This window comes from Microtus pennsylvanicus, chromosome 8 (assembly GCF_037038515.1).
Source record: "Microtus pennsylvanicus isolate mMicPen1 chromosome 8, mMicPen1.hap1, whole genome shotgun sequence".
Classification (NCBI taxonomy): domain Eukaryota; kingdom Metazoa; phylum Chordata; class Mammalia; order Rodentia; family Cricetidae; genus Microtus; species Microtus pennsylvanicus.
This window is the reverse complement of record NC_134586.1, coordinates 28797406-28869494: the sequence shown is the minus strand read 5'-3', so window position 1 is coordinate 28869494 and position 72089 is coordinate 28797406. Positions and strand designations below refer to the sequence as shown.

Sequence of the window (72089 nt, the reverse complement as noted above, 5' to 3'; positions counted from 1 at the left end):
TACATGATTTTTCTAATTTTGTTCCCTCAGATTCAACCAAGGACTAATTCTCTAGAAGGAATGTAGTTAAAGATACAAATAGATAAAGAACATGAAATTGAGGAGAGACAGTGCAGGGTGGATATGATCAAAATACATTGTATACATACAGAAAATTATCAAAACATAAATATTATATCAGGTTCCCTAGCCACTTTTCCTGGGAAAATGACTTCTTCCCCTTCCCCACTCTTCTGCCAACAAGCAACCATGTGCAAAAAGAACAAGCCTAGGTCTAGACCTGAACCACATCACCTAGTAAGTCTGTTCTTCCCTTTGCCATCTGTGCAGACTAGTTAGCTCTATGTCTGCTTGACACAAGTCATTTGGGAAGAGGGAGCGTCAATCGAGAAAATGCCCATAAGCCAGTATTACATTTTTTGAATTGATAATCGATATGGGAGGGTCCAGCTCACTGTGGGCAGTGCCACCCCTGGGCTGGTGGTCCTGGGTGCTATAAGAAAGAATGCTGAGCAAGCCATGGGGAGCAAGTCACCAGGTAATACTCCTCTTCCGTCTCTTCATCAGTTCCTACTTCCACGTTCCTGCCTTGAGCTCTCGCCCTGACTGTCTGGATATGATGAACTGTGAACTTGAAGAAATAAACCCTTCCTCCCAAGCTGTTTTTGATCACATGTTTTACCCCAGCAATAGAAATCCTAGTTAAGACACCACTACAACACTCTCCTGTCATTACTTGCAAATACAAAGGCCAGTTCTAGAGCAACATCCACACACCCTCTTTGTTACTGAGACACCTCTGCTGAGTAAGTCACTTCCTTCATCTCCCACCCGCCTGCATTCATTCCCCCTTCATAAATAAAAGCAAAACAACAACAAAAACCAGTTACCATATCCACACCCACAAGCCTAGCTCCAGATCCATTGAACCTGCTTTCTTCAAGAGCCATCCTTGACTGGTGAGACACTCCTTTCCTCTCCAATCTTTCCATCTGCCATTGCCATCGCTGCACCCACCAGCCTAGCCCTAGACCACAGGGAGCCATCTTTATGTGGTCTAACACACAGCTCATGCACTAGTTTTGTGTGACCTGACTCAGGCCATACATCTGCACTGGCCCAACCCAGGGAAGACCAGATTTTCACTTTCAGACATACAACCAAACAAAGAAGTCCACATGCCCAGGTCAAATCCCCACAGCCAGCAAAAATAACATGAATGGCCATGACAGCATATTTCCCATCAAACCCAGTAGTCTTACTGAAGTGTTCTCTATTGAGAACTACCTACGTGAACCCCAGGACACAATTTAAAAGCACAAGCATAAACTTTATCAAAAAAGTCAAGAAATTTAAAGGCATCATCAAATACATCATCAAATACATTCATTCCCTACGAGGGGAATGAGAAACACCCGAGTGATGTCCAAGAAAATACAAATACATGGATGAATAAAATGATGAAGATAATTCACAATCTGAAAGCCGAATTCAATAAAGAGAAACACTGAAGTGAACACATGTTGAAATGAAGATGGAATTAAAAAACCTCAATATCCTGATTAGAAAACTGCAGGGAAAGTCTGGCGAGTGAATGAATCAAGCAGAAGGCAGAATATCAGGACTCCAAGGTAAAGAAGAGACTCCGGATGAAAGAAGCAAAGAAAATAAAATAATATTGAAGCACAGGAAAGGAACATTCAGGAAATGTGGGACACTATCAAAAGACCAATCTTTTAATTATAGGCAAAAGTGAGGCAGAAGAATCCCAGGTCTTCAACAAGACCACAGAAGCAAACTTCCCCCAAATTAAGGAAGGACACACCCATATAGACATCGGAAGCACAAGGAACACCATACAAAGCCAGAAAAGAAACACCCCACAGCATATCATAGCAAAGACACTAAAGATACAGAACAAATAAAAAATCTTGGAAGCTGCCAGGGAAAAAACACAAGTCACATATAAAGGAAAGCCCTTCAGAAAACCCCTGTTTTCTGAAGTCCCAGGAAGGACTTCTCAGAGATGACCTCTCATTTCTGGAGCATGCACTCTAAGCTCTAAAGCCACGGCTACCAACCAAGGTCATGTACTTGGCAAATTATCTGCTGTAGGTAAGAAAGAAACGAATTTTCCATGATCCATACCTTAAAAAATTAATTTCTAACAACAAAAAAATGCTCGACAGAATACTGGAAGCAAGACTCCAAATGAAGAGAAGAACAAACACAGCCAAGAGACTTAGGAAGGAAACAAAGCTAAAATTAATGAAATACAAAGTACAACGAAGAACACAAATTAGCAGGAAAAAAAAGCAACAAACTGACTTCAATACACACACACACACACATACACACACATCTTTTAAATAATAACTCTATTCAATTTCCTGAACTCTTTAACCAAAAGACACAGGTTAGCTGAATGGATTAAGAAACAAAACCCAGGGGGCTGGAGAGATGGCTCAGCGGTTAAAAGCATTGCCTGCTCTTCCAGAGGTCCTGAGTTCAATTCCCAGCAACCACATGGTGGCTCACAACCATCTGTAATGAGATCTGGTGCCCTCTTCTGGCCTTCAAGCATACACACAGAAAGAATATTGCATACATAATAAATAAATAAATAAATAAATATTTAATAAGAAAAAAAAAAGAAACAAAACCCAGGGGTCTAAACAGTTGGTTCAGCAGTGAAGAGCACTGGCTACTCCTTTAGAGGACCCAGGTTCAAGTTTCGGCACCCACATGACAGCTCACAGCTGTCTCTACCTCTAGTGCAGGGGATCTGACACCCTCACCCAGACATACATGAGGCAAAACATTAAGACACATAAAATAAAAAGTTAAAAACAAAACAAAACAAAACAAAATCCATTTATCAATCATCTTAGGAAACTCAGCTTTAACGACACCACCTTGAAGTGAAAGGTGGTTCTAAGAAAAAGAGATCAAGAAGTAGGCAGGCATGGCCATCCTAGTACCTGACAAAATATCTGACAAACTAAAACTAATCAGAATAGACAAAGAAGAACACTTCATTCTAATCAAGGAATCAATTAATCAGGAAAATTCCCATGCATCAAACTCTGCTGCGCCCAATGTGGCTCAGCAGCCACAGGAACAAGCACTGACTGGACTTCCAGAGAACCTGGGTTCGATTCCCAACACCCATACTGTGCCTCCTAAGGGTTCCCTGGGATCTGATGTTTGCTCACCTTCACAGGCACCAGGCCCACACAGAGACACATTGGCAGACAAAATATCCATAACACACAATTTTTTAAGTCTTAAATAAAAAAAGAAAACAAACTAATGACACAGATTAACACAAACCCAATTACTGTAGGTGATTTCAATACCCCACTTTCTCTAATAGATAAAAAATAACAGAGAAACCTCAGAATCAAACAGCTCTAACAGATATCGACAGACTGTTCCACCCAAATGCCAAACATATTTTACTCAGCAGCACATGGAAGCTTTTCTAAAACAGGCCACATACTTGATCACAAAACAAACCTTAACAAATACAACTCCATGTATTCTACCCAATATTACACAATAAAAGTTGATAGCAAAAAAATCCTCCAGAAAATGCATAAACTCTAAATGCATGGAGATTAAACATCTCATTACTGAGCAATGGATAGGTCAAAAAAGAAACAAAGATATTCATGGAACTAAACGACTATGAAAACAACACAACAAAACCTCTGGAGCACATAAAAAGCAGTTCTAGGAGAGAAGTTTAGAACCTTGAGCATCCATAAGGTCAGAAAATGGTTTGCAACTCAAGAAAAAAACAAACCAAACCCAAACCCAGCAGATGACAGGCAAGAAATAATAAAAATCAAAGCAGCAATTAACGAAATGGGAACAAAGAAAACAACACAAAGAATCAATGACTCTAAGGCTGGTTCACCAAGAAAAGCAAGGACAACAGAGTCTTGAACCAACTAACCAAAGGAAAGAAAAAGGAGACCCAAACTAATGAAATTAGAGATAAGCATCGAAACATGACAACAGATAACAAACAAGTTCAGAATATTTTAAGGGAACACTTTAAAAATCTGTACTCTGTTTAAGTTTGAAACTTGAAAGAAATGGATAAAGGATGAAAGTTAAAACAAGAGGAGGGGGGAAACCCCAAAAGGCAGCAATGCTTTCACACCAGTAGCGGAACATTTCCTTTCCTGTTCACAACACAAGGACGGAGTCAACTAAATTCAGAACCTGCTCCTGCTTGTGTGACAGAAACACGGATGTGGGGAAACAGTCAGTTAGAGAACAAGAAGCCAGGGCCAGATGTGCAACACTGACTCAGCCTTACCTCCTCTAAATCCCAGTCGTGAGGCGCCTCCACAAGGAACCGAGAGCAGTCCAGAGAGTCAGCCTTGTGCTTACACCCTCGGTCCGGCTGGCTGACACGGAACAGCCCTCCAAGCTCCTCTACGGTGTCTCCATCGTCGTCTTCATTATCCTCTGTCACTAAAGAGATCACCATAAAGGAAAGGTGAAAATAAAAACTTCAATCCTAGGACTCATTGCCCTGAACTAGTTAATATCTTAGAATTCAAGGAACTATAGTCCCTGCTCATTACAGACATGTTGTGTCCTGGCCCACTCACCCACAAAAAGTCAAAAGGCCAAAGAACTTCCCCTTAAAGTGTCTGGAAGACTTATCCTCTTGCAAAGCAGCAGCAAGAAAACTGGGGAGTGAAATACTGGAGGTTGGGGAAGGGAAGACATTTAAAAGAAGACATCTTACAGATCTTTTATGCAGAGCTCCCTTAGAACTTACTGTCACTAAATGTCTGCAGACAAAATCTACATGAAAATCAGTTCAGATCCCTCTCCAATTTTCTTATCACAGGATCAACTTATTTCTGTACTTTTTCCCAAAGAGAACTGATAAACAAGTTTAATAAACTATAAAAATTAGTGAATACAAGCAAAGAAAATACAGAGTTCTCATTCTTACGGGGGGGGGGGGGGAGGGGGTGAGGGGGTGTTTCAGCTTTCATAGGCAGAAATATGTTCCTAACATTAAATTTAACAAAATAAATCCCACGAAGGACTTTATAAGATGAGATAATGGACAATATTCTCATTAAAACTTTCATGCCAATTGAACAGCATAAGACCAATTTACGGTCCTTGTGACATGATTATAAACATCTGCCAAAGCCAGCAAAAGGCTCGGTAGGGGAGGATGCTCGGCATGCAAGTCTGGTGACCTGAGCTAGATCCTGGAAACCCATAAAAGGGTAGAAAGAGAGAACCAACTCCATACATTGTCCTCTAACCTTCACTCATATCCTTGGCACCGGTACTCTCCCATACCATAAATGTGCACAAACACACACACACACACACACACACACACCGGTACTCTCCCATACCATAAATGTGTGCACGCGCGCACACACACACACACACACACACACACACACACACCGGTACTCTCCCATACCATAAATGTGCACAAACACACACACACACACACACACACACACCGGTACTCTCCCATACCATAAATGTGTGCACGCGCGCACACACACACACACACACACACACACACACACACCGGTACTCTCCCATACCATAAATGTGCACAAACACACACACACACACCAGTACTCTCCCATACCATAAATGTGTGCACGCGCACACACACACACAATTTAAAATCTGTTTTTAAAATGGCTGGTAAATATATAATAGCCAGAAATAACAGATGTCAAAAGTATAATCCCAATCTTTGTATCAATGACCTCATTTCCTTTTCAGAAAATAATCGAAGACTTAAAACATTATGAGCTCTGGGCAGAGTTCTTACCTGTCCCATAAACCAGCTTTCGAAGATTTGGAGCTGCTTGTTGCTGCCTCAGAAAGGCCTCTGCTGCCTTCCTGGAAAGGTCTTCCTTCCACTTGAGGGCACCTGAAAGACCAACACCCAGTTATACCTGCTTACTGACCAGGGGTCACTCATTCATGACATATTCAGGTGGTTAACAACCCAAAGAGCAGACTGAAAATGTAAGCATCCTACAGGTAACAATGGTAAGGATGCGGGCGCTCTGTGGAGCATTTACCTGACGTTTCTACAGAGCTGCTGTTCTCTTCCTTGTGATCCTCTTCCTCTCCGAGTAAGTTTTCAATGTCACTGGCCTCATCAACCAGGCTCTCTGACTCGAGTTTCTGCCCCCTGTCCCCATGACGGCTTGCAGGCTTTCCCCCGACAATGCCTCTGCATCCTGAGTCTTCCTCCTCTGAACTCAGCTCGGAGGCTTCAGAGTCGTCTTCAGATGGACAAGCCTCTTCGGCTGTACAGTGGCCAGAGTCAGAAGTGGTGAGGGCTGCTTTTGTCACTAGGGAAGGCTTCTCTCCATCCAGACGGTGCCTCCACTGATGAGATGCTGACAGTCTTGCCCCACTGTTTCCTCCAACAGATTTGGAATCCCCATCGTCTCTCTCTCCTGCAGAAGAGTCTTCATCTTCACTGCTTTCGTCCGCTTCCTCTGCTGCCTCCTCTTCCCCAGAGCTCCTCTCGAGATCGTCATCGCTATCAGCAAACGCTGGCAAGTCCGCATCGCTGTCTTCTTCCTGCTCCTCGAGTTTTGGCCTTTTGCTTCCCCTAGCAGACATGTATTTACAGTTGGTGGTTTCAGCCCCGTCCTCTTCCCCTTCGTCGTCGTCGCTAGAGCCATTTTCCATTCGGTCACCTTCACACATTTCTTCATCATCCTCACTCTCTTCATCTCCAGACTCATCTTCCGTGTCCTCAAAAATGGCTTTCCGACGTACGCGACCAGTCTTTACGTCCAGTTGCTTTTCCTCTTTTGGCATCCACAGCCTGTATTTCAAATAAATAAAAGCTAATTCAAACTGTACAACAGTTAGTTATTCTAGAAATGTCAACCGACTGTGGAGAGGAATGAGAGGCTGAGGCAGGAGGGTTCAAGGTTCTAGTCTGCCTGAGCTATCATAGTAAGGTAAGACTACGTGGGCAACTTAGTAACTCAGTGAAACCCTGTCCCCAAAGAGATGTTTAGAGAAAAATGGACTGGGGAAGAGTTTGTTGGTAGAGCTCTGACCCAGACTGTGCGGGAGCCTGTGTGCACTCCTACATTACTGAAGGAACAGCACCGTCACTGTCCCAAAATGGTGACAAACCACTAACAAGAAAACTTACCTAGCTGCCTAAGGGCACGCTTGCAAAGCACTAACAGAACAAACAGAACCACGCCTATTTCAGGAAGACTATTTGAAAGGGAAATGAGTATTTAGTACATCTTCAAAAACTGACTCCAGGTCCAAAGGACAGTGCAAGCCTGGGTCACCCTGTTGTATCAGAGAGTACTATGCCTATGCTCACAGTTAATGGGGATAAGCCTAGAAGACACGGGAAACTCAACACTGAGGGTCACATCTGGGACCATGCAAGCATCAGAGGAAAATGGCAGTAATGGGATGGGAACAAAGTCCAGAGTCAGCAGTGATACAGAAAGCATCAGGAAGGGGAAGCGCTTGGTTAAAGAATGCCTACTGGCCAGAGTTCTGAACACAGCTCTGGGCACTGAGTTTGTAGAGCATGATGACACAGGCTGAGGAGACGCCTCAGGAGTTCAGAGCATTCACTGATCTCAGAGAAGACGTGGGTTCCATTAATTGGTACAGTATTATTGACATGGTAAAGTTATGAGATAAAATTAAAATTAAACAAAGCTATTCAATGTGCTACATTTAAAACTGTGACACCATCAATTATAAAAGACTACAGTATACCATAAGACAGTTCCTAAGTCAGAAACACAAATAACAAAACAATGACGATATAAAGAAAATGCTTAAATTATAAAGGTATTAATTAAGTGTATGTATGTGTGTGCCTACAGCGTTTATGTGTACCATGAGCACGTAGGTGGCCAAGCCAGTTAGAGGAGGTCAGAGGCATTTGCGAGGCAACAGATGTGGATGCTGGGCACTAAACCCAAGTCCTCTGCAGAAGCAGGATATGATGTTAATCACTGAGCAATCTCTCAAGCCCTGGGAATAATGACTGTTAAATTAACTCTTTAATTTTCAAGTTACCATGCTAAGCAATAATGCACAGTATAATAAATAATACTATACATAGTCTACCATTTTCAGAATGATTATAAGCCATGAGTAGAACAAAAATCAATGTTCAGCAAGCACCCACTAAGTACAATGGCACATAAGCTCCCAATCCAGGCTGAAAAATGAGCCACGTTAGTGGCTATCTACCATGGTGACAACAGTGTATGAAAGCCCTGCAGAGAGAAGGCATATGCCTTCAAATGGGGCCTAAATAAGCAGCTACACAGTGCTCGGGAATTTGTCACTAAAAGATAGCCAAGTGGGCTCCTAGAAAAATAAATGCAATCAATAGTAAAGTCTGTGTAATATTTGAGTAATATTCTGAATATTTCTGTTGAAAACAAGTCTTATATTTTACATGAGAAAATATGTAATGCTACATAAATGAAAAACTAACAAGAAGCAAAACCAAAGTAAACCAAAAAACCTGGGGTCAAATTCCATCAAAATAAAGACTGATGGTGGAATGGTAATGTAATTTCTACTTTAACTTTTTAAAATTAAAAATTAGGAAAGATCTAATAACATGGTTCATTGGATAAAGAAAGGCACTTGCTGCCAAGCCTGACTTTCTGAGTTTGATTCCTGGCACCGACACAGTAAACAGAGATGCACACACAAATGTTTAAAAAAAAAATTAAACAGAAAACTTAGAAAAATGGTAGACTTACCCTTCATTATCTATATCTTCTGACCCCAGAGGTTTGGAATCAGAAAAAAGTGTCACTCTGCTTGAAGCCATCTTGGCATCGATACTGGCATGGGTGGAGATGAGACTCTGGACCAGTTCATGCGTAGGGCCTGCTTCCTCCTGCCACAGCCAGGGAAAAGGTGCAAGTGAGGAAAGCACAGCACTCTGGAAACATGCTGGTTTCATCATTCCTCAAAATTACCCTAAACTTGGGCTAGAGACAGCTCTGCAGTCCCGACAGCATACTGCTCATGCAAAAGACCTGAGAGTTCAGTTCCCAGCACAGCACACACACCAGGAGGCCCACAGCTGCCTGTAACGCCAGCACCAATACTCTGTGGCCACCTGAACACACGCATGCATGTATGTACACAGACACACAGACACACAAATAATAAATACAATGGTATATTATTTGTGTTTTAACAAATAAAGCTTGCCTGAGGATCAGAGGGCAAAGCAGCCATATTAGTCAGCCATACAGACCTTTAATGCCAGGACACGAGAAACAGAGGCAGAGAGAGCTCTGTGAGTTCCCTCTGGGGTACACAAGAATGAATCTGTCTAAGAAAAATAAAGCTCACACAAAAGTGATCCCAGCACTTCGGATCCCACGCCTTTAATTCCAGTACTAGGGAGAAGACAGGAGTGATATGGCTAGGCAGAGAAATGAATATAAAGGGGAAACAGGAACTCAGTGGAATGTGGAGTCTGAGGTTGGTGGAGAGTACTGCTGGACCGCCCCTTGTTTGTCTGAGCCTTGGTAGAGTTAAGGTCTCTCTAGTTGTTGGCTGCTTTGATTTTTGATCTTCAGGTTGAATCCTAATACCTATCTCTGGGTTTTATTATTTGTGCTACAAATAAATCTTTTTAAAAATTCTTATAGTTCTAAAAACCTTTCTGTCTCAAGAAAGAGAAGAAAATTCTTGCAACAAAGCTTAGACTTGACCCCCAACACTGCAAACTCTCAGTTCATGCAGTCCATCAGTCCGGGAACCACGGCCCTAGCTAGGAAGGCTCCAGGTCTCAGCACTACAGACAAGAACTAACAAAAACCTCAAGTCCGCATGACTCCCAAGGCTCAGGGAAGACCTTGGAATACGGGGACAGGAATAGTGCTGTGTAACACTCCTCTGCACACAGCATGGCCACAGCAGCTGTGCTGAACTGCACAAGGCAGAACTACCAAAGTTCGCACTTGGGCTAGGGAGGGGCTCATGAGGCACCATCCCTCCCTGAGGAGCAACTGACTGTTAATGGCTGCTGAATGGGGAATCTTTGCTATTGCTGTTTAACATGTAGTGTGCAAGGGTGTTTTGTCTGCACACTCTCATCTGTGCATGCCTTTATGACTGCAGCGGTCAGAAGAGGGCAATACTTTCCCTGGAACTGGATTAAGCCAGTTGTAGGCCACCATGCAGGTGCTGCAAAGGTCCCAGGTCCTCTGGAAGAGCAGATAGTGCTCCTAACTTCTGTAGTCCACAACCAGTAAATAACTCCAAACCTATTCTCATGTAAACACCCTGATTAATTTCAGTGGGTCACTATAAAAAAATGACACGCTGAGAAGAGCTTCAGCAGGAAAGGAGAGGGACAAGGGAGGAAGCAAGTGTGAGAACTGCCACAGTCCATCACACACACGTGCCGAAACTAGTGTGAGAATTGCCATGGTCCATCACACACACACACACACACGGACACGGACACGGACACACGCACACACACACTGGGACTGTCAGAGGACATACTGAAAAGATATCTAGCAGGAGTGTGAGGGTGACAATGACCAAAACATCATATACACATATATAAAACTGTCAAAGAAATTTTTCAAAAGAACAAAAGTACCTCAAATGTCTTACACTCACACACATACCCAGCTCTAACCAAGGGAAGAGAAAGTTCAACAGGAAAAAGAGGGAGGACAAACAGCACAGTATGTTTAATAAAACCTCAAGAAATATATATTTTATATTTACATAAAATTATATATAACACACACACACAGAGTAAGAGGCACTTAGACTGACAATGTTCTTCACAAGAACCGTAGACTAACAAAAACCCCAGTACTCAGCATGAAAAACAAAAAACCTCCATGTGAGTTGCTGGTCAGGGGAGTCCAAGTGACTCTCAAAACAATCCAGGCTATCGTTGCCCTTGGTTGCCTCTCAGAGGTTGAAGGTAAGTTCCTATTGCTGAAGACAATGCAGACTCAGGACACAGAACCTAGAGGACTGAAGCTGGATCCAACCTAAAAGCTCCTTCCTGAGGTCCAACCATCACAGTACCAGAAAATATTAAGCAAGCCACGAAGGAAGGGAAACAATGAATAGTCCTACCCGGCTGTGATGCCTACGAACCACACAATGACAATCTGTCCCTAAGGATGTAATACTGGCACTCATATCTGGATGATAATGGCCTGCTCAACAGCAAGGAAACCATGCTTAGTATTGGAAAGCTAACGAACTAGGGGCTAGTGAAGTCATGGATCTTAGAGGACTTACTATCTCTTTTAACCCAGCACAATTCCCAACTACATTCTAAATGTATTCATATAGCCACAGATAAGAAGGAGCTTCTCTTTACAGCAAATGAGACCATTATAGGAACCACACTGGTCATGATGCAGAGATCAACAGATGGCGGGAGCCCAGTCTCAATGGCTGCATCTACAACCCAACACCTGACCTAAGGTTCAGAGAACATCAGAGAGGGGACAGAAAGACTGTAAGAGGCGGAGAAACAGAGTTCTATGGTTAAGATTATGTTTCCTAGAAAGGGCGAGGGAGCTACACCCGCTACCTCAACTGTGTGGCTGCCTAAACAAGACCTGAGCAATGACATCACTGATAATCATGCTAATGTGATGGGGAACGTCACAAGATCCTACCCATAGATCACTAGAACTGCTGAAGGAGAGAGAATCAGTCTTCCCCAGGGACAAGTTCCTGATTAATTATCCAACACAAAGTGATCATCTCTGGTTAAATACACACAAACACCATCAAATGGACTCAGTCATAGCTATATATTTATATTTACACACATGAATATACTTATAAGTAACAATAATTATCAAAGAAAAATAGGCCATCAACTTGAGGGGTGGGTCATAGAAGAGACTGGAGAAAACGGAAGGGAAATGTGACTTAATTAATCTTGATTTTAGAAGTTGTAAATTAGAAAAAATAAAAATACCACCAATTACACACGTCCACACGTCAGCCAGGGCTGAGTCGCTGAGTCTCTCTCTCTCTCTCTCTCACACACACGAAAGAAAGAAAGAAAGAAAGAAAGAAAGAAAGAAAGAAAGAAAGAAAGAGAAAGAAAAACCAAAATAAGAGTATTCTAGACCTAGAAAACACTATAGTTTTCTAGAACGAAAAAGAACATGGCAGTTGTGGTAACCACGGGAACTTTAAATCTGAAGAGTATGAAAGTATTTTTTATTTTCTGTTTGTTACAATGAAAAACATCTTTTATAATCAATTCTTTTTATCATAGCTTAGATTAAAAGAAAAAAGGTTTAATAACTAGAAGATGAACACAGTATTTGACAAAAATTTGTAAACAATAATTCAGAAGAGGCTCCTTCTTACCATTGCCTGAAAGCCATGGCTCCCACCGAGGTCGACATAGACAGCATCCTTGTCATACAGCACACCCCCAACTCCAGAGAGCGGCGCATAGACCAGCTTCTCCTTCTCATTCAAACAGCGCTTCTTTTGCTGTTCCGGAAGAGCACAGGGGTCTGGGAGAAAACTGACATCGCTGACGGCAAAATCTCCTACGCCTGGAAGACAGAACCCAGGAAGCCAAGCACTCACAAACAATTGTCAACTGCTGGCATCTGAAGGCTTGTACTGCACATGGAAACGCACCATAGGCAGCAGCCCCTGCTAACCAGCAATATCTGCATCCACTCAACACTCTGGAGATGATTCACAACAGGGTTATTTCTAAAACCTCCAGATCATGTTTCTGCCTTGTTTGATAATTTTTCAATGTTCCAGAGGAACGAAACCATCCCAAAAGTTCAACAAATACAAAAGAGAATACCTGGCATGTGAATCTGGCTATTATTTTTCAGGTAGGCTCCTCGTAAATAACCATAAAGAGACACCTTTCGGTCACACTTGATGTTTGTGCGGATGTCCTCAGGGTTTGTCAAATCTTCCATCCTAGAATAAAACACAATCTCATGACAGGAAGGAGCGTAAGAACTTCTACTTCTCGCCACATGCTGACCACTGTGTTCATGGGCCGGGAGTACAGCTCAATGGTTCAATGCTGCCCAGTACATGAGGCTTGGAACTCAGTGTCAAGCACCACAAGAAAAAGACTTGCTCCTTAAGCACATCATTTAGAAGACTACAAATACAGAAACAAGGAAGAATTGGTTCACTGTGTTCCAGAGGACAAGGAGTAAAACCATGACTGCCTCCAACTGGCTCATATGATAACATACTCCACAAGTCACTTGAAGGGAAATGAGACCCTTATTGGGACAGGGAAGAGCACAGAACATGTATAGAGTAACCCTTTATGTAAGAACTAAGGTTACCCTGCTGGCTGAGGTTTTCTGGTTTATCTTGGATTCCTCTAAGGAAGGGTATTATAGTCGGGTGGTGGTGGCCATGCCTTTAATCCCAGCACTTGGGAGGCAGGGCAGGCAGATCTTTGTGAGTTCAAGGATAGCTAGGACTGTTACTACACAGAGAAACTTGGTTTTGAAGAACCAAAAAAAATAAAAAAAATAAAAACGGGGTGTATTATAGACCGAGAAAACAAAACAGCACATGGACATCATCACTGATGCCTCAAAATTTCTCCATTCTTCAGTTATTCAATTTGTTTGGTTTTGTTGATGTTATTTTTGTTGTTTTTGTCTTTTTGAGACAGGGTCTCTCTGTGTGTATCTCTGGTTGTCCTGAACTCGCTCTGCAGACCAAACTGGCCTCAAACTCAGAATTCAAGAGATCCACTTGCCTCTGCCTCCTGGGATTAAAGGCATGTGCCACCACCGCCTGGTTTGTTTAGGAAGGAAGGAAAGAAGGAAGGAAGGAAGGAAGGAAGGAAGGAAGGAAGGAAGGAAGGAAGGAAGGAAGGAAGGAAGGAAGAGCAAGTCAGGCAGTGGTGGCACAGGCCTTTAGTCCCAGCACTCCAAGACAGATCTAAGTAGATCTCTGAGTTCATGGCCAGCCTGGTCTACAGAGCAAATTCCCAGAACAGCCAGCTCTAAAGAGAGAAACCCTGTCTCAAAAAACAAACAAACAAAAAAGACAAGAAGAAAAAGAAAAAAATACTGGGAATCAGACAGAGGTTTTGTGCAAGTCCTCTATGCACTGAGCTCTCTCCCCTGCCCTTAGCTATAATTGTTCACCCTAGAAAGCACAGCATCTCCAGTGACTGCATATGACAGGCTCTATCACTGATCTCTCTCAAACCTTAAAGAAGCTAAAAAGAAATACATCACCAGGAGGAAAAGAAACTCATAGTTTACCTGTCTGCCAGGATGTACGGATGAGATGTTTGCCATGTGAGAGGCCTAAACTTCATAACTGTAATAAATCGGCCCAGGTTGTGAATTTCTTGGTTCTGATACTCTCCATGTACCATTCCAGAAAGGTAGAACAGCTTGGCACCCTAAACATCAAAAAGAAAAAAAAAATGTAAAATGAATGCCAATTAAACACCTGGTTGCTTTTGTCGGGACTTGTCATGTGAGGGTCTCACCAAAGCAAACTTCTCTCAGTTAAACACCAGCACCTGGGAAGAAGGCACTGAAGTTCCTGGGCAGAGAAAGGACTCTGTAAACAATGAGCCACAGCAGGTACGAGAAGGAGAACAGCAGCCCTGGACGAGCAGAAACGTCTGAAGAACTGCATCAAGCCATGACCAGTAGAATGTCCATCGTCTCATGCATGTGTACAGAAGCAAGTGAGATAGACCAAGAGACCCAGAGAAAGACCACGTGGAGGAAACAGGCCAAGGACTAGATATACATGCATCCAGGAAAACCCCGGGGATTTAAGGAAGAGCTCTTCATTCTGGCTACTTTAAAGGATTACAGGTGACATGACTCAACATCTCTTCTTCCTACCGGGTAGACTTCTGTCCAGAACCTATGCTTTAACCGCTTCTTTGTCTTCTTGAGTTGCTTGTTATGCTTGAAGGAGTCTAGATGGGTGAGAACTCCCATAATTTTAGGGAAGCCATGTACTTGACAGATGTTTAGAAACTCAAATGTCTCCATTTCAAACCCAAAGCTGGCGTCTATAAGCATTAGCACCTAAAAACAGAACACAATTTCTCACACAAGTCATGAAAATACTCCACCCAGACCAAGAGTCAGCAAGTTATGGCCCATGTGTCAAATCAAGCCACACACTTGGTTGTTTAAATAGTCAACAAAATGCCACAAAAGGTATCTCCGTTATAATGTTCTCAAACTACAAAATATTAGTATTTCAGTCATTTTAAAAACATAAGGCTTAGCAAGCTTATACTAAGTTGTATTAAGGGTAACACTTTATTAATAAATCCAAAATTAAAAATACCTATCTTTAATATCAATATAGTTTGGTGGGACTAGAGAAAGAGATGGTTCAACAGTCAGAGCACTTGTTCTTGCAGAGGCCCCAGGTTCAATTCCCACCACTCTCACAACCATCTATAACTTAAGTTCCAAAGGACCAGATACCCTGTTCTGACCTCCACAGGCACCAGGCATGTACACAGTACACAGACTCACATGCAATCAAACCCCTTATATACATATAATAATAAATAAATGAATCTTAAAAAAAAATTTGATCAGGACTGATAACATATTTTTGGAGTCTTTCTGGTCTAAAGGACAAAAATCTGTAGCTCTTTGACATCTAGTTAAATTAAATACACACACACATAAGTCACAAAATTCAGTGTATCTGTTATCCTGTCATGCTGAGACAGCAAAAAAAGAGAAAAGAAAAAATAAAAAAATGCCCACCACCACTTTCCATTAGCTACGACAAAGAAGACCTGCCAGGCAAGTTATGTTCACCACTCAAATGACCATTATGGTGGTAATCAACTGCTTTTTGACTGAATTTGAGGCCTATTCCACAGAACTCATGCCTAGCATTGTAAACCTGGTCAAGAGCCAGTGGCTGGGGAGGTCATAGGCTCTAAAGGAGTCTACTACTGGTGTTTTCTAAAAGGACAGTGTCCGACTGTCTTCTCAATGGTTATGTTTAGCCAGTTACAGTGATGCACACCTTTAATCTGGAAGACAGAGACAGGCAGATTTCTGAGTCTGAGGCTAGACTGGTTTACACAATGAGTTCTAGGCCAGCACACAGGGCTCATAATGAGATCCTGTATCAGAAATCAAAAACAATACAAATCAGATTAGTTGAACTCGAGACCTTTTCCGGGGATTCTTTTTGCAATGGGTGGCAGTTAACATAGATTCACTGCTGGTCAAAGTGCTAAGAATAATGACTGTAGAGTGCCTGGCCCTAAACAGGACACTGGTATCACTGTATTCCCCTCAGCACGGCTCACAATACTGCAAAGGGCAGGATGAAAAGAAGGCAACAGTCAGACGATGGGGAAGAATGCACTCAAGAACTCACTGTCTGGGATTACCTGGACTCCTGCATGGAGTTCCACCCCTCTCAGACTACATGCAGCAATGGATATTGGGAGGGCAGCGGTGATGAACTGCTGCCGTTCCAATAAATAACCAAAGTCACACAAGCAGTCATAATTAAACACAGTGGGTCAAATAAATCACTAACTAAATGAATATAAAGACATCAGCCAAGGGCTGGAGAGATGGCTCAGTGGTTGAGAGCATTGCCTGCTCTTCCAGAGGTCCTGAGTTCAATTCCCAGCAACCACATGTGGCTCACAACCATCTGTAATGAGCTCTGGTGCCCTCTTCTGGCCTGCAGACATACACACAAACAGACTATTGTATCCATAATGAATAAATAAATATTTAAAAAAAAAAAAAAAAGACATCAGCCAAGCATGGCAGAGCACACCTTTAATCCCAGCACTCTAGAGGCAGAGGCAGGGGGATCTCTGAGTTTATACAGAGAAATCTTGACTCAAAAAAAAAAAAAAGGCAATAGAGAGAGGGAGAAAGGGCTCATTCCAAGACAAATTACTTAGCTGATGGAAGCCTCAATTTCATCATATGTAAAGTACACATAATACCTGAATGAGCACAGATGGTTATGTGAGCTAAATTTACAGAAAGCTATTAGTACAGTGCCTAGGGAGAGTTCCAGAAAAGGCAGTCGTTGTGAGAGCAAGTGTGTCTGTGTGTATGCATTAATATAATCTTGCCATGTGTGTCTCTGTGTATTCATATATTAATCTTGTCCATTATTTTTTCAAACCTATGGTTTTACAATGCATTACACAGATTTCATCTTTATGACAGTAACAATATCATAATTTCAATCACTCTGCTCATCTTTCCTTAACAATCACAAGTATTTCCCTGCAAATGAGACAGACAACCCATCTCACTGCCACACTCTCCATCAGGATCCCAGGCCACCTGACCAACTTACCAGATCTGCCACTTTGGCTAGATCAATCATTACATTGATGTCACACCCACATTCAATAATGGTAAGTCTGCGCTTTTTACCTGTAAGTACAAAGAAAATTTTACTTTTTAAAAATCTTGAAAATGCGCTGTCATTAGCTCTATAATGACCATGCTTTTAATGAACCCAGTAAAACACCATACACCTCTATAGGAACGTGACAGTTCATTTTTATGGCCAAAAATATCAAACTAGTACCAATTCCATCCTGTTTTGCTTGTGTTGATCTCTCTTCACTTCTAAAAATATACAACTGCACCCAGATTTTAAAAAAAGGTACAATCCTAGATGGGGTTTATAACTACCATGATCCTGCTGAACCACAGGCCACTCTCTTATCTCCATCAAATTTTTCTATGCTCTCAATATGGCTAAAAATACCATCAAACTGGCATGAACATGGGGAAGCAAAAGAAAACAAGAGAATATGCTGACTATGAAGCAAATGCTTAGTCTCAGAGATGAGAGACTTAAAGAAAAGGATAGATTAAAGCCTAAAAAGAAAGAGAAGAAAGATCCCAGTGCGCTGAAGGAAAGAGACGTCCCCCAACATCTCTCCTGCTTATTCTTCCAGTATAATACACAGCTGGGTCCACTGCACCACATCCTTGTTGATACCAACTTCATCAACTTTTCCATCAAAGCCAAACTCGACTTAGTACAGTCCATGATGGACTGTCTGTACGCCAAGTGTATCCCTTGTATAACTGATTGTGTGATGGCTGAAATTGAGAAAACGGGCCAGAAGTACCGAGTGGCACTGAGAATCGCCAAGGATCCACGATTTGACTGACTTCCATGCACACACAAAGGAACCTATGCTGATGACTGCTTGGTACACAGAGTCACTCAGCACAAGTGTTACACTGTGGCTACAGTTGATCAGGACGTCAAGTGAAGAATCCAGAAATCCCTGGAGTTCCTATCATGTATATTTCTAACCATAGATACAACACTGAACAGATGCCAGACGATTGTGGAGCTCCTTGGTTCCAATTCTTACTTGACCAAGTTTACCTGCCTTTCTTTACCAGTTTTCTCTGTTGTCAGTTAAACACACTTTTTGTTGTGTTTTTTTAATCAAAAAAAAAAATACCATCAAACCTAACACAACAGGGTGTTCAGAGGATAGTCATATGTTCCTGTACTACTACTATGAATAGAAATATCCCCAAGCTTAATAAACCAAAATGTTTGTGGAACTTTCCCAGTTAAAATGCAATGATTAAGGATATTCTCTTCCAGAGCTAAAGAAATGCTCTATTCTACCACTACTGCCACAAAAGCACTTTGGGAACTGACTTCATTCTCCTTCACTTAAGCACACAAATCCTAATCCCAGTACTCGCATTAGGCATCTCTGTGAGTTCAAGGTCAGCATGGTCTACCTAGCAAGTTCCAAGGGAGCCAGAGCTACACACAGAGACTCTGCTTCAAAAACAGAAACAAACAAAAAGCACAAATTCTCCTAAGAGTAGCTCTGAGAAGAAAAGCAAATGTGTATGGTAGATGGGAGCTAACTTATTGTGAAATGAATGTGCTCACAACGACGGGACCAGTCTAAGCACACTTGGCAAAGTCAACCAGTCAGACTAAGGTGGAACACATCAACATTGTCATGTCTAAGAAGTTACAGGCAAATATGTGGTAATATGACGTAATAGCATTGGTATATACTTTCCGCTTGAGCAAACAATGGAACTCAGATATGTTATCCCTCAGGCAACAATACTTGTCCCCCCAGCTCCGAAGCAGCACACCCTACCTGACACAATTGTCACAGGGCCTCTGATCTCAGTCAACTTCTGTCTGGTGAAATTCCGAATGAGGCACCGTATCAAAGTGCTCTTCCCAACTTTTGGGGGCCCCATCACCACTACCACTATCGGTGGGGGTTCTAGTGGAGTTCGATCAACCACTGGAATGTGATGCTTTTTTGTCTTTAAATCCTGAGTCCTATTAAAAAAAAAAAAGGTACTTCCACAAAAGACCTTAACATGCTAAGTTAGATTTTATAAAGAACAGATAATATACAGAAACAATTAACTTGAATTTAAATGTTTAATTTCTAAGCCCCCCAGTGCGAAACTATTCTTCAGTAAAGATAAAACAGATGACTAAAAAATAAAGTTAATAATCAAACACATCATAAAGAAGACTGATTTTACTGTAAGAGAATAAAAGGCACAGATGGAGACAGTGTATTATACAAATAGAGGTACAGGAGACAAAGCAAAAGTTCCATCAGGCAACTGGCTATTTAATTTTTGCCCTGGACCTGTTTTCTCATCCACAGAAAAGCGATGAGAATAACTCCTAACCTCTGCTCTTGAAAGAACTGAATTCAGGCTGGGCAGCAGTGGTGCACGCCTTTAATCTTTAATCCCAGCACTCAGAGGCAGCGGCAGAGGCAGGAGGATCTCTGTGAGTTTGAGGCCAGACTGGTCTACAGAGTGAGTTCCAAGAAAGTCAGGAAAAAACAAAACAAACAAAAGAATTTAATTCAGTAACATAAAGGAAACTGCTGGATATACAGAATGTCTCCCGAAATACAGCCATTTTCTACTTTACATTAAATGAAAGATGGGGGGAGGCACCACACATACTGTCATGGAGATAGTTAAAGTTTACAAAATTTTTCTGTGAACTAAAATAAATTCTTTTCTCCTGGATTTAAAAAAAAAGCAAAGGGCAGATATTGGAGGCAAAATGCTTCTATGGTTGGAGTTCTAAAACATTAGGAAAGTACTATGGTATGCCTATGTCCTTCAGATCTGAGATAGATTCGCAAAGCCAAATATCATCTGGGAGAGGCTCCTAGTACTTCATGAAACGGGAAGAACCACCAACCCCAGGTAAACACACCTGTGAAAGGACCGAGCCATCCGCACAGCAGACTGAACGGAAAAAGCTTTAGGGTTTCTCTTCCGGGCATCCTCTTCATCGCCAAGCTGTAGGTCCTGCAGGTACCGTTTCTTTTTCTTCTCAGCTTTAGGCCCACTGTGTTTCTTTCTGTGTTTCTTGTGTTCCTTGGCCTCCATGGCGGCCACTTATCAACTATAAGTCTTAACCTATATGATGGGGGGAAAATACTATCATCAGGGCAACATGGAGGGTGGCAGTAAATTTCATTTGTTTATGAAGTAATGATATATTTGTTCTCCGAACAGAGGTAGAAATTGCTTAGCCACCTTCTTCAAATTCATTTCTTTCTTATGCCATAAGGTAGAAGAGTTGCCAGCACCAATATTATCCCTTTTATTGTTTTACCTATCTTAAAACCATCGGCAGTGTTCGTTTTTGTGATGACAGAAATATACGCTATGCGGTTCTCTACCCAGTAGCAATCAACTACACGTGGTTACCGAGAGTTTCAAGCGTATCTTGAGAAATTGAAAACTTATCTTCAATTTTAACTAATTTTAAATCGGAACAGCCATATGAGGCAAGTGCCGACTGTACCGGACAGCTCAGGCCAGCCTTTCACGTTCAGTTCACAATGAAGTTCATAACGAAGTGGTTTTCTGAGTTAAGAGAAAACGAACATGAAAGTTTACAACAGTGCTGGTCCGACCGGTCTCGCAGCGACCGCAGGAAGCACATTTTTTCCCTACCTGTACTCTCTTCTTTTTGCTCGGAAAAGTGAGACCGTCAGAGCCGGCTAAGACCTAGGTCACCTGTTGGAGGGACCCCTCCAGCCCCATCTCCTCGGGGTTGGCACCCCCGTACTCCCCGGCGGTTGGGAAACTTGCCTTCTAGCCCAGGCGCGTGGATTGGGAGCAGCCCGTCGGAAGCTTAAGGACCGACCTCACCGGGAAGAGGACTGACTGACGGCGCCTGCGGTGCTCGCGGAATCGCCCAATCTCTCGGCCGCAACTGACCGGGCCGGCAAGCACGATACCGGAAGCGGAAGTTGTCCTTCGCGAGCACCCGCCGGGGGAAACCGAGAAACAGAAAAGAGAGACCGGCAAACGGACGCTATTCGGGAGAAAGCCGGAAGTAAGCTCTCGATTGGCTGAGAGTGTGCGCAGGCGCAGCTGCCGGTTTTTGCCGAGTTCCTCGGGTAAATCCTCCTCACTCAGGTGGAGGGACCCAGCTGCAGGACTCCGGCAGAGAGGAGCTGCGCACGCTGACTCCACGCCAGCAGTGCGGGCGGCCTTGGGTAGCAGAGGAAAGCCAGGGGACCCTTGAGTCACCACCAGCCCCAGTTTGAAGGCTCAGATCCCCACTGCCCAGCGCTAGTCCAGCAGCCTACCGCTCACTGTTAGAAAGGCCAGCACGGACAGTGCTTAGATTCTTCAGCTCTCTAGTGCCCTCTTGTGCCAGGTCCGACGGGCCGAGGGCAAGGCCAAAAAGTGCTTCTCTATGCTCCTGGAGAGGGCTGTTGTTGCAAGAAACATAGCCGCTTACCATTTTCTTTGAGCTCAGCCTTGTATTCCCAAGACTCTTTCCAGTCCCACCTGAAGAAAAATCCACGAACACCCCCCCCAAACACACACACACACACACACACACACAGTTCCAGTTCTTTGCCAGACCCAAAACGCACCCCTATCTCAAGAAGAGTAAGAAACGGGTTATTGCACCAAATATGAGTGACTGTGGCTTGGGAATGTGGAGTTCCCATCAAATATATGTCCATGCAAAACAGCTCTCACCTCAAAGGCAACACGAACTTACTGTTCAACTGTAGTGATACTGGTTAAAAACACGGATTCAGGTTGTCTCAAGCTACCCTGTTTTGTTCCTCTTCATAGCATATCAACACAAAACAATTTCAGAGGCTTATATGGAAATGATGAAACAAAATCAAAGGTTTAGCAATTTACAGTGTGTAAGGTTTGCGCGCCCCTCTCCTCTCATCCTTTGACCACCATTCCGGCCTTCCAGGCCCCTCCCTGCAAAATGCTCCCATTTCAGCAGGAAAGACTCTCTGAGTTCCAGACCAGCCTGGTCTACGGAGCGAGTTCAGGACAGGGAGGGCTACACACAGAAATACTTTCTCAAAAAACCAAACAAACAAACAAAAAACCGAATCAAACAACAACAAAAATAAGCCCTCCGGACACTTTATCTGCTTTTGCGTTTTGCAAATCCTTTTAAAAGTCATTGTGCACTAAAAATCACGACTTATCCATATTCTTTCCAAGATGTCTATCATGAATGGACTTTGGATTTTGTCAAAGGCTTTTTTTGGTATCAATTCAGATGATCATGTTATTTCTGACTTTGGGACCATTTATATCAGATATGACATTTATCCATTTGTGTATACTGAACCATCTCAGCATCTCTGAAACAAAACCAACTTGTTCATAGTGAATAATGTGTGTCTTGGGGGGAAGTAGTTTATGTTTGTATGACTTTTGGCGATTTCATATTTGTATATAATGTGATTATGTGCACCACCCACGATCTACTGTTGTCCCCATCCCCCACCTACTGCCTCCTTTTTTCTTCACAAGTCCTCCTCCTTTTATGCTGTTTTTTTTTTTTTGCAGGACTTACAAAGGTGGTCACAGCACTTATCCTTCTCTTTGGTCCATAGTATTCCTTCGCGTATCTTCTATAGGAATAACTGCTGATTATATGATTAAAGGAGTGAAGGGAGGTTCATTCTAAGCTGGCAGCCAAACTTGGCGGTTTCCTCCTCATGTACTCTGTCTGGCTTTGGAGACATGAAGAGTCCAGCACTGACGGGGGTTGTTGATTCTTCCTCTAGAGAGCCATTCAGTCAAGGCAAAGTGTGGCAGAGTTCAGAGTCCCTGCAAGGGGCACCGAGAAATCACTGCATGAAGGAGATGAGGCTGGGTCATGGTGGAGACTCCAAAATATTGGACATGCCAGAGCACCGAGACATCTACCAAGAAGAACTGCACGCAGGAAATGCAGCCAGCCCAAGACAGAGATATTATGTTGAAAGCAACAAGTGAGAGAGGTAGAGTCATACAAATCCTTTAAGACTAAAGTCCCAGATACTGGACATGCAGAGCTCAAGGATTTTGGGTCTGCCCTAATTGTTCCAGTATTTCCTCACCACGCCACCATTCCTCACTTCTGGAAAGGAATGTACATTCTGTTTCATTATAAGTCACACGTGAGAACACCATGTTCTCTCACGTGTGGGTCATAGCTTCAAATCTTCTGCTACATGTATTTAATTTGGAGTACATGTGGAGACCAGAAATCTATCAATGGGCCATCGTAGGGTTAGAAAGCTCTTCCCAAGGATCATAGGTGTTTTAGGCAGAGAATCACAGCTTCACAGAGTTAAGCAAATGCAGCATAAACAAAAGCAACAAATCTTTACATCATTAAACAAATGTTCCACTGCATAAACAAAAGTAACACACCTTAAAATAATATGCTACAACAGACAGGCCTAGAATATATGACAGACTTTTTTGTGAAGCAGGAATTTTGAAGGACTGTCCTATCGTGTTTTGGCAAAGTTCAGCAACTGCCTTCTTTTGTGTCCTGCTTGTTCAAGTTGGACAGCATTTTGTCAGTAGTCGAGGCAAGAGCAGCTTTTTTTGCCAGTGGATAACCCTGCCACAAATGAAAGCAAATATCATATGGTGGTTATTTGATGCCCATCTCCTCTTTTGAAGTAAATTGGTGCTGCCAGGAGCAGATGTGTCTCACTATCATGAAAAGCTTTATGTTATGAAAGCATCTTAAATGACATATTCTGTAGGCCTCTGAAGTGTTTGAAGATCATCTATCTAAAATATATCTTTGTTTGACATTGAAAACATACCTACATGACTTACAAGTTGGATTGTTATAGATCCAATCCTAAATTGCATTTTTAATTATCCCAAATACTTTATAATATAGTTTTCAAGGACTACAACTTTACATTTTTAAATGGGCTGCCTAAATACAATACCTTACAGTAGGAAAATAACCTTAAATTTGTATCAAGACACAAAAATACATTTTACAGAAGTAGAAATATATACACAGGATAAAAAAATAAACTCAGATTTGTGCAGAGACATGTCACTAATTTATAGGAAAAAATGCAATGGGACTTAACTTCACACAGCATATAACAAGGAACATCACAAAGATGTTTGTAAATCATGTACCTTAACATAAACTCTGCTGCAAACACTTCAAAAGGTAGGCATACCTGCCATAGGACTCATTCTCAAAAGGGATTTATTCATATCAAATTTTTTCTCACATGGAAGCACAACACAGAGAAAATAATTGTTTCAATTAGTACAATAGCTTTATTTCCAATACTAAGAGGTTAGGAGTTTACAGAAATGAAAACCACTACACTGCTTATTCTGTATTTTTGGAACCTGGACTATCTCTCCACCTTCTCTGGGCTCACCTGCAGTTGCATCTAGTTGGGTTCTTCAAAATAAGGTACTAGCAATTTGGGCTATAATTGTGGTAGTGACAGTATCTCCTCAAAGACATTAGCTTGAACTGGGATATGCTAATCCAGTTTACATCCTTGTCAGAAGGAAAATGGCAACCTGCTGTATGCACTAGTTTCTGTGTGTTTCAACATCCCTTGCTCCTGGACAACATTGCTAGAGTTAGTCTACCAGTAATGTCTTTTTATTTGAGGCATTCTATTTTCCACCAGAAAGAACTGTGGCTTTACAAAGCATCCATCCATCCATGTAGAAAATTGTTAAAAGGACTTTTCCCCACAAACCACTCTATAAAATGTTAGCACTTGAAAAAGTGGTCTCTGTTATTAACTGGAATGGCTTCAACTCAATGTGTCAGACAGTCCTAATAATAAACAAGTAACAGGTATTGTTGAAATTAATACAAAGTCCCAGAAAGAAGTGGTGTAGAGGACTAAACAGCTCAGTGACACCACACCTGGGTCAGCTTTTTGCACTGTGTGCATTGCCATCATTGGGTCACTGCCCTCCCAGACCACAGACAATGCGCCAATATCATATACAGGTCTACGTAAACGCATCCAGCAGGTATAATATCTTTTCGTGTCTTTTGATGTCATCTCATGTTATAACAATTTCATCACTGAGATCTATTACAGTATTACACAGCATTCCCTAACTTCAAAAACTTGTCAGAATGGAGCTGCCATGACTAGCTTTGACTAATCTCAATTTATTTCCCAAAACATCTTTAGGCGGAGGAAAAAGATATAAAACTCAACTCAGCAAAGAAGTGACCAGAGCATCTCTTAAAACTACTGATCAGTGGGTTTCTAGGAGGTTTTGGAAATAGCACAAAGGAGGTGGAGCCACTATGAAGGAGTCTATAGTTCTAAATGCAGTATATATTACTGAATTACACAGAAGTATGGTTACATGTAGCCATGCCTCAACAGATACACAATGAAATACCAAGGGTAAAAAAAAATGAGCATTTTATTATACACTACCATATTTCATTTTTAGAGTGCAGTATAAACATTTACAACTCATGTTAAGTCATGTAAATACCATTTTTATTAACAGCATTTATATGGTTGACACAAAGGTAGCTAAGAAAAACCCTCAGAAATATACTGCTTGATTTTTTTTCCACCAAATGGGTAGTTTGGTAATAATCACACCTACTCGTGGTCAAAAATAGTGAAAAGTATGTGACAATGTTTTGTGTGTGCGTGAAACAATGTCATTCGAAACATACTGGCCAACCTAACAAGAGAATGGTAGTATTTAGAACTAGACAATTCTGAGGTAATTAAAAGGCTCAATAAACCATCTTTTGGCTTCTTTACTATAGAGGCAGTTTGGTAATGATGGCTATAGCCATTTTTATTTATTTATTTTAGGAACTAGAAAGAAGGATGGGTGATTTATACTCTAAGTCTGCCATATAGCTTACATGCACACAGCTTCTCTGAGGAAATCCATACCCTGACACATGCTTTGTTGGTTTCGAAGGCCAAGCTGCCAACATGAGAGCAGGGATGGATGTGGTGGAGTCTGGAGAGACAGCAGCAGGAGCCTCACTCCGCAGCACTCTCCGCATGGAGGCCAATGGCACGCAGCAAAGGTAACAGGGAAAGACAGCAAATCATTAGGGATGACGAGGGCTGTTTATTTCCTTTGCTCTCCATATAATTTAACTGCAACTTCGTGTAGCTTTAAACGATTGATTCACACAATTCTTGAAATTTTACCAATTATCAGTACTTTGAAGTTGGTGTGAGTTGCCTTTATGACATCACCATTTGTGTACATGCATATAAATATATTTACATATGCATATATGTAGATCCACATTCACACATATGTCCATAAACATACATAATCTTATCAACCTAAAAAGACACTGGTGGTACTTAGTATTGAAAGTATACCATAATAGCTGTTACACTAAGGGTTCAGTTTTTCCTCACATCCTTACTGGGTTCTAATACACAGATCAAGCACTTCCTAAAGTACATAAATATTACATTAGCATACTCACACAAGGTCTATAAACATAAGATGTTCTTTACATACATGTTTAATGCTATTTTCACTCACTTTTAAGTTTCATACTCTCCTATGAATACAAGTAAAATTAATATTATCCATTATATTTAAAATACAATTTTGAAACACATTTGGAAGACATATAATTTAAACTTTATAGATTTTTTTAACCATATGTTTATATAAATGATTTCCCCTTTAAAACAATCTTCTAATGAAAGTTTGTATTTTCTTGAAAGCTTTCATGTATTTCAACATAATGGCATTTTCTAGGACTCTGGTATTCTTTGGCAGGCTCTAAGCTCACTTTTCAAACCGTACAACCGACTTGACAGGCATAAGGAAGGTGGCCATCTAGGAGGCTGCCAGAGCCTTCACCCTGGAGTGAATTCTCTGATGCTTGGTGAGCACCGACCTCTGACCGAAGGTCTTCCCACACACGTTACACTCGTAGGGCTTCTCCCCTGTGTGAGTTCTCTGGTGTTTAGTGAGAGCTGACTTTTCACAGAACATCTTCCCACACTCATTACACTTGTAGGGCTTCTCCCCGGTGTGAGTTCTTTGATGTACAATCAGGTTTGACTTCACACAAAAGGACTTCCCGCATTCATTGCATATAAATGGTTTCTCTCCTGTATGTGTTCTCTGATGGACGGTGAGGGCGGACCTGTGGCAGAAGGATTTCCTACATGCGTTACATTCATAGGGCTTCTCCCCTGTATGTGTTCTTTGATGTTCGGTGAGGTTTGATTTGACACAGAATGTCTTCCCACATTGCTTGCATTCGTAGGGTTTCTCTCCCGTGTGCGTTCGCTGGTGGTTGGTAAGGTGTGGTTTTTGGCAAAAGGATTTCCCACACTCGGTACATTCATAGGGTTTCTCTCCAGTGTGCGTTCTCTGGTGCTGGGTGAGGTTTGATTTCTCCCAGAACATTTTACCACACTCACCACATTCAAAGGTTTTTTCTCCCAAGTGAGCTCTTCGAGACTGGGTGGGATGCGTTTTCTTGCTGAAAAGTTTCCCGTTTTCATGGTACTGATAGGGTTTCACCCCCATCTGGACTAGCTGGTGTTTAAAGAGAGCTGACTTTGCCCATGCGTTGTTACTCATTTTATACTCCTGGGCACTCTGTCTTGAGTAAGCTTCCTGGTGAACAATGAAAGCTGGGCCATCGCAGAAGATTTTGTCATAGGTGTTCCGCTCACAAGGACTGCTCCTGGGAAGAGCTCCCTCATGTCCAAACTGCAAATCCACATGAAGGGACTTTCTACAAATGCTGCATTCGTGTGGCTCCATGCGCAAGTGAGTTTTCTGCGACGCACTGAGCTTCAAACTATCGACGAACGTTCTTCCACACTCAGTGTGTTTACAGAGCATCTGCCCTGGCTGAGAGTGCTGACTCGGGCCCAGGGCCACTTCCTCATGGAAGCCTTGTCCGTTTTCATGACACTCAAAAGGCTGACCAGAAACTGGCCGTGTGAGACCCTGGCAAAGGCTGAGGCCACCCCTTTTCTCATTGTATTTATATGATTTTGCTCCTATGGGAATTTTCTCATGCCCAATTTTAAGGAGTGGTTTCTCACCTATATTAAACTCATCAAGTTTCTTTCTGGAATAGTTCTTTTTACTAATAATGACACCTGAAATATTCTTTAAATTCATTTCACATGAGTCACATATTTTGAGCAGAAAACTTGTTGAAGAAACAGGGTCCATTTCTAGAGTGGAGCTTTTTCTTGGGTTGCCGCCACTGTCCACATGCATGAGCTTGTTGGTGAGAATGAGCGGCCACAAATGATCACCTTGATCTTCCTGGCTGCTCTCCAATAGGCCATCCACTTTCCATTTCCTTTCTATGAATGAGGAAAAAAAATCACCAAACCTTGTATAATACTTTAAAAAAAATTACTAGGGTTGAGGAAACACACAGAAAAAAGACACAAGCAGAGAAGGGATTTGGAAAGCTGAAGTACCTCAACACATTTCTGAGAATGTGTGGACTTTTACAGAAATCCTCTATTCTTTTGTTTTAGATTCAGTGTTCAGGTACAAACTGAATCCAGCACATTTTCTTTAGCATCCTGGTTTGAGGAGAAAAACCAAATACGCTGCTGTGGAAGCAGGAATGGGGAAGTGGGTGCAACATTTAAAACATAAATATAAACTTCAAAACCAGACACAAAAGGACTGGAGCGAAATGCAACACACGAGAAACTAGCATGACTGACTTAGCAGTCATCATATTCAAAAGGATAAGGTGAGCCCAACAAACAGCGAAAACTAGCAAAGCGGCAGCACAGATCAGGACACGGGGTTAGAGGATGATCTGCCCTGGGTGGAAACAAGACAGTGAGCCTGATGCCCCACACACAGCACCGGAGGAGGGCCCCATCAGAAGCCATGTTCTTCTACTCCATATGTGATAAACAAATTAGGGTGTTCTGGAAACGCCCACTTCTTCAGGCCCAAAGGATAGTCTAAAGTCCAGGAACTAGAAGTTCTTTCCTTTACCCTTATTTACAGGAAGAGTTTTCTGAGATGCTGAGAAAGCACGCTAGAAAAGGCGAGACAAACTCCAGACATGCTGCAGTACTAGCAGGGGAAGCTACCTGAGTTGTCATCCAAAGAACAGAAAATTCACGAAGGAGCAGTTGAGTAGTTTTAAATACACAGAACATCTGAGAAATGTAACAAATAAAGGTGTCTAAAAATGGTTTATACCAAGCTCACCTTATATTCTGCCTCACATGCCATCTTTCCACATCCGGGTTACTCTGAAACCCTCAGGTATGGATTTTTCTATACGGGGTGTTTAAGCCTGCCTTTATTTCTAGGTTTTTCATTTACACATAGGTTTTCTGCTTTAACATCTAACATCACCTGTGTTTTATTTACATGTGAGACCCCCAACTATCATATTTCTGTATCTGCTACTGAGACCTCAGGGCACTTTATCATAAATATTTTGGCTATCCTTAACTATTGGTACTCAATGCAAGAATGCTAATTATATGCTTAATTTAAAAAAATCTATAGCAATCTACTGCCCTAAAGATCAACAATTAAAGTTATGATCCTAGCAAAAAACAGTTCAAAATAAAATAAACAAGCAAATAAAACTTTATATCAATTGACTCACATTAAGTGTTTAAATCAACATTCAATATATCCATTAAAACTCTGTACATGGAGGAATGGGGAAAAAAAAACTTCTCTGTAGGGCTCGCTCCATGTCCAACATGTAACTGTTCATCATCAGCAATGCTCCGCCCTCAACGAGGCACATCTCAGCCTTGGTTCTCTTGAGAACCTACACACCTTTCAATAAAATGCTACTTTACAGAAAAATGATAAAAAAAAACAGTAAAGAGAATGAAAACCAATTTCCTACAACATCCACACCACTTCAGACTCCACTTGTTCTAACCATCACAAGCTGGTGTTCATATGATCCACTGTAACTGAAGTAAATCCTTTGCCTAATGCTGCATCTCTTCCCAGGACCAGAGTCTGGCTCTTAGCCATTACTAGTCTGTTTCCTTTGCATCTTCTGAGGAGACCATCATGTAGCGATTCTGGAAAGTCATGACACATGGATTATCTTCAGTTCTCCCTGATGGGAGGACTCGGGAAACTGTGGAACTGCACACTAAGCACACGCAGAAACACACTGCACTAAGAGAATGATCCACTGAAGCCGGGACCATAGTTAACCAACACGACCGTCAGAGCAGAAGAGGCCAACTAAGAGATCCTTCCTTTTGGAAGACTGAAATCTTAGTGGGAAAGGAATCCTATGCAACCTGGATGATCATATCTGAGTTCTGGGCTTATAGCCACTGGTGGATTGTAGAAATAAAATATGTGCTAATAATAGTAAAAATGCTCTAACTTAATGGATATAGTAAGCACACAAGGTCTAAACACCTCACAGATACAGTGTTACTTATTTGAAAAAATATTAAAAGGAAACGAAAAGTTAGACAAAGGAGAGACTATAAATATACTTCAAGTACAGAAAGGTGTGCGGGCTAGATTTATGTCATTGACAGAGCAATGGTCATCTGAGGGGAGGGAAACCCAATTGAGAAATTGCTTCCATAAGGCTCCACTGTAGGCAAGCCTGTAGAGCATTTTCTAATTACTGATGAGGGAGGGCCCAGACCACTGTGGGTGGGGCCACCGCTGGGCTGGTGGTCCTGGGTGCTATAAGAAAGCTGGCTGAGCAAGCCAGTACGCAGCGCTCATCCATGGCATCTGCACCAGCCTCTGCCTCCAGGGTCCCACCTGTTTTGAGTTTCTGTCTTGGCTTCCCTCAGTGGACTGTGATTCAGGATATATAAGCAAATAAACCCTTTTCTCCCTAAGTTGCTTTTAGTTATGGTGTTTTACCACAGCTAAATAAAACCTAACTAAGATAGCAATTATGAGGCTTAGTAAAAATTCTAGAGAACAAAAGAAATATAAGACAGGTAGAATAGAATCATGTAATAGACTTTAGTTTATTTTTATGGGCTACTATTAGGCTAGTGAAAAAAAAACCTGGATGTTTCATGTGAAAGGGGGAATGAAAAAGGAGAGGAGATGAAACAACGACAGTCGGGCATGGTGGCGCACACCTTTAATCCCAACACTGGGGAGACAGAGGCAGGTGGATCTCTGTGAGTTCGAGGCCAGCCTGGTCTACAAGAGCTAGTTCCAGGACAGTCAGGGCTACACAGAGAAACCCTATCTTGTAAAACCAAAAAGAAAGAAGGGGGAAAGAAAAGAGAAGGAAGGAAGGAAGGAAGGAAGGAGAGCAGAGCAAAGAGAACAAATAAACCACAGCAGGAATTACACCAGAGTAAGAATGAAGAGTACATAAGACACAACTTCTTTTGCATGTGCGCAATGACAATCAGCCTTACAAACAGGTGCAGGTGGTTTTAAAAGAAAAATAGTGAGAGTAGAGATGAAGCCAGCAAGAGCTGAACAGATACAGTACAGGGAACCCATGGATGCCATGCAGAGGGTACGAGCTGAGCAGACGCCGTACAGAGAACCCATGGATGCCACGCAGAGGAACTAGTAAGATGGTAAGGTTGGGCTACACTTGATCCCTCAGAAATGGAACTGGATTTTGTATAGCTTAGGTTTTCCTTCTACTTCTCCTCTAATGGATGGATTTAATAACTTTATGAACAAGTATCATCCCATGACTGTTCTGACAAAACCAGGCCCTAGAAAAGGGACTGGAAAACTATGGCTTGAGGCACTTCCTTACAACTGAAAGCATCTTTTATGTTTTTAAAGGGGAAACAGTAGAAGAAGCAACAGGGATGGGGGTGGAGGGGAGAGGGACACGAGGACCAAACAGAAAAAGAAAGAAGAGCGGCAGCAGCAACAACGACCAGGAATGCACGGAAAATATTTACTGTCTGGTCTTTTAAAAGGAAATCTATCTATCTCAGCTTCAGATTTCATCCAAACCACATATAAAATACCATCTAAAACAATGATCTCTCTGCTACTGTTCAAACAGAGGCCTGGCACTTCAAGTTCTCTCTGTCTAGAATAATTTCCATTCATACAGTTTATTCTTACTCCCTTAAAGTATTCTATACAACACAGGCCTCATTCAAGTTTTCTCTGGCCTCTCTGCCAAACAGCATACACCATTATGCTGTCCTCCCCTCCCTGTGTGAGCTCTCTTCATCATTCTTACCACCAACCGACACTGTGTGTATATACCCATATATGTATGCATTGAAGTATATATGACAATAAATAATTCTATCTACACGATTCTGTTCTTCACTGTAGCATATATTCTATAAACCATGGTATATTGCTCTCTTGGTGACCCAGAACATGACTGTAGCACAGTGAATGTTCTCCATTATGCATCTGTTAAGTGGAATATATGGAAGAACATGGGTATATGCTAGCTGACAAATGGTGTCCAAAGAAAACAGAAGTTGCATAATTTGTAAAGACAAAGAGAAATTAACTAAGAAAAATATCTAAGATGAAGCCAACTGACTTCGGATTTATAGGTAGAAATAAATCACTCCAAAATGTCTAAGCAAAAGAAAAGTATTTATGAACAAGACAGATGGGAGTAGTCGTTAAGGCAACAGTGGGAAGCTGTTCTTGGTCATTTCCAGAAGTCTGGAATTTCACAGGAATTGTGGTGGTGAATAGAAGTGTCCCCATAGGTTCATGAAGTTGAATGTTTGGTCACCAGGGAGTAGCACTACTTGAGAGGGATTAGGAGGTGTGGCCTTGTTGAAGGAAGTACGCCACTAGGGAGTGGGTTTTGAGGTTTCAGAAGCTCAAGCCAGGCTCAATGACTCACTGTGTCTTCCTGCTGCCTGCAGATTCAGAAGCAGAACTCTCAGCCACCTCTCCAGCACCATGTCTGCCTGTATGCCACCATGCCTCCAACCATGATGATAATGGACTAAACTTCTGACCTGGAAGCCAGTACCAGTTTTTTCCTTTATAAGAGTTGCCATGGTCATGGTGTTTCTTCACAGCAACAGAAACCCGAAGTCAGTAACCTGCCTTACCCAATGATACAAGGTCACTTTCCCTTGCCAATAGCTCATGACTGTACCTGAGTAGCATGGGAATCCATTTTCTGGTATCCATGGCTCTTCTCCTTGCTCTATTTTGAAGATCACATCTGGTTTAGTAACACAATACCCTGTTAAGACAAAATAATACAGGCTGGTGCACAATAGTTTAGCTTTGTGAACTGAAAAAGAAAAAATGAAGGAAAAGAAAGGCACAGCTCAGTTATGGTTCAGGAAGGTTCTCAGCATTCTGCAGAGAGATGAGAAGACACCGTTGTCACAGCAAAAAGAGGTCAGTCATCTTAGACCCGTAAGCCTTAAGACTCCTAAGGCTCAAACTGGAAATTACAAACATTCCCTCCCAACCTTGGAGATGTATATGACTGGTAGCCACTGAGAAAAAGCCCTAAACCCTTACCTACTGAGACAAAGTTGCTATAGTTCTCCAGGGTCACATCTCTGTAAAGCACTTTCTGAGCAGGGTCCAGCAGATACCACTCCTCTTTGGTGAAATCCACACACACATCCCTGAACGACACTTGCTCCTGCAAGACAATATTCTTCCCTGTATGAAGTCATCGGGACTGGGCAATATAGAGAAGATTTAGCACAACGAGTTTCTTTAGAGTTTACTGAAAAATAATGAACAGAACACCCCCTCCCTTTTTTTCCTGCTACACTATGTAGAATAAAGGGAAATATCCTGTACAAATTGAGATTCTGCTAAAGGTCTAGGAGTGTTTCAGCAGCAACACAAGTATGCTGAGGCGAGCAGAAACACGGTTCCTATTTTCAGAGTGCCTGTGTGACCCGTGTGACCTGTGTGGCCTGTGTGGTCTGTGTGGCTGGTGTGACCTGTGTGGCCTGTGTGGCTGGTGTGACCTGTGCGACCTGTGTGGCCTGTGTGACCTGTGTGACCGGTGTGACCTGTGTGGCTGGTGCGACCTGTGTGACCTGTGTGGCTGGTGTGACCTGTGTGACCTGTGTGACCTGTGTGGCTGGTGTGACCTGTGTGACCTGTGTGGCCTGTGCGACCTGTGTGGCTGGTGTGACCTCTGTGGCCTGTGTGACCTGTGTGACCTGTGTGGCCTGTGTGACCTGTGTGACCTGTGTGGCCTGTGTGACCTGTGTGGCTGGTGCAACCTGTGTGACCTGTGTGGCCTGTGTGACCTGTGTGACCTGTGTGACCTGTGCGACCTGTGTGACCTGTGCGACCTGTGTAGCTGGTATGACCTGTGTGACCTGTGTGACCTGTGTGACCTGTGTGGCCTGTGTGACTTGTGTGGCTGGTGTGACCTGTGTGACCTGTGTGGCTGGTGCGACTTGTGTGACCTGTGTGGCTGGTGTGACCTGTGTGACCTGTGCGACCTGTGTGGCCTGTGTGACTTGTGTGGCTGGTGTGACCTGTGTGACCTGTGCGACCTATGTGACCTGTGTGGCCTGTGTGACCTGTGTGACCTGTGTGGCTGGTGCGACCTGTGTGACCTGTGTGGCTGGTGTGACCTGTGTGACCTGTGTGACCTGTGTGACCTGTGCGACCTGTGTGACCTGTGCGACCTGTGTGACCTGTGCGACCTGTGTAGCTGGTATGACCTGTGTGACCTGTGTGACCTGTGTGACCTGTGTGGCTGGTGTGACCGACCTGTGCGACCTGTGTGACCTGTGCGACCTGTGTGGCCTGTGCGACCTGTGTGGCCTGTGCGACCTGTGTGGCTGGTGTGACCTGTGTGGACTGTGTGACCTGTGTGGTCTGTGTGGCCTGTGTGGCCTGTGTGACCTGTGTGACCTGTGTGGTCTGTGTGGCTGGTGTGACCTGTGTGGCCTGTGTGACCTGTGTGGTCTGTGTGGCCTGTGTGGCTGGTGTGACCTGTGTGGCCTGTGTGGCTGGTGTGACCTGTGTGGCCTGTGTGACCTGTGTGGTCTGTGTGGCCTGTGTGGCTGGTGTGACCTGTGCGACCTGTGTGGCTGGTGTGACCTGTGTGGCCGGTGTGACCGGTGTGACCTGTGTGGCTGGTGTGACCTGTGTGGCCTGTGTGACCTGTGTGACCAGGTAAGAACACACACATGTACATTTATCAGGTGGACATTGCAAACCTTGGAGTAGACTTCACTTTTTCTTAGAAAGCAAAACTTAAAATTGTTAAATAAATAATGATATTTATACACAAGGGACAGGCTCCCACTAAAGAAAGTCCATGACTGATTAAAATGCTTGCCCTGGAGTCTAACCCCACAGGATAGAGCGAACCTCTCTGCTTGAGGAGACCATTTTCTGAAGTCTCTTGGATTTTTTTTTTTTTGACGAGCACAGTAGTTTTATTAAACCTAGTAAACAGTTTCACGGTGTGTGAACCAATAGTCAACGAGAAGTAAAAGAAGTAACATAAGCAGACCCATATTGATGGTTATTGAAATGATTAAATGTGAACTTCAAAATAAATTGTGGCTACTGTGTTGAATAAAGCATGAAATTCAGAAAAAAATAATGAAAAGATGGAAGAATCCAATGAATATATGAAGTGGTATGGTGTGTGTGTGTTGTTGGAAAAGGTCACGACAGCAGACCAAAGGTTTTCTGCTTTCTCTGGTTCTCTTCCCACTCACACATTAGCACACAAAGCACTGTTATGAGTGCCCTATATTCTCTAAAGCTGGTACGATTGCGAAGAGGATGGGTAACTCTATTTTCACAGCGTAATCACCCTTGAACGGTGACTGCACTGCGAACAATCCCCGGGGAGGACTAGGACTAGAGCCTGCAGGGGGCAACTTGACTTGGATGACAATGTCCTCTGCTGTAGAGTTTCATGGGGTCCCATTTATCAGCTTTTGGTTGACTACACTATCAGACAGAACACTGTTCAGAATGCCCTCACCTATACCTGTTAGTTGAAACCTTTTCCTCGAATAGATTCTGGGTATCAAGTCTTAAGTTGAGGTCTTGTATTCATTTTTATTTTGGATTCTTATTAGAAGTCAAAGGGAAGGATGCTGCCTCATTCTCTGACATGCAGCTATTCAGTTAGACCACTACTTGTTGAGGATGCTATCTACTCTGATATGTATTTTGGGTCTCTTTATCAGAATTCACATGGCTATAAGTCTATGGAATTTTATCTGGGTCCTCAATTTCGTTCCATTGATCAACGTGTCTATTTTAAAGACACCATTATATGACTTTTACTACTACAGCTCTATATTATAACTTAAAACCACAGATGCTACAGATGGCAATTCTCCTTTTGTGTCTGTGTTAATCACATTAACCCTATAATCCTCTTTGTTGGGTATTTGCCCTATTTTGGTATTACAGCAATACTGGCTTCCCAAAAAGAATTTGGGCAAGACATGCTAGTGGAACCTTTAATCCTAAAACTTGGAAGCAGAGGCAGGTGGGTCTTTGTGAGTTTGAGGTCAGCCTGGTCTACAGAGTGAATTTCAAGACAGCAAGATTGACATAGTGAGAACTTACCGCAATAATACTAATGATAATGATTATTATTATAATATATAATATTAACAATTATATTGTGTTGTATATAATGTAGTTAATATAAATAATGCATATTATAATACATAATATTAAAATATAATAATTACTATTATAATTGGAAGGGTTCCATCCTTTTTATTTGTGGAATAATTTCACACATATTAGTGTTAATTCTTCTTCAAAAATCTGTCAGAACTCTGCTCTGAACCTATCTGGACCTGTTTTCACTTGGAGATTTTAAATTAATACTCATTGGTTGTTAGGATCTATTATTATTTATCTCAATCTGATTTAACTTTAGTGGATTACACACATTTAGAAATTTATCCACTTCTTTTAAAGTTTACCGGAGTATAAACTTTTAAAGTATATTCTTAATAAATCTCTCAATTTCCTCAGTATCTGTCTTTTTTCTTTTTTATTCTTTTTATTGTGCTATACATTTTTCTCTGCTCCCCTCCTTCCTCCCCTTCCCTTCTACCCTCTCCCATGACCCCCATGCTCCCAATTTACTCAGGAGATCTTGTCTTTTTCTCTTTCCTATTTAGATCCATGTATGTCTCTTTAGGGTCCTCTTTGTTGTCTGGTTCTCTGGGATTGTGGGTTGTAGGCTGGTTTTTCTTTTCTTTATATCTAAAAGCCACTTCTGAGTCAATACATATTATATTTGTCTTTTGGGGTCTGGGTTACCTCACTTAATTTTTTTTTATTAGATCCATCCTTTGCCTCCAAATTTCAAGATGTCATTATTTTATTATTATTATTTTTTTACCGCTAAGTACTCCATTGTATAAATGTACCACATTTTCTTTATCCATTCTTCGGTTGAGGGGCATCTAGGTTGTTTCTAGGTTCTGGCTATTGCAAACAATGTTGCTATGACCATAGTTGAGCACATGTCCTTGTGGTATGAATGAGCGTCCTTTGGATATATACCCAAAAGTGGTATTGCTGGGTCTTGAAGTAGGTTGTTTCCTAATTTTCTGAGAAATCACCAAAGTGATTTCAAAAGTATCTGTCTTAACATCTTTTTTTCATCTGTAATTTTATTAATGAGTCTCTTCTTTGGAAGGGGAGTTTAATTTGTTTAATGACTTGTCAATCATCAATTCTTTTTCAAAGATTCAACTCTTCGTATTTTTGTTTCTACTTTATTAATTTCAACGCTGGTTATGATTACCTCTTCCCTTCTAGTGTTTTGGGAGGTTGTTTAATCTTATTTTTTTCCAGTGTTTGTAGGTTCATCATTAAGTTATTAAGATCTCTCAGATTTAACAATGTAGCCACGAAGTGCTATGAACTTAGGATCACCTCCAGTGTGTTCCATAGATTTTACTATGTTGTTTCCATTTTTATTTAATTTTAAGATTTTTTGAATTTTCCTTCTTAATATTTTCCTTGACTCTATTATCATAAAATAGTGTGTGTTGTTTAGTCTGTGGGTCTGTATATTTCCCTTACTTTCTGCCATAGTTAGGGTTATTATTGCTATGATGAAACAACATGACAAAAAGCAAGCTGGCTTACACTTCCATAACACAGTCTATCACTGAAGGAAGTCACACCAGTCAAACAGGGCTGAAACCTAGAAGCAGGACCTGATACAGAGGCCATGGAGGATGTTGCTTACTTCATTGCTCTCCAAGGCTTGCTCATCCTGCTTTCCTATAGAACCTAGGACACCAGTCCAGGGAGGGTACCATCCACAATGGCATAGACCCACCCCATCAACTAATTAATAAAATTGCCTACAGCCAGATCTTGTGGAAGCATTTTCTCAATTGAGGTTCCCTTCTGTCAGATGATTCTAGCTTGTGTCAAGTTGACTTAAAACGAGTCAGTCCTTTCTAAAGCTGTTGCTGTCTAGCCCATTCCATGTGGTCGGACAGAATACAGATGTCTTTTTCAATTTTCTTGTATTTGGTAAAACCTGCTTTGTGTTTTAATTTGTGGTTGACTTTGGAAAGAATTACATGTGCTGCTGAAAAGAAAGTGTATTTAGTGTTTCGGTGGTGTGTTCTACAGAAGCCTGATAGATCCATTTGATACGTTATTTAATTCTAATGTTTGTTTAGTTTTTGTCCAGCTTACCCATCCATTGGTAATTGGTATTAAAGTCACCCACTATTACTGTATTGGGGTTAATCTGTGGTGTTAGATCTAATAGTATTTCTCTTATGAAACTGGGCCCCCTTGGGTTTGGTATATATGTGTTAGGAATTATAAAGTCTTCTTAGTGGATTGTTCCTCTCATGAGTATGGAGCCTCATTAACCCTCCTAACTAGCTTTGGTGTGAAGTCTATGTTGTTGGACATCACAACACCTGTGCTGCCTGCTTCTGGTTCTGTTTACTGGGAACAGCTTTGCCAACCTTTATCCTAAGGAAGGGTCTGTTGTTGTGTGAGGTTATTGTTGGAGATAACAAAAAGATGAATATTGTTTTCTAATCCAAACTGCAAGTCTGTGTCTCTTTATTGGATGACTGAGGCCATTAAGAGTTATTACTGGACAACTGTATGAATGTCTGCCATCTTGTTGGGGTATTTTTAGGCCTCATTTCTTCTTTGTGATTAACTCTTCTGAAATTGTTCCAGGTGAACTCTTTGGTGTGTTTACCCTCGTCTTCAGACTAAAGTATTCCTTCCAGTAGCCTCTGTAGAGTTAGATTAGCAGACATAAATTCTTTTAATCTGTTTCTATCATGGGAAGTTATTTCTTCTTCAATTTGAATAGTTTTGCTGGCCGACAGGTATGGCCTTTCAGAACTCTGAATACATCTTTCCAGGCCCTTCTTACTTTAAATCTCTCTTCCAAATAATCAGGTATTATTTTCATGGGTCTGCTTTATATGAAATTTAACTTTCTTCTCTTGTAGATTTTAATATCCTTTCTTTATTTAATGGTTTTAGTATGTTATAGGGAGTTTCTTTTCTGGCCATAAGTATTTGGGAAGTCTGTGGGTCTCTTGTGTCTAGATGGTCATCTTATTCTCTATTTTGGGGAGTTTTTCTATAATTACATTGAAAACATTCTCTATTTCCTAACTATGGTGTTATCTTTTTATGCTCATAATCTAAATGTTAATCTTTTCATGGTATCCTAATGCTTTCCCACCTTCTGTTGATATTAATTTTTAAATTTATCACAGTCTATGACTGGATGATCCAGTTCCTTTACTCTGTTGTCCATCTTTGATTCTCTGTTTCACTCTGCTGGTAAGGCTTGCCACTTGTGCTTTTATTTGGTTTATTGAGTTTTAGTTTGGGTTTTCTTCAGTAATTCTATCTTCCTAATTGAGACTGACTTTCTTTCCATCCATCTTTTTGGAGTGTACCAGGCCTTCTTTGAATTGTTTGGGCTTATAATCACTGTTTGAACACACTTAATGTTCTTAATTGTCTGAACATTCTTCCAAGTCATTTTCATGATGTTCCAATGCTTCCTCTGTGCTTGTTAGTTTTTATGTCAACTTAACACAAGCTGGGTTCACTTGAGAGGAGAAAACTTGTTGATACCTCCATAAAATCTGGCTGTTGGCAAGCTGGTACTGCATACTGTGGGCAGTATCACCCTTGGGCTGGTGGTCCTAGGTGCTAGAAGAAAGCAGGCTGAGCAAGGTCATTGGTAATAAACAAACTGCCTTGGCCCATTTTGATAGGCCATCCCTTAGGTGGGTGGAGTAGGCAAAACAGAATGCTGGGAGGAAGCGGAAGTGAGCTCAGAGGCCATGTTCCCCTCTCCTGGGCAGATGCCATGAAGCAAGCTGCCAGGTCAGATATGCTGAATCTTTCCTGTAAGACTGATGTTACACAGATTATTAGAGATGGATTGATTGGGATATGAGAATTAGCCTGTAAGGGCTAGAGTTAATGGGCCAAGCAGTGTTTAAATGAATACAGTTTGTGTGTTGTTATTTCGGGTAAAGCTAGCCGGTGGCAGGAGCTGGGTGGCGGAACGCAATCCGCAGCTCCCTACTACATAAGTCATAAGGAGTAAGCCAGTAAGCAGCACTCCTCCACGGCCTCTGCTTCAATTCCCACCTCTGGGTTCCTGTCTTGAGTACCTGCCCTGACTTCCTTTCATGAGGACGGACTATGATGTAGGAGTATAAGGGAAACAAACCCTTTCTTCCTAAGTTGTTTTTAGTTGTGGTTTTCATCACAGTTATAGAAACCCAAACTGAGACAGTGCCATTTTAGGATTATATCTGTGTTAAGGAGACGTGCTGTCTTGGTATTTCATGTTGTTCTGGTTTCTGTGCTGGGACTTGTGCATCTGGAGTTTGATTGTTGGTTGAGTTTGTTTTGTCTTTATTTTTTAAACTTAAATCACCCTCTTTCTTTCAGCAGTGGTTGTCTCCAATATTCAGTAGAGGAATAAGTCCTAGTAGAATTGAGATGTTATTTTCCTTGTGTTGGTATTTAGGACTGGAAGTTTTATCCCAAATAGTCTTCCAAGGGTCAAGTATTGTCCTGTGTCAGCTAGGGCCTCCTGCATGCATCTGTGGCTTCAGCTGGGAGTTACATGACATTCCGTGTTTGTGAGCGTCACCCAGAGTCAAATTTAGTGCCTCCCTGGGTCTGAAGTTTCCTAAAGCCACTGGGAGGTGGGGGAACTTCAAACAAGCCTGTGAACTGAGTTAAATCCAGTTCCCCATCCTATGGCCAAAGTTTCCTCTGAAGCCACTGAGCCATATGGAATCTGCTAAGCACCAAGTCAATTAAGGCCCTGTCCCCGCCCTGCGTCCACAGCTTCTATTGGAGCTGCTGGGAGATGGGGAACTTCCTGACCCCCTTGCAGTGTAACCCAGAGTCAGATCTGCTCTCTACCCCAGGTCTGCACCCTCTCCTGAAGCCTCTGGAAGTTGCGGAATTCTCTAATCACCAACAGGCCTAACCCTGGTTCAGGCCAGGTCCATACCCTGCATCTGATGGGAGAAAATCTTTTCTTATACATCTGACAGAGAATTACCATCTAGAATATACAAGGAACAAAAAAACTAAACATCAAGGAAAGAAATTACCCAATTAAAAGATGCGTGTGGACTGAACAGAGTTCACAAAAGAATATAAATGGCTAGGAAACATTTTTCTTAAACACCAAAATACTTCGCTACCAGGGAAAACAGGATTCTGCCTTACGCCCCTCAGAATAGTAATAATCAAGAATGCAACTGATAACAAGCCCAAGCTGGCATGGGCTTAGGAAAGGGGGAGCCTTATACTGTATTCCCCTCTGTATACTGTGAATACCATTGGTTAATAAAGAAACTGTATTGGGCCTGTGTAGGGAATAGAGGTAGGCGGGAAATGCTGGGAGGAAGAAGGCAGAGACACAGAGAGAGAGAAGCCATGTAGCCCCGCTGGAGACAGATGCCGGAACTTTATCAGGTAAGGCATAGCCATGTGGCGATACACAGATTAATGGAGATGAGTTAAATTAATATGTAAGAGTTAGCCAATCAGAAGCTAGAGCTAATAGGCTAAGCAGTGATTTAATTAATACAGTTTCTGTGTGATTATTTTGGGTCTAAGCTAGCCAGGTGGCCGGCAACCAACAAGCCTCCTTCTTCCAACATGAAGGTGGTCTTAATGAAGTCTCCAAATAATAGGGGAGATGCAGTCCCAACTGGCCATTTCTTGTCACCAAACGAAGTTTCCAGTACTAGCACTAGGTTACATTCAATTGAGCTATTGTCCTATGGAAATTCCCAAAAAGCCAGGTGATTGCCAAGACAATATGCTGCACTCCAAAAACTGACAGCAAAGTCCCCCTGCTGGTGACAACACCTGCACAACCCACCGAACATTGAGAGGTCGAGCTGGTGCCTACATAGAACCTTCACCCTTACACCCTAGTGTCTTTGGTACTCTGCAAGCTACCAAAAGAGAAATGTAAACAGCAACCCAGCCACAAACCCTTTGATTTACAATCTCTCCTGCCTGCACAATATGTTAGGGCAATGGTGGCACAAAGCTTGTGGGAGTAACCAATCAATGTCTGATTTGACTTAAGGTCCACTCCATGAGATAGAACCCATGCCTACAATGCTTGCATGACAAAGAACCAGAGACTAGATAGCCTAGAGACCTAGGGCAAAATTATATACTACTGGTTTTTTAAAAACAAAGCAGTGATAAAATGATTCCTAATGATATTCTGCTATATTCATAAATCAATGGCTTATTCAGCCATCATTAGAGAATCCTCCTGCAGTTGATGGGAACAAATAGAGACCCAAAGCCAAACATTATGCAGAGAGAGAGAGACCTTGGAACACATAACTCTAAAATGGATGTCTCCATCAAATCCCTCCCCTCAGAGTTCAGGGAACCCCGAGGAAGAGGAGGAAACAGTGTAAGAGCCAGAGCGGATGGAGGATACCAAAAATCAGCTGAGCAAAGCTCATATGAGCTCAGGGAGATTGAAGCAGCAAGCACAGGGTGTGCACAGGTCTGAAGCAGGTCCTCACATGTACACTATGACTTCCAGTTTAGTGTTTTTATGGGACTCCTCAGTGTGAACAAGTGGGTCTCTGATTCCTGTGCCTTCTCCTGGGCTCTTTTCCTTCTGTTGGTTTGCCATGTCCAATTTTGATGTTATGATCTTTGTTTTATATTATTTTATTTTACTTTGCTACATTTTGCTGTTATCTTAGAAGTGTTTTTTAACATGGATTTGGAGGGGAAGCAAGGTGGGAAGGAACTGGGAAAAACAAAGAAAGGGGAAACTGTAATCAAGATATATTGTAAGGGATCTGAGGGAGGTAACAAGTGTAATTGGAATCCCACAAGTGAAGAATATTTGAAGAAAAAGAATGGCTGACAATTTCCCCAAAATGAGAGGCATTATACTTCAAAATTGAAATCCCCTAGAAATACAAGAAAAAGACCTATAGCAAACCAAACAAAGTTATATCAGGTAGTAACCACTGAGAGAGCCAGTGTCTATATGGTTTTACTTTAAAGTTTAAGAAACAAGGCAAAGAGTTACAGCTGAAGCACAAAACAGGTAGAAGGCAAGGAAATGCAGGAAAGAACAAATATTTCATTAAGTATACAGCTCAGTCTCTAGAGCCCTATACCAAAGATGCACTGTAGATTAGCCTTAAAAGCTCAATAGCAGAGTACTCATTGAGTGTACTTAAGGCCCTAGAATTAATCTACAAAGGAAAGAAGAGAGGAGGGAGAGAGGAAGGAACGGGGAAGAAAAGGAAGAGAGAAATTCAGGGCTCCATCTCCATCCACTATCTCAGAACACATGTTAAGATGATGTCAGAGATTCACAGGTTAGCCTGCGTTTGAGAAGTCCTAAGATCAGCATTGTAAATAAAAAAGAAGGGGATATATAAGGACAGTCGTGCATATTTTTTAATTGAATTGACACTATAGAACACTTAAGTGGCTATTACAAAATGATTAACTATGGTAGGATGACCAGACATTTGTGTCTGGAATTGCCCCCAAATTTGCCAACTGACCTAGCCTAACTACCTATAGAATCTGTTTCATGCTCAGTGAAAATGTCTCAAGAAGAAAAATCACCTGTCTACAGGGAGGAGGAAGAGTGGAGTGGGGAGAAGTATATACCTTCATATTTTTTTATCAGTCCTCATCCCTTCAGAATTTTACATTTTATTAGCACACTGGTCTAAATGTTAGTATATTACTAACTCAAAAACATTAAGAAAAAAAAACAAGACACCTGAAACCCATAAACAAAGAGCAGAGGATCAAGAATGAAAGCAATGTCTGGGGCCAAAAAAAAATGACTTCATAAGGGTCAGAAACACAAGTTTAGAGCACGGTGTTCCAACAACAGAAAGCACTTTCAAAATGAGTCTCTCTCTCTCTCTCTCTCTCTCTCTCTCTCTCTCTCTCTCTCTCTCTCGTGTGTGTCTGTGTGTGTGTATTTGAGTTTTGCTTTTTGTTGTTGTTTTTCTTAAATATTTTTGGGGGGGACAGGGAGAAAGAACATGAAGTTGAGTGGAGAGAATCTGGAAGGAGTTGAAGGAGGGAAAGAAATAAATAGAAATATATTGTATGAAAACATTTTTAAATAAAAAAACCCTTTTGAAACAGTCCATGTCAAAAGTACCAAATGATGCTGACAGTCAAGAATGGCAAAGGCAAGACTGTTCACTGGCTGGCCCTGAAGACAATTTAGTGGGCCTTTGTAGAACTGACTCAGGTGAATGGTAATATGGTGTGGAAAGTCCTTCTGTACACGTGTTGCTTTCACTGGTTAATGAATAAAGAAGCTGCCTTGACCTGTGATAGGGCAGAGCAGAGCTAGATGGTGAAAACTAAACTGAATGCTGGGAGAAAGGAGGCAGAGTAGGGAGAAGCCATGTAGCCCTGCCGGATGATGGAACCTTGCTGGTAAGCCACAGCCATGTGGCGGTACATAAATTAATAGAAATAGGTTAATTTAAGACATAAGAGCTAGCCAATAAGAAGCTAGAGATAATAGGCCAAGCGGTGATTTAATTAATACTGTTTCTGTGTGATTATTTTGGTTCTGGGCAGCCAGGAACGAATAAGTGGCCTCTGCCTACAGTGGTGAGGGGATAAGGCCTTATTTTTCAGGGTGAATGTAAAGGAGAAATGTATGAACATAAGCTGCCTGCATGCACATTTGCCTAGGAGCACAAATGAGCTGGCTAGACATTTAGGAGAGCTGCTTTGAGACTACATGGGATGGAGACACCTCCACCTACTTTAGTGTTTGTTCCTGAACAAACAGGGGCACCAGAACAGTCTGCTCCAGCCTCAGTGTTGGGACCGACCTGACACACACAGGCTCTGCTCTGGCACTTTACAAGACATGGTTATAGGAAACGTATCGTAATCACCTCAGTGTGACGACCAGAAAACACAGAGCCGTTTCTACAACCCGAATACTCCCATAAGCTTAAAAATCTTCCATCTAATTCTGTCAATACTCCTAATTCAAATTTTTCTGTGGCTGTACAATTCTGCCTATTTTTATGTTCTCATTAAAAAACACACACACACACACAAATTCTTAAAACAAAATGAGAATAAGTAAGCCAAAAACTCACCTGGGATTTGTTCATTTTCTGCTCTGAGTGGAGGAGGGAAGAGCTGAGGGAAAAGGAAGAAGGAAGTCAGGAGAGATGTGGCCTACCCTGCAGTTCCTGAACTCACATGTGGATGCAGGGCCATGCAAGGTGTTTTTACGTCAAGTGTGGCCCTAACATGTGTCAAGTTTAGATATTTTTCGCTGAATGACTACAAACACCTGTTTCTTATTATCACCCATCTTAAAGAAAAACTAAACAGATGAGAAGATCTTTTTAATTCACCAAATAATAATCTAAAGGAGGAAATGCCATGGCTTTGTACAGACTGATAATCAAGGGGAGGAAGGGGGAAATCAGGACATATTGTTTATCTGACACCATTAATCCCTGGAAGTCAGATAATACAAGAAAAATTGAGAAAAGGGATGGGATTTTTATATTTTTATTTTTTTTTAATTTTTTATTGAGAAAAAGAAAAAAAAAGTTTCCGCCTCCTCCCAGCCTCCCATTTCCCTCCCCCTCCTCCCACCCTTCTCCCCCTCCCCCCACTTCTCTTCCCCTCCCTCTCCAGTCCAAAGAGCAGTCAGTGTTCTCTGCCCTGTGGAAAGTCCAAGGTCCTCCCCACTCCGTCCATGGCTAGAAAGGTGAGCATCCAAACAGGCTAGGCTCCCAAAAGCCAGAACATGAAGTAGGATCAAAACCCCGTGCCATTGTCCTTGGCTTCTCATCAGCCCTCATTGTTCGCCATGTTCAGAGAGTCCGGTTTTATCCCATGCTTTTTCAGTCACAGTCCAGCTGGCCTTGGGATTTTTAAAGCAAGATAAAAATTTCAAAATGTGTCCCAAGTTGCTTCTTGCCAATTCTCTTGATAAGAAGCTTTGAATGACAAGTGACTAATGTACAACCATCTGCAGATGACAAATGCACAACCATCTGCATCACTAAAAACTTACAAGATATTCTTAGATTTCCGGGCTTAACGTAAAAAAAAAAAAAAAAAAACACCTCTAAAACTGAGTAATTCCAGGATCCATCTACACCGTCCGGTGGACATTTATGGCCAGATAAGTATGGCCCTCAACATCTCCCTTCCTGCCACCTTTGGATGAGTCTGTCGGTGTCTAGAAACTGCCCCTCCATAGTTAACAAGGTAGGAGGGGTGCATGAGATGTTCAGGAAGGAGGGCGACAGCAATTCCGGACCTGTGGCTGGTGAGCCTTTCACCCCCAAGTGGCATTCCCTGTGCAGTCTGGGTGCACCCATCTCTCTTAACTCCAGCTCACCTCTCTCTCCTTAAACTTGTCTCAGACTTTCGGCGGGCACACAGTCTTCCATGGTTTCAGGATACTGTGTCATTACACACAACAAATGAGCGAATATCAAATTCAAAACGGGGATTCCAAGTGTTTGAGGGGACAGAAGGCTAGCTAGGCCGGCTCTTTCCTCTTCCACTCCAAACACTGCGCCCTAGGGACCAGTCCAAAGGCCCGCGGCAAGGGTGGGCTCCCTGTGACCCTCACAGGGTATTTCCTGCACAAGAAGTTGTTGCAGCTTTAAAAAAAAAAGAAAAAGGAAAAAAAAGAAAGAAATATTCGTAATAATCACATTGTGCAGAAAAGGAAACGGAGTCCCGAGTGGGTTATCCTGTCCCAGTAATTCATTCACTCGGGACCAGAGTGGTCCATCCGCCCCCACATCCCAGCATCTGGCCCCAGGAGCCAGAGGACGAACGCGCCACAGCATCACGCTCACGCCACGCTAACTCCTCATGTTCCCTCCCTACAACCCCGCACCGCCCCCGCCTGCTGCACAAAACGCGCACGCGCAGCACCCGCTAGCGGCCCTAGGTTTGCTCTGCAGAGGTGCAGACCATCTGGACCCCCGCAGCCCGAGCCCCGGCGTCCGAATGCACTCCAGACAGGCCCCCCGCGGGTCCCTGTTTGCTGCCGACAGCGGTCCCATGGCCCCGAGCTCCCAGAACCCTCCGCCCTTGCCGCCGTGTAGGGCTCACCCGCCGCTCCCGCAGTGCACGGAGCCGAAGGCCAAGAAATGTTCCCAGGAGGGACGCAAGGCCGGGGATCGACCAGGAGCCGAAATACAGCCTGCGCATGCGCGGGGGAAGGGGCGGTGCGCCCTTCTGTGCTAAGAATGGGCTCCCTATGTCCAGTGTTGGAAGGAGTGTTGCCTGGAGAACTGAGTCAGCTTTTGTCTCTGTTGTAAAATGATGCTATTGACGGCATCTAGGAACCAGAGTTTTCAGAATTAAAGGCATTTACAGTATTAACACAAACCTTGCCAGACTCATTTCTCAGGACAGGGCTTTCTGGGACACCATGCCAGCTTCTGTATCTTTATTCCTCCTATCTAGAGCCAACATTCTGTCAGTACCCAGGGCATTGAGAATCAAATCAGAATATTTTTACATCCAAAAAGAAGGAAAGATGTGCTTAAATTTATGTTGGAATGTCAACTGGTGTGGTTGAGGTCTTGGTCGTGTAGAGATTTCATGGATTAACTTATAAATCCGGGCAGGACAGAAACCTCTGTCAACAGCGTAGCTTCTCTGTTATACCTAGAAGGCACACTCTCACATCAGACTTCGTGGTCCTCTGGCCCTACAAAAATCTCTGCCATGTCTTCTGCAGTGTTGCCTGAGCCTTAGGTGCAAGGGTCGTGTGGTATCAGTTGTTGCAAGGAACTCCACCCTCAGTTGCTCTCTGTGATTTGGTAAGTTGTGACCTTCAGTAACGGTCTCCTGTTACTGTAGAAGAAGGCTCTTTGATAAGGGGTGAGGTCTACACTTAACTTGTGGGTATAACGATAAGTTTTTGGGGTGCAGTTAGGAATTATACTAGTTTAGGGAAGTGGCAGGTAGGAATTAGACTAGTTTAGGGAAGTGGCAGTTAGGAATTAGACTAGTTTAGGGAAGTGGCAGCAGTTGTTCTACAAGGTCCATGCCCTCACCAGTCACATGCTGTTGGCTGGGTTTACAGTGTCAGGCAGAGTTACTCTCCTGTCATCTCTGGAAGAGTTACAAGCAATTAACAACTGCCGAGAGGGAAAATTCATCTTCCCTGGAAACGAGCCCTCTGTTTATCCAATACCAGTGATCAGCCCAGAAGTGTATATCCTTGTAGGTAACACTGAAGGGTCTCAGTGTTGTGTTTATATGTTTGTTTAGAGGTAAAAACAATGGTTAAAGAAGAAAAGACTGTGCAGGAAGGGGAGCTAGATATGGAAGAGGTAGGAAGCAGGGAGGAGAGTATAGAGATATTTTATTTGTGTTTTTAGAAATAAAGCTTGTCTGAAGATCAGAGCGCAGAGCTAAGTCACTAGAGATCAGGTGGCACTCCTGGTGTGGTGGCACACACCTTTAATCCCAAAACTCAAGGCCACCCTGGACTACGCAAGATTGAAATCTGTCTAAAACGAGAAATAGAACTCACACAAAGGTGTTCCCAGCACTGGGGAGTCACACACCTTCAATTCCAGCACTAGGGAGGTGGAGACAGGAGTGATATGGCTGGGCAGGGAGAGGTATATTAGGCAGGAGGAGACAAGAGCTCTTTGCAGTCTGAGGTTTAGTGGAGGGCATTGCAGTCTGCAGTCACAATGAGGACAGGATCTCCCCTTTGTCTGAGCCTGGATAGAGGGTAAGAGCTCTCTAGTGGCTTGGCTGCTTTGTACTTTTGATCTTCAGCTTGAACCCCAATGCCTGTCTCTGGGTTTCTATTAGTCATGCTACAGGAGAGGGAATGGGGGAATCAGGTAAAATTTTAATTAAATCAAAAAATTAATTTATGCATGTGAAACAAATTTAACTAAAATCCTGGAAAATAATCTAAACTGAAAGAACATCTAGTATCCACGTGAGTATTTCTGGAACAAGGAGAGAGACAAGCAACCAATTTGTACCAAATAACACAAAAAAGATAGGCTTCCAATCCCCAGCAAGATCAAGAGTTATGTCATTTTCTGCTACAGAGCCAGGTCAAAGCCCTCCTGGGCTACAGGAAATTCAAATCTTAAGAAATAAGTACTCCAATGTGGGTCTCTGTCTCAGTCTCCTTTCACCGCCTGATGAAGCTTAATATTCAGAAGGATGCCTATTTGTTTTTCTTTGTGTTCACCTTCTTATTTAGCTTCTCTAGGATCACGAATTATAGGCTCAATGTCCTTTATTTATGGCTAGAAACCAAATATGAGTTAGAACATCCCATGTTCCTCTTTTTGGGTCTGGCTTACCTTACTCAGGATAGGAGCACCGGACTGAAATCTCAAGGTCCAAATCAGGAACAGATGGAGAGAGAGCACGAGCAAGGAACTCAGGACCGCGAGGGTTGCACCCACACACTGAGACAATGGGGATGTTCTATCGGGAACTCACCAAGGCCAGCTGGCCCGGGTCTGAAAAAGCCTGGGATAAAAGTGGACTTGCTGAACATAACGGACAATGAGGACTACTGAGAACTCAAGAACAATGGCAATGTTGTTTTTTTTGGTTTGGCTTTTTTTTTTTTTTTCGAGACAGGGTTTCTCTGTGGCTTTGGAGCCTGTCCTGGAACTAGCTCTGTAGGTTTTTGATCCTACTGCATGTACTGGCTTTGTGGGAGCCTAGGCAGTTTGGATGCTCACCTTACTATACCTGGATAGAAGTGGGTGGTCCTTGGACTTCCCACAGGGCAGGGAACCCTGATTGCTCTTTGGGCTGGCTGACAAGGGAGGGGGACTTGACCGGGGGAGGGGGAGGGAAATGGGAGGCGGTGGCGGGGAGGAGGCAGAAATCTTTAATAAATAATTAATAAAAAAGAAATAAGTAACAGATAATTGTAGATTCCACCCATATTGAACTCATGTTAGCAGATGATGCTTCTGAGGAATATTTAATATAAGAAATAACATGGGAATAATGTTACAAACTAAACTATAGGGTTTACTCAAATTTCCCCTCTTTCCACTGATTTCCTTTTCTTGCTCCAGGAACAAATCCAGAGTACCAGAAGTCCCTGAAGTAGGTCATCAAGTCTTCTTAGTCTCTGCCAGTTTATACTGGTTTCTTGGCCTTGTCTTCCATAGCCTTGAGATGCTTGAGAAGAAATATTTCATTGCTCATCGTTGTGTGCCCAATGTCACTTACATTAGTATGGACTTGTGTATTCGTTCGGTTCTCAGTTATTATTCTGCCTTCCTCCTTACCCTTCCTCCCTTTAGGCTGGTTTGTTCTATGCACTATCATTCTACCTTTCCCAGAATTCCAAATAAATGCAATCAGCTAGCTTCTGAATTTGACTTTGAATAATATACCATACTTCATTTTGGATCCATTCATATTGTTGTTTGGTATTTTAGGGCAGGGTCTTTACCTCTTACACTTTTTATTTCATAATATGATCCAACAATAGTATGTTAATTCTGACCCTCAGTATTTGAATGCTGGACACTGGGAGCTCTTAGATATATAATATAGCCCTATTACTTTTAAGAAACATTTCCTGACTTTACAATACCACAAGATGGTACAGACTCAGCCTGAATTTTCACTACACATAGGCCTAGAACCAAGCATTTTTTCAAAGACCCATTCTTAGAGATTTTGAGATCTTAGCTCTCTAACTGTGCTCAGTGCTCTGAGGCAGAAGTTTACCTAAATGTCTCAGCAGACAGAGGTAAGAAATATGTATTTACGGGCTGGAGAGATGGCTCAGAGGTTAAGAGCACGGGCTGCTCTTCCAGAGGTCCTGAGTTCAATTCCCAGCAACCACGTGGTGGCTCACAGCCATCTGTAATGAGGTCTGGTGCCCTCTTCTGGCCTGCAGACATACACACAGACAAGCAGAACACTGTATACATAATAAATACATAAATCTTAAAAAAAAATAAAGAAATCTGTGTTTACTAACCCAAGATAGAAATCTGTGTGTGGGTTACAACACAGTACTGGGGAATAGTGAGATATTTAGCAACAATAACAAAAAAATGTTTATTGATATGCAGTGAGCAAAAGTTCATTCAAGATTCCCTGGAAACCCTGCCCATCCTGGGTCAATCAAACCTCATTGGAGGAAGAATGCAACCACCATAGCCAGCAAGGTAGCAATCCATGGGAGGCAAGAAAGCAGTTCAGTTCAACATGACTAAGTAGCTGGTGTTGGTTCAAACTGTCTGGCTGGGATAAGGTTAATTTCGACTAACACACATACTTACATCATTTCAATATTCACGGTGTATCCAGAGAGGGACCCCTCTTTTCTTTTAGGGGACACTTCCTGAACCACTGTGGAAATTCCCAGTTAAGGATCCATTCCCTGTCTACTCTCTCAGTCGTACCCTTCTACATGCATTGGCCCCTGGCAGCAACAAGCCTACTCCTATAGAATTGGTTAGAGGTCTGTTCTCTGGTACCTTCTGTGTGATTAGCATGGTAGCTGACCAGATCTTACCAATATCTTTTTTTTTTTTTGGTATGACAAGTGCTTCATAGAGAACCATAAATGTAGAATCATCATTATGGGTGGAGTTTATAGAAGATATGTATTGCCTGGTCCTAAAAGTATTAAAAGAATTGGAGCTTTTGAGGTTGAAAGAATTGCAAAGCATCACCTGGAGTTAGAACTGTTGAGCACTAGAAGAAATAAACTTGACACGTAGGTTAAAAATGCAGGAACCAAGTGGAAGAAACGGATGGATGGGTGTGAGTGGTCCCTGAGAGGAAAGTAAACAGGCAAGATGGCCAGCCATTTGCTTCAAATCCCATGAACGAAATCTTCTTTTCGTTCCTTGTTCTCAAAAAATCACTGGCATGTTTGATGTTTTAGAGACTTTGTTGTGTTTGTGAAGACTTGCTGGTGTAAGACAACATGTCTTTCCTTTGTTATACCTCCCACTTGAGCTGTGGTCAGTAAATCTAGGATCCGATAGCTCTAAACTATAATTATTGCATGCTAATTTTATATTCCTGTATTATCAAAAGTCTGTGAGTTGGTGTAGTTAGTTGTGAGTTCTATAGGTAGTCTCTGGGTAGTAAAAATAGAATTTGTAAGACCCTCCCCTAACTCTTATGCCTATGATGAGAGTAAGGCCTGGAACCTAACAATTTACTTTGGATCAGAGAGCTATATTAAGGTAGGGGTATTCACGTCTGATCAAATGTGACTTTTGGAAAGGTATAAGCAGAGTATGTAATTCTGATCAGTTGACTGGGAGGCAAAGCTAGGCTTGCCAAGGTTATATAAGCAAAGTTTGTGTGGTCATCAGGAACCAAGAGGTTAGTAGTGAAGGAAAGAGTGAACGTTGGAATGGTTCCAACAGTGCACATACAAGATGGAGGTCATGGACACGCTTGTTAGTGGTATAAGGCACTGTGCATGAAAGGAGAGTGTAGGCAAGGGCCGGGGTGAGAGATGAGGGTCTGGGGTGGCCTTTGGGACCGAGGCGGAGGGATAGAGGAGGAAGGCAGTGGTGAGAGGACTAAATGGTCAAGAGTGAGGGAGGAAAGGCAGGGTTAAGAGATCTGGTTCAGAGGGGGGGGTGTGGAGGCCAATGACGAGTGATTCAGTGGCTAAAGGAAGAGGGGGTGTGATACAGAGAGAGAAAGGAAGCCGCAGGTGAAGTCTGAGAGGGGGGAGCTCATCTGCCAGATCAGGATCTGAGAAACAATCCAGGAGATTAGGCTTAAGAGTTCAAGCTAGTGGGACCGCGTATGCCGACAGGGAGGAAAGGGAAAGAACAGGTGTGCAGACAAACAAGGCCTGGAGCTAGAGCACCTCTAACCTCTTGCCTTTGCGTTGGAGGGAGTTGTTGAGGTCCCACAAGATGGCAGGGTTGAATGTACCAAATTCAGGCCATGAGTTTTGGTTGTTGAGGGCAAATTGGGGACAGATCTTAATAGAAATCCAGATGAGGCAGGGGACTTCACTATTCCGTTGAGCTCAAATTGATTGTTTTTGTTTGTTTGTTGTAACCACATCTCACTGTGTAGATCTGGCTGTCCTGGGAGTCATGATGTAGGCATCATACCCTACTTGTTTGTATTTTTTAATTAGATTTATTTTATGTGTTTTGCCTGCATGTATGTGCAAAATGTGTCTTCCTGGTGCCTGTGGAGGTCCCAAGAGGGCATTAGATCTTCTGGAACTGGAGTTACAGATGGTTGTGATCCACCACGTGGGTTCAGGGAACTGAATCCAGGTTCTCTGGAAGAACAGCAAGCGCTCTTGAACACTGAGCCATCTCTCCAACCTCTCGTTTGAAAGTTTTTAGGAGGCAGGTTGTCTTAGTTTTCTAGTAGTGTGACAAAACCCCATGACCAGAGCCATTTCATTTTCTTTATAGAAGAAAGAGGTTTAATTGGGCATACAATTCCAGGGTGTTAGAGTCCACGAGGAGCAAAGGCGTGGTGACAGGAACAGCCGATCCACAAGTAGGAGGCAGGGAGACACAATGGGAATGGCGTCAGCCTTTTGACACCTCAAAGCCCACCCTCAGTGACACATCTCCTCCCACAAGATCTTGCTACATGTTGAATCTTTTAGATAAAATCTACCATCGGGTTTTATTTTTATTGTTTGAAAATTTGATACGTGTATACAACATACCTTTATCATATAACCCCACTCCCTTCCTCCAACTCTCTCTGCCTCCTTCCAGCACATCTCCCTCCCAACTTCTTAATTACTTTAGACAACGATCTGCTGAGTCTAATTAGTGTTGTCCATGTGCAGATGGGCATGGGGACATCCCCTGGGACATGGCAACCTACCAGTGACTACTCCCAATATTTTCTCTTCCCGATATTTACTTTAAAATTCTGGACAGGGGCTGGAGAGATGGCTCAGTGGTTAAGAGCATTGCCTGCTCTTCCAAAGGTCCTGAGTTCAATTCCCAGCAACTGCATGATGGCTCACAACCACTTGTAAAGAGGTCTAGCGCCCTCTTCTGGCCTTCAGGCATACAAACAGAATATTGTATACATAATAAATAAATAAGTAAATAAATAAATTAAAAAAATAAAATTCTGGACATTGAGGGATGGTATTTTTGCTCTACAATTTCAGGATCTAGATAAACGCAGGGGTGATAATCTAACTTGAACAATATTGCTTTTCATTCATAGGGTACACTTGGGCAAGCTCTTCTTATAAATCAGAATCGACGGCATAAATGCTAATAAACTCGTGAGTGCCAGATATCCCAGACCATCCCTGGAAAGCCCCAGACCAGCCATGGCATAGATGCTGGCAAACTCCTGAGTGCCAAAGATACCCCAGACCACCCTTGTAAAGCAAGAGACTACCCATGGCTTAAATGCTGGCAAACTTCTGGGGGCCACAGATACCCCGAACCACCCCTGTAAAGTGAGAGACTAGCCATCCAGCAATAACGTGATTCACAGTTTTCTTCATGTTTCACTTCTACATACTCAAAACTTAAGAGTTTAAATTCATTTCTTATTTCTTTGTGCATAAACTGAGCTATTTCTTCCTTAAGCCCTGGCACTGGCTAGAGTCTGTCATTTGGCTGGCTTCATCCAACCAGTGGCAGGCTGAGTTGACTAGACTAAGAAATCTCTCTCTCTCTCTCTCTCTCTCTGCCTCTCTCTCTTTCTCTCTCTCTCTCTCTCTCTCTCTCTCTCTCTCTCTCTCTCTCTCTCTCTTTCTCACACACACACACACACACAAATACTAATAAATTACATAGATACCATGTTTTATGAGCTAGTTAGAAAATGACAAATGATATTAGAAAAACTAGCCATTGCCTTGGAAGAAAGTAAATGAATGTCAAGGGAAAAGAACAATTGAAAATTTAGTTCAATTTAATTGACACAATGTTTATTTCATATATTTGTTACATTTCATCAGGAAATTGTTTTAATGTAACAATTCAGTAAGTAAAAAAATCACATTTCTTTGGGAAAAATACTTCTAAGTCTAGGCTTTTTCCACATATAAATACAATGCACGAAATAAATATACTACACAGAAGTCACCCACCCATATACTGCTGCATCATGTTTAATAAACAGAACATTTATAAGAGTGGGCTCAGGACCCGCTGCAGGGTGTGCAGCCCGGAGTAACAGGAACCTGTGTGGTAAAGTGCTGAGTCATCAATGTCTTGGGCTCCATCAGCCATGTGGTCTGCCTCCATTACTCAGCTCCGCCAGCAGTGTGAGGGCAGCCACAGGCAGAGGGTAAGCAAATGGGTTTGGATTAGTGTTTTCAAAGTGCTTCATTTACAGACACTGGCATTTTGTTTCATGCCACCTTCATGTGTCAAAAAACATCTCATTCTTGCAGTAATTGAGTAATAAAAACGTAATCTCAGCTTAGAGGCTATAAGGATGGGCCGTGGATCTGGCAGATGGACCATGGTTCATGGATCTGCTCCTGAGCCACCGTGGGTAGACACACAGCCAGATCAAGTCAAGGCACTATCAGCAACAAGGTGGGAGATAGGTGGTGGGCGGCCGACCTTCCAATGTATGATTCGGGATATACAAATTAATGACAATATTACTGAATGTCGAGTTTTTACGTTTTACAGACACTTTCTGAGTGCTTTAAAATGCCAACCTATTTCAACCTCTAGGCAATTTTAGGGTGCCACTGCCGTTGCTCTCACAGGAAGTGAAGCTGAGGCACAGTGAAGTTGCATGGCATGGCCATGCTGGGGTCTGGGTCAAGGTAGTAGGAGTTTTAGCCACTGGCCATGTTGCCTCCGCTACCCAGAAAGAGAAGAAAAAACAATGAGGTATTTTTCATACAAAATACAAACACAGATACCACAGCTCCACAAGATCTACAGTAAGATAAGTTCAGACTGCTACAGCTGCATCTCCAACCCAAGTTCAGCCGATCACCATATAGCTGGAAAAATCACAAAGGCGTTTGTTTTAGTGTCTCCTTAGGGTCCACTTAGTAACAATGTCTGAACCCATTTGTAAGTGCCGGGAAGTAGTTGAAAAGATACACGATGTGTTTAAAGTATACACCAACGGAGGTTACAGTAACAACACTATCAATGGAGATCACTGCTGAGTGCAAGTGTTCCCACACATTCTAGCTACTCAGCTTAGGCATGATAACCAATGAGTCCCACGGGCAGGTTACACATGTACAAATGTGTTTTGTAGATACCCACATACACACCTACATTCTACATATCAAAAACACGTCTCTGTTTAGTGGTGTTTCCTGATTATTTTAGCTCTCTAGTTTGATATGTGTGGTATTTGTTGGTTTCTGGTTTTGTTGTTTGTTTCTTTAGGAAGGAAAATCAGTCTTGGAACTGGCAACGTGATTCACGGCGTGACTGCTGCCTTCAGGATAAATTCTTTTCGTTTTTCTTAGAAATATTTCAAATACTGAAAATGCCTCCCTAGCTGTGATCAAAGTATTAGTATAACGAACACTCAGTGATGGATGTGTTCCTGCTAAGGCTTCCATATCTGCTGCAATCTGTGCACTAATCCCCCTTGATCTTTTTAAGTGCAACTGTGTGAAGAGACTCTGGAGGGCTCGGACACCCATGGGAGGTCCTCGCTGTGTACTTGGGATGTGTAGTGCCTGATGCTAGGACAGAACTTCCGGACACTCACTTACTTGGTTTCTGCCCCATTTTATCTCTTATGTCTTACAGTTTCTGTCACCTGATGTCTATAAAAATTGGCCGTATTGTAAAGGTCTTCCTAATAACACCACAGAATTTCCTTCTATACACGTGCTGAAATTCTATACGGAAAAGATAAACATTCCTCATTACTTAGACGGTTCTCCTTCTGTGTGGGTTACATCAGAAGGATGAACTATGGCAGAAACCCGGAACTCAGGCTACTTGGAAGTTTTCCCTTTCTTGGCATGTGTCTTCTGATGTGTGGTGAGTTGTGACCTCTGGATAAAGTTTTCCCCACACTCCTGGCACTCATAGGGCTTCTCCCCCGTGTGCTTCCTCTGGTGTATGACAAAATGTGACTTCTGAGAAAAGGATTTCCCACATATGTCACACTCATAGGGCTTCTCTCCCGTGTGAGTCCTCTCGTGTAGTCTGAGGACTGAGTTTACAGAGAAGGATTTGCCACACTCCGTACACTCATAGGGCTTCTCCCCGCTGTGTTTCCTCTCGTGTTTGGTGAGGTCTGACTTATAGTAAAAGGTTTTCCCACACTTACTACATTCAAAGGGCTTCTCCCCAGTGTGGGTTCGCTGGTGCACCGTGAGGGCTGACTTCTGGTAGAAGCAGTTGCCACATTCCTTACACTTGTAGGGCTTCTCGCCTGTGTGCGTTCTCTGGTGTGTTTTGAGGTGTGAATTCCTAGAGAAGAGTTTCCCGCACTCCTTACATTTATAGGGTTTCTCCCCTGTGTGGGTCCTCTGATGGACTGTGAGGTGTGACTTTTGGGAAAAGAACTTCCCACACTCCTTACACTCAAAAGGTTTCTCCCCTGTGTGTGTCTTTTGGTGCACCAGGAGGTATGCCTTCACATAGAAGAACTTCCCACACTCCTTACACTCAAAGGGTTTCTCCCCGGTGTGTGTTTTCTGATGTTCCATGAGGTGTGGCTTCTGGTAGAATGATTTCTCACACTGGCTACATTCATAGGGTTTCTCCCCTGCATGGATTCTCAGGTGTCGAGTGAGGGATGATAAGTGGTAGAAGATTTTGTTACATTCTTTACACGCGTAGGTTTTCTCTCGGGTGTGAACTTTCTGATGGACCGTGAGCTCTTCATTTGTATAGAAAGACTGCCCACATTTCTCACACTTATAGGACTTCTTGGTGTGTGTTTCCTGGTGCACGACGAGGGAAGACTTCTGGCAGAAGGACTTTCCGCATTCGCCGCAGTCGTAGCTTTCGTGCTGGGTGGCGGTTTTCCGCCGTCGGTTGAATTCTCCTTTCCTAGAGGGAAAGTTCCCAGTTCGTTAATAGGACTTTCCTAGAGAGAAAGTTCCCAGTTCGCTAATAGGACTTTCAAAGCTTTCTCGGTGCTGTGCGTCTCTGAATAACTTTGATGAAGACTTCACTAATCCTATGCATCAGGTTCCTCGGCCTTCTCCACTGTGAACACTGATCTACACCACGACTTAACACTGTACAGAATGAGGCTTCTCCTGAAGTCTCGGGGTTTCCTAATGGCCACACCTTACTGTAAGCCACCCTTAGTGCATAGTTCAGAAAAAGGAAAAGATAACTACGATGTTTGGCTCTCTTGATCCAAAACCACACCCTTCAGGGAGGCATGTCTGTTTGGGTCATAATCTTTCGGATTCACTCCAGTGCCTGTTTAATAACATTTAATTAATCAACAATCTCCCTCCCATTCCCAGCATTCCAAACAAGACTATTCTTCCTCACAAAGCTTCTATCCTACACATTAATTCTTGCACTTGCCTTGCATTTCCAGCCTGATGTTCCTGGTGTTTGGCTCTGGGGTCAGCGGCATTCCCTCGTTTGTCTACAAAGGAATGAAGATTTTAGCACACCGTTATGGTCAAAGGTTGATTCTTAGTCCTCAGGCAAGTATGTCAAGATGAAAGCACTCTTAAATGAAATTTCCCTCTAAGCCATTGGTGACAGTTTTCCTTGTTTGTTATTCTAGAGGGTCTGGAGGGGGTGGGGCGGTCATCTAGATCTATGCTAGTGACTAACAGCAAGACTACCCACCATGCTGCTCAGAATGGCATGGGGCTTAAATTTTATGAATTGTGGATTTCTGAAATTTTCCATTTAATCTCTCCAGATTGCGGTCGACCAGGGATAACAGAAACCACAAAGGAAAATGTAAGTGGAGCGGCATCACTGTAGTCAGCAGACCGCAGAGCTGTATTAGATTTCTTCATGTGTCCAGAGCAATCTGGAGACCAAAAATAAAGTGAATTTCTCAGAACACCAATCTCCTCGTGTGCTGAGGAATATCGCTGTTTTCTAGGCTTTTGCTTTCCACACAGTTGGCTGCAGGATCCTGAGTGGCTGCAGCAGGCAGCAGCTGGCCATGAAACTATGCTGCAGGTCTTTCCATGGAGAGAAGAAAAATTGGTATGTTGTGGGATTCAAACATATGTAGACAGTATCTTCAATCATTTCTAGAACTATAGAGAACTTAGGGAGATTCTTGAGAAACTGTTTCTAAAGGAAATCTTGACAAATATTTCAAAGGGTCACATGCAACATGAATTTTTTCAAACGCACCAGCACGGTTCCGATTTGGAAGTTCTCTTTCTAATACCCACGGCTCTTTTCCTTTCCTCAGCTTGGAGATCACACTCGGTCTAATCACACGGTAACCTATTAAAGAGAAAGGAGATGAGATAGTTTCCTTGGAAGTGAGGTACAGTTTCAGACAAGCAGTGAGGGTCTCACTTGTGCTTCCCACAGTTATTCTTTCTTCCTTTCTTTTTCTTCCTCCCTTTCTTTCCTTCCCCCCTCTCTTTCTTTCTCTCTCCCTTTCTTTCTTTCTTTCTTTTTTTCTTTCTTTCTTTCGGGGTTGGGGATTTTCAAAACAGGGTTTCTCAGAAGCTTTAGAGCCTGTCCTGCAACTAGCTCTTGTAGACCAGGCTGGCCTTGAACTTACAGAGATCCACCTGCTTCTGCCTATTAAAGGCGCGTGTCACCACCACCCAGCCACAAATTTCTTCTCTAAATGAAGTGGCAGAAACACACATATTTTCTCAGGTATTCCCAAACAGATTAACTATGAATCGTGAAACAAAGTATCACTTGACTTACAGAGACTTTAGGTGGTCCAGCCAACGGGAGAGGAAATGGAAACAACTGTAGTTATAGATGAGGAAATTTTCTCACCCACAGAGACCAGGTGACGATAGTTCTCCAGCATCACGTTCTTGTAAAGCGACTTCTGAGCAGGGGTCAGTAACTTCCATTCTGCCTTGGTGAATTCCACAGTCACATCCCTTAACGTCACGGGTCCCTGAAACAACAATTCCAGTTCAGTCTGAAGTGACTGGGGAGGAAGGCACAAGGTCGGGAGGTAGGACAACATCAGAGCACTGGCTTAGCGTTTGTGAGGCCCTGAGTTCAACCCCAGGACAAGAGAAATAAAGAAAAGACTAGAGTATTAAACTAGCGCTGAGTGGCCTCTTCATAGTCACCCTGGATAGCAATTACACATTTTGTCAAGGAATTTCTCTTTTGACAAGAGGCAAAGATAATAGATCCCTAATGTTCGTATTGCAGCAGATCTACGGCAGACGTATGTTCAGGACACAAGGCGTTCAGATGGTGACAGCTATCTGCTGTGTAATAGCTGTTAGATTTTATAAGGTAGTCAAACCATCCAATACAAACTAGAAAGAAAGAGTTCATAAGAGGCAATGAGATGAAGCGCGAGGAACAACTATAGAAAAATGGAAGTCACACAGAGTGAGAGCTGGCTGTAGAACCGAGTCGATTCACTTAAGAAGTCAGGGAAGAGGACACAGCCAACAAAGCGTGTTTTGCACATAAGGTAACAGACCTCATGTCACATGTGTTTACATCTGTTCATGAACTTTCCCAGGGGGAGACACAGATATCCCCTCACCATAGACAGGACACCAATGACAGGCCAAAATACAATTCTATCAAAGTCCAAATGGTGAATCAAAGGGCTTACATCACTTTTCAAACTTAAGCTTATTTACATAAGAGGAAAATGTGAGCAGATATTCCTCCATTTTACATCGTGTGGAGCACTTTAGACATTTTGGTGATGCTCGCCCACTTTGCAGATACAAATGCAGACAATGGGAACCACTGGTGAGACAAAGTGTGCAGTAGTTATAGGAGTAGATCAGTCAGCTACAGAGAAAACTAAACCAATGGGGCACATGAAACACGACAGTGATGTGGGCGGTGCGCACAGCATCATAGACACAGTGAAACCAAGAAGTATAACACAGCCTTTGTGTGCAGGGGTACGTGTGCACATGTAAGTTGGGTTCTCCTATGGCCTCTGCTTCAGTTTCGGCCTCTAAGTTCCTGCTTGAGTTCCTGAGCTGACTTCCCTCAATGCTAGACTATGTCTTGGAAATGTACACCAAATAATTCCTTTCCTCCTTGAATTTGTTTGTGTCAGTGTTTTTAGCACAGCAATAGAAAACAAGCTAAGGCATTAGCTTACAGTGTTTATCCATTTACATTGAGTATGATTGTGGGTGTAGGCTGGGAAGCTGGGAAAGAGCCTCAGTGGGCGAGAGAAGGTGTTCAGAGAGGGAGACTTAGGACACACACGCTGAGAGCAGAAAGGAAGCCATGAGGGAGGATGGAGGGGTGCAAGGCAGGATGTCATCGGGAATGGGGAGAACAATGAGTGGTGGGATCAACCTAACAATTTCTGCTTGAAAATGACAAAAATGAAACCTAATACTGTATATACATTTCAAAAATGTAAAAACAAGCAACATAGAATTCACTAGAGAAGATCAGCATCAGACCTGAGCAGCCTGAATACAGAATCTTTAAAGCTGACAGCATCCTAGCACAACTCTGACTCAGCGCTCTAGTGTCTGTGTAAGGCATTACCTGTGACTACTAACTCAAAAAGAGAAGCGGGACCGTCATCTCAGAAGATCCCTGCCCTCAGGAGGCAGAGGCAGGTGGATCTCTGTGAGTTCCAGACCAGCCTGGCCTACAGAGTGAGTTCCAAGACAGCCAGGACTACACAGAGAAACCCTGTCTCCAAAACAAACAAACATGTTCATCATGAAAAATAGAAACTGTAAAAACTAGGAGGTGGTGGTGTCAAGGTTTGCTTTATAAGTGTCCTTTGAAAGTCCGTAGGTTTCGAGGCTTGTTGGGAAGCTGACAGAATCCTTAGAGAGCCTAGACAGACATCGTCAGGTCCCTGGGTGTGTGTCACTGAAGAGCACTGTAGAGCCCTGGTCCCTTAGTCATAGTTATAAGAAGTTTCTCCCCCACTACCCCATGACTCCTACCGTGATGTGGTGGTTTGTCACAGGCACAAATAAACCCAACGGAGCCAACTGACCACAGACTAGCACCTCTGAAGCCATGAGCCAAAACAACCCATTTTTCCCTCTAATGGGTATTTGTTATCATGACAGCAAACTGACGCAGAGGGGACTTCCTTAATTTGATCAAAGATGTTTCTATACGACCTGCACTTACTGAGATACTCAGGAATAACTAAAACCTTTCCCCTTAAGGGGGACAAACAAGTAAGTCTGCTCTCAGCATTCCTAGTCCATGGGGCAGTACCACTCACACCTAGTGTTGGTCTCTCTGCTGTCATTAGCCCGATCTTAAAGTCCTTCACAAACGTGAGTGGGGGCACGTTTCCATTGTAGTTATAAATCCCACCAAGTGGACAATATTAAACACCACAACTTCACCGCTTGTGAACTTGAGAGTCAAACATATCATTTTAAGTGATATAAACCATCATGATCTTAGAATGAAAAATGCATCCAGTCCACCTTCAAAAGTCCCCATAGTCTTTAACAGTCCCAACAATATTTAAGTTCAAAGTCTCCCCCGAGACTCAAGCTATGGATCCTTACAACACTAAAAACAAGGTCATACTTCCAACATACAATGATACAGGGTGAACATTCCTATTCCAAAATGTAGGGAGGAAATGTATCAAGGAAAGCAGATGGAACAAGACAGGAACCTAGCAGGAAAAACACGGACTCCTTCAGCTCCACGACCAGGATCTAGGATGCACGATGGACTCGCACGGGTTCCCAAAGGCTTGGGTAGCCCTGCCCTTCGGCTCTGCTGCCTGCTGCACATATAAACTCTCTCTTGAGATGGCTCCAATATAGACTTATCCTTTTTCTCAGTAGACATCCTACAGCAAAAAAAGACCAATGTCACACGTTTTCTCTCATGATGTGAAGGTGAGCTTGGACTCCTTAGATGTGTGCTCAAATTCCTACAGAACGCAGGAAATTAGTAAGACGCCATGCGGTAGTTCGAGAGAAGGGGAACAGAACACAGGTGGCATGAGGGGAGAAAGAGGAATAATGGAACAGGAAGGCTTAAGTTGGGTGGGGAAGAGGAGGGCAGCATAGGGGGCGCATATGGAGAGGGATAGCCCACACTAAATGCCTTTGAAAAGCAATGTGTAAAACTCTACAGAAGCTTCCTAAATAATCAGCATATAAATCATATATGCAAGGAGTTTAAATGAAGTCATTCTGTAATAAGTACAATACCTTTTCCAGATACAATAGGCTATCAAATAAAAATCCTAGAACCAGGATTTTTGAGCTTTTGGTCAGTGGGGTCTCACAGACAGCCCAAATATTACAGGCTATTGCCACGACTCTTGGTTACCCACAGAACTTGATGGTAGGACTCTATTACCGAAGGTAGCATATACTTGAGTCATAAGACATGGATGAATCAAGTTGCTACCAACCCGGAAGCTGCATCCCTGCTGGCTAGCTGTCATAGTCCTGGAAGTTTCTATGTACAGTGAAAAATCACCAGTCATCTTACTGAGCCCCAGTAATGATTGTCCTAGCCGATATGCTGACTGGTACAATAGCATCACAAAAGCTATGGGAGAACCAACTAGTTTTAAGGCCTGCTTCACAACGCAGAACTCATACCTGGTACCATTAATAGAATCGAAAAACAGTTGCCAGCTAGGTCATAGGCACTAGGGAAGAACCTATCACTATTGCTCTGCTAATGGACATAGTAATAAACTACCCACTAGGTTTTTATCATTACACCCATAGATTAAGGAATCTCTCAGTCCACTAGCAGAGAAGCTTCTTCTGGTGATTAACGCAGACCCGCAATAAGAGACTACAGCATGCTCCGACCTAACTGGACAGGTCATTGAGCCCCTTTCTCCCAAGTCTCAGGGACCAGTGGAGAAACTGCAGTGCCAGAGGCAGTGGATAAAAACTACAATTAAATGGTTTCTCCAGACAGGTTGGGACACAAATGAATCCACAGTGGTTGTGACAGCGTGTGCAAGACCCGTGCAAACTCACACCAGATGAAATGCCAGCCTGGGGAGGGGATGGGTGTGAAGCTGAGGAGTTGCAGTCAACTGATAGCTGCTGGGGGAGGAAGAACAGTTTTGTTTTGTTTTGGGGAGGGGCTGAGAGGGTGTTTTGAGACAGTTTCTTTTTGTATCCCTGGCAGTCCTGGAACTAGCTCTGTAGACCAGGCTGGCTTCAGACTCACAGAGATCCATCTGCCTCTGCCTCCTGAGCACTGGGATTAAAGGCGTGCGCCACCACCGAAGAACATTTTTTAAAAGATGTGGCTTCTTATAGGTGGTCTGGCTCCAGTGGAAGGCGACATATATCAACGTATATTGGACTTAATGGTATTCTTTTTAAATGTGGACACAAAGTTGGGTGGGTAGGAGGTGGAAGTGGATCTGGGAGGAGTTGAGGACTAGGAGTGAACCTGATCAAAAAATATTGCATCAAATTATCAAAGAAAAATATTCTTGAAATGTTAAGATACAAATTAAAGGCTTTGACAAGTTCTCTGACACCAGACTTCTATCTCAAAGTAACTTTAACTCCATTCACCCTTGTAAGGATATCCAGAGATTCAGGTTTACTCTTCTTAACCAAATTACACAGTAACAATCAGCATCAAATGTCAACAACATTCATAATGTGAACATCTTAAAGGGCCCGTGTTTCTTGATTTAATGGGCATTTAATAAAACCTATAGTATAGCTAGTTGAGATTTTAAATTTTTATATTTTATTAATGAGAAGTAGACATTACAAAACAATTCCCACTGCAATCCCCTTTCCCTTTCTGAGGGCACTATTCATAATGGCTACGTTATAAAACTAACCTGTGTTCAACAAGAGGAAAATGTGGCAAATACACACAAAGGAATTTCTGCCCTAAGGAATAAAGAAGCCACCGCGTTTGGCAGGTAAATAGGCGCAACAGCAGATAAACATATTAACTGAGTCCCATTCTCAGAGGGACAGCTATAGCATGTTTTCACTCACTTGAGGGTCCCTAAATTACAGAGACGCACAAAGTCACACATGTATGCATGACACAAGAATAAAAGTAAAACTGCAGAGACAGAAGGACCTAATGTAAGGGAGGGGAACGGGATGGTGGAGATGGGACCAGAAAGATGGAGGCATTCTGTAGCCAGGATCACATTATACACTTGAATGACACCTTAAAACAATGCTTGCAGTGTTTCCCAATATAATTTAAGAATGTTTATCATTTTTGTTGAATTTTTAAATTAAAATATTTCACACATTTTGACTATATTGTTTCCTCTCTTCTAACTTCTTCTAGATCCTTCCTACCTCCCCATCCACCCAACTTGATATTCTCTCTTTCTCTCTCTCCTCAAATGAAAATTAAAACAAAACAAAAACAAAACCAGTCTGACAAAAAATCAAAACAAAACAAAAAAATCATACAAAAACCCTGACATGGAATCAGCTTTGTGCCGGCCAACTATGCCAGGTCATGGGACCTGCCCAGAGTGTGGACAGCAACTCAGCAACACTCCACTGGAGAAAAGGGATTTCCCTCTCCCAGCAGGCTTCAGCTGCAAATAGGTCTTGGTTAGGGGTGGGACTTTGAGTCCATTTTCCTGTCTTTGTACTGGGATTTTTTTTTTCTGGTTTGAACTTACACATAGTGCAATCACGGTTTTTGTGAATTCATGTGTCAACTCTGTCCCAGAGAGGGAGCAAGAAGAGGGCATGGCCTGATCCCTGGGAGTGCAGCTAAAGGGTGTATAATGTAACAAGGCCACACTGTGTTTTTGGTCATTTTAAGTTTAGCTATAACATTCCTATTTTATGTCAAAGCATATGTTATGTAAGAGACGGGGGAGGGGTCAGATCCAGCTCATAGTGGCCAGTAGATTTGATTCGGTGGTTGCTTCCGTAATGACTTTACCAATTGGATCTCTCTCCTGAAGATGGCATCCCTGCCTACTGAGTCTTGCCTGTACCAGATCTTAGGAATCAGTCTCTCTGCCATCACGGGACATCAAACAACATTTGTCCTCTGCACGCACAGAATGTGATGCTTACTTAACCAAAGGAGAACTATCAACTAAAGTGCCCAGAAAAGGGGCTGCACCTGTGCTAAAGATTCTACTGACTGAGTGACTGCGTCCTCTCATATATGAAGCCCTAGGACAATACTAATCCAAAGCCAAATAACCTTGGACTATCTTCAGCCTTCTTAACAGCCATTCATTTCCATCCTTTGTGTTTGACCTGACATCCCTCCTTGTTAAAACTCCCTTTGGAACATACAAACAGACCCCCAGCTTCCATCAGTGCAAGGATGTCATGAGATAGCATTGGGGGCTTCACTGTAACCTGACACCCTGAGGCTTTCGCTTATTATTTTAAGGCACCTTGTTTTATAACTTCCTTCTGTCATTACAAAAACTTCATTTTTGTCATCAACCTGGGACATGGTATTTGGGATAACTGGAGTCTACGTTCCTGAGCCACAGCCAATCATATTTTGCTCCAGAATAAGCTGTCTCTCATTCCTTCTGACTTGAGTGCTGTGGTTTTGTAATGATATTCTTGATTTCCAATTAGTTCCCTCTTATTAAATTCAGACGTCTCCTCAATTATTACATTTGAGAACAGCATTCTCTAATAAACACAAGATCTGTTTTTTTACTTTGCTTTCAAATTGCTTGACTCCACCACTGAACGTAAATCAGAAATGTTAGTCAAATACTGATAAATTTTACAATTATTTTTAAAATCATATTTGTTAACAACATAAGTGACCTAGTCAGATAATTCTTTAGGAAGTTGTCACGTTCAGTTCATTATGGAGGTCATACATTTTCCAATATTCTAATTTATACATTAATCAAATTTTAAAATTAGCAAAAAAGAAACAAAAATACTAGCAGTTGTTTTCCTGGAAGTGACAGACTTTCATAAGATTAAGAAAAAGTTTGTTACTGGTCTTGTGGTGGTACACACCTCAATCCTAGCACTTCCAGGGCAGAAACAGGAAGATCTCTGTGAGTTCCCGTCAAGCCAGAGCTACACAGTGAGACTCTGTTAATTCTCAATAACTATAGTTTTCTGCCAATTCTTTCAAATATAAAAGATATTCCATGAAAAACTGTCAAGATATTTTCATAAAAATCAAATAAGTGCTTGCCCTAGGGCACCAATCGCTACAGTTCAGGATTAGCAGAGGGGCGTTATGTGAACCTCCCATTCCATCACACAATGTTACAAAGATGTGCACTTAATGGTCAAGGGTTAACAAAATCAGCAATTTTTACAGTAGCATTAAGGATGAATGTGAATGTAAAGTATGAAAGGAATCAGGAAAGTGTGTTCTCATTATCTTTTAATATCAAAAGTAAGTTTTTACTGTTCCACTGAAGATATTCTTAAGGAAAGTAGAAATCTTTTACTTGGCTCTTTGCAAAAATCCAATGATAATTAATAAATCTGTGTCATTGTCCTATTTTTGCAAGGTCTAAACTTTCATGCTATGTTGAAAGTTAAATCTAGATCAGTCAGTCACCTTATGTCTTTAAAGCAGTGGTTCTCAACCTGTGGGTCATGACCCTTCGGGGGGGCCAAACAATCCTATCATGGGGGTCACCTAAGACCATCGGAAAACAGATATTTACATTACGATTCATAACAGTAGCAGAATTGCAGCTATAGAGTAGTAAGGAAAGTAAGTTCACGGTGGGGGACTGCACAACCCGAGGAGCTGGATTAAAGGGTGACGGCTTAGGAAGGTGAGGAACCACTGCTCTAAAGAATTCTACGTTCAAAGCAGAATGCCGACTTCCTGTGGCACAAGTATTGTAGGGACAGTGCATCTGGGATGAAATTTCAGCAAGGAAATAAGAAAGAACTTTGCTCCCACCACAATGCATTTAATATGTAAACACTGTATAATAATATGTACCAAAAAGGTACACTACTTTTCATATGTCAGCATAACTCACATCTTCTGCTTCTCGACTGATGCACTCTTTCCTCAACCGCTCCCTTCCATCACCCTCATTCTTTCCAATTATGCAGGACAGTCATCAGTCTCTTACTGCCTTCACACTATTAGAACACATGCAATTTGAGCATTCCTAATATGACCTTTGACATTACCAGATCCCTTGAAAGAGGCTGAGGGTGCTTGGGCTCTGCGGACCATACTTTGATAGCTGCTGTTTCATTCAATCCTGAGGAGATTTTAAACCAGTCATACTTCCCTAATTTAATACAGAGATTCACTTTTTAAAGATTTATTTTATTATTTTATGTGTATGAGTGTTTGGCGTGCATATATGTGTGACTGTGCATCATGTGAATGCCTGTGGAGGTCAGAAGAGGGCACTGAATCCTCGAGGACTGTGGAGGTCAGAAGAGGGCACTGAATCCTCTAGGACTGTGGAGGTCAGAAGAAGGCACTGAATCCTCTAGGACTGTGGAGGTCAGAAGAGGGCACTGAATCCTCGAGGACTGTGGAGGTCAGAAGAGGGCACTGAATCCTCGAGGACTGGAGTTACGAATGATTTTGAGACACCACATGGGTGCTGGGGATCAAACCAGGGTCCTCCGCAAGAGCAACAGCTGTTCTTAATCACTGAGCCAATTCTCCAACCCCGCAGAGTCTCTTTGGAAAAACCTCTCTGAACATGTGTGTGCACACACAGAGTTAAACAAATTAAGTTACTCACCTTGAACTTGTTCATTTTCGGTTGTGTTTTTAGAAGGGGTTTCTACCCTTTAAAGTTGGGAGAGTGAAGTCATAAGAAACCGTATGCCACAGTTCCGGGTCACCTGTGAGAAATTTACATACAATGTTTTAGTACTGTCTGCAGAGAAGCTGTCCTTTTGATCAGTTCAGAAGGATGACCATGAAGTAACACTCACCTCTCTAGTGATATTCTAACACAATCTTGATGAGTCTGAGACATTTTTTTCTTTTACTAAATCTAAACATTTCAACTGTCTGTTTGATGAATACTTAAACACTGAATAACAGATTAATTTCAAAGGGGCTATAACATATGCACACTGAGTACTGTAAGTGTTTATGTTGGAGGCAACATTTTTTTCTGTTAATATTACAACCCCTCCCAGGTTAGAAAGTCATTTCAAAACTTTCAAACATGAGACATTTCTTCTGCCTAAATTACATTTTCTCTGAGCAAAAAAGAAAATAAAACACGTCTTCAAGAATCTTACAAATAATACATTTTCAGTTACATAGGATACATTTTGTCTTTTGTTCTGTTGCAGGGTTAGCTGCTAATATAGGGAGGCAGTTTCAATGCTATTATCTCTCACCACCCCCATCCCCAGACAGGGTTTCACTGTGTAACAGTCCTAGCTGTTCTGGAACTCGCTTTGTAGACCAGGCTGGCCTTGAGCTCACAGAGATCCACCTGCCTCTGCACCCCAAGTGCTGGGATTAAAGGTGTGTACCACCACCGCCCAGCTCAAAGTTGTTATCTTTAAAATGAGAGGAATTAGGTAATTGTGAACAACCTTTCCGGCAACCTTGAGTCAGTCTTGACACAGAAACACAAGTCTAGATCCCTGTAATTGATTATCCCCCAGATAGCCTAAATCTGGGGAAATTGTAATCAAGTCTCAATGAACTTTGACATGGCTCCCAAATCTAGTTTAGAAACAAATCAACCCTCAAAATATCAATTTGAAGCCAGATGTGGTGATGCACACCTTTAACCCATCATGGAAAGGTGGAGGCGGAGGGCTGGCAAGAACAAGGCCAGTTTAAGCTATACACTGAGAGCTAGACCAGCTTGGAATACATAGTGAGACCTTGTTTCAAAAAAAGTTATTAAATGGACAACAGTTTTAGTACCATAGTCCCTAAACAGGCATACATATTGTGGATACAGTTAAAGAAACGAAGTGCTCAAATCCAGCCAGCAGGATGCTTACAAAATGCCTAATATGTAAGTGTAAGGTAATAAGATCAGATACAAATAGGCCAATCATCCGCATTAGGAAATCGCCTTCATAACTGAGAATATAAATGAACTACAATTTTCATCTTTTAAGGAAAAAAAATTGTCTCTGCTAGACGCGGTGGCACACACATTCCCAAAGCTGATGCGCGAGGCTCAACAGCTCCAAACTAGTCTGGAGCTACAGGAGCAGATTGCTCACATACACACACACCCCACCCGCCCGCCCAATCTCATTTCTATTCTCTTTGAGAGCGAATACGACATTCAGCTTCTCAGTGAAATTTAATATTGAAAGGTGTTTCTAAAAGTAAGACTGTTCTTCCAAATAACTGCTCAACGGTCTAACAAAGGCTGGTTGAGGGATGTAGGGAGAGCCTCAATTAATCGTTCACACTAAGAGATCGAGAGGAGGTTCAAGAATTTTTAGAAATAGAAGATTCCAAATATGATCGAGTATGCTTCATCGCTACGTTCTCAGTCGCTCAGCAGAAAGCAACTGCAGACGTGACTGCCTGCCAGGAACAGGCGGCAACCGCAGAGTAAAACAATAGAGGATTAAGGCACCCGCAGGTCCTGGGTAAACGGAATAGCCTCCTCTGTGACCGCCACCGGAGGCCGAGATAAAAGGACCCAGCGCGGGCAATCGGGAAGCATCCCGCCCTGCTGCTCCTCGGCTCTCGGCACGACTGCCCTGCTCCGTGCGCCCCGGGCGAGTCTCACCTCGGTGACAGCGGTGTCAGGGAGTCCCGCGGTCTCCGCTGCAGACGTTCGGGGGTGGCTGAGAAGCGGGCGGACGCTGACGTGGCGGGCGGACGAGGAAGCTGCGAGTGGGCGCCACGTCACTTGGGCTGCGGCTCAGGCGGGCCTCCCGGGCGCCGCAGTCCTCTCCACCCCTCCCCTCCCCTCCCCTCCCTTCCCTTCCCCTCCCCTCCCCTCCCCTCCGCTCCCCCACCCGCCCCTCCCCGCGCCCCGCCCGCCGCGCCCGCCGCTCCTCCGCCTCCGTGCTCGCCCGCCGCGCCCGCCGCACTCCGAGGTCCCCAGGCCCGGGGTGCCGCAGCGCTGTTACCACCACCACCACCCCGCCCCAGGTCCCCAGACACCCCTAGGCGGAAGACAAAATTTCCGCGGGTGACAGACGAGGGCTCCGCCCATGCGCCGAACGACCCTTCGCGGGGAACTACGCTTTCCAGCAGCCTC

At 42.7% G+C, this 72089-nt stretch overlaps 2 protein-coding genes and 1 pseudogene across 6 annotated transcripts in view; 1 reads left to right on the top strand and 2 right to left on the bottom strand.

Annotated features, from left to right (window-relative positions):
• The window catches only part of Bms1 (BMS1 ribosome biogenesis factor), a 35673-nt gene extending 14322 nt beyond the window's left edge, over positions 1-21351 (bottom strand). The window contains exons 1-12 of the mRNA XM_075983018.1: positions 21186-21351; positions 20299-20504; positions 19199-19389; positions 17395-17474; positions 14925-15113; positions 14325-14467; positions 12881-13002; positions 12421-12614; positions 8796-8935; positions 6096-6856; positions 5840-5941; positions 4331-4488 (exon numbers count right to left, since the gene is read on the bottom strand). Coding sequence (XP_075839133.1) covers positions 4331-4488; positions 5840-5941; positions 6096-6856; positions 8796-8935; positions 12421-12614; positions 12881-13002; positions 14325-14467; positions 14925-15113; positions 17395-17474; positions 19199-19389; positions 20299-20474 — 2256 coding nt within the window. The 5' untranslated portion in view covers positions 20475-20504; positions 21186-21351. The remainder of the gene's footprint in view (positions 1-4330; positions 4489-5839; positions 5942-6095; positions 6857-8795; positions 8936-12420; positions 12615-12880; positions 13003-14324; positions 14468-14924; positions 15114-17394; positions 17475-19198; positions 19390-20298; positions 20505-21185) is intronic.
• Positions 17833-18513, top strand: LOC142855709 (rRNA-processing protein FCF1 homolog pseudogene; annotated as a pseudogene).
• A 3074-nt stretch (positions 21352-24425) lies between the features above and the next one.
• Positions 24426-71753, bottom strand: LOC142856108 (zinc finger protein 248-like). Of its 5 annotated transcripts, XM_075983017.1 has the most exons (8): positions 71613-71753; positions 69630-69732; positions 60761-60887; positions 60149-60244; positions 59351-59414; positions 57820-58858; positions 57112-57118; positions 24664-27829 (listed from the first exon to the last, which is right to left on the bottom strand). In XM_075983017.1, exons 2-8 carry the CDS (start codon positions 69642-69644, stop codon positions 27219-27221), a joined length of 1959 nt encoding a protein of 652 aa, XP_075839132.1. In that variant the 5' UTR covers positions 69645-69732; positions 71613-71753; the 3' UTR covers positions 24664-27218. The 5 variants fall into 5 exon arrangements, with proteins under 5 accessions (XP_075839127.1, XP_075839129.1, XP_075839130.1 ...); XM_075983012.1 differs by lacking the exons at positions 57112-57118; positions 57820-58858; positions 59351-59414; ... (2 more) ...; positions 69630-69732; positions 71613-71753 and adding exons at positions 33463-33552; positions 33840-33966; positions 45980-46022; ... (1 more) ...; positions 47973-48201; positions 50207-50359 and having other exon boundaries at positions 24426-28717; XM_075983014.1 differs by lacking the exons at positions 57112-57118; positions 57820-58858; positions 59351-59414; ... (2 more) ...; positions 69630-69732; positions 71613-71753 and adding exons at positions 33463-33552; positions 33840-33966; positions 45980-46022; positions 47245-47512; positions 50207-50359 and having other exon boundaries at positions 24658-28717.
• Positions 71754-72089: the final 336 nt, after the last annotated feature.

Coding starts and splice junctions, on each gene's coding strand:
- LOC142856108 (XM_075983017.1), bottom strand. Junction 60,245..60,760: donor TCGTCACCTGGTCTCTGTGG/GTGAGAAAATTT, acceptor TCTCTTTAATAG/GTTACCGTGTGATTAGACCG. Junction 59,415..60,148: donor TCCAAATCGGAACCGTGCTG/GTGCGTTTGAAA, acceptor ATTCCTTTGTAG/ACAAACGAGGGAATGCCGCT.